Source organism: Saccoglossus kowalevskii, chromosome 1 (genome assembly GCF_978046115.1).
Source record: "Saccoglossus kowalevskii chromosome 1, keSacKowa6.1, whole genome shotgun sequence".
Classification (NCBI taxonomy): Eukaryota; Metazoa; Hemichordata; class Enteropneusta; family Harrimaniidae; genus Saccoglossus; species Saccoglossus kowalevskii.
This window is the reverse complement of record NC_140641.1, coordinates 44,051,943-44,124,031: the sequence shown is the minus strand read 5'-3', so window position 1 is coordinate 44,124,031 and position 72,089 is coordinate 44,051,943. Positions and strand designations below refer to the sequence as shown.

The following is a 72,089-nucleotide window of genomic DNA, read 5'->3' as shown; positions in this document are numbered from 1 at the left end:
GATCCACATTACCCTGGAGAGGGGGAGACATAGTATTTCAATGAACAATTGATTGTTAATTGGATTCGCTTTGACTTTAACTTCCATGCTCATACTAACTGTATACAAATTTTGTAGAATAAGCTGAAAAGTACTAGATTCAGTGTTTTAAAATAAGTGTCAGTTTCTAGGTCGCAAGTCTGCAAAAAACAATATGTCAAGACATATATGTCTTGCCTCATGTGTTTTCAAAGTGCACCACTCTATGAATGTTTTAAGTAATGCGCAAGTTGACTTTCTGTACACAACATACACACTTACAAATGGTGGTGTTACTGCAGAAGAACTGAACATCTGTTTTATGAGACTGGAAGTTAAAATAAAACATTGCGAAGTAAATATGACCAAATAGGGATTGAGTCAAAGAATGAAGTGGAAATAAAATACCCAATCATAGATCACTGAACATAAGTCGTTTAGTGATAACACAATTTCATGAATACAAGTAAATTTGATCAACTGCCAAACATTACTGTGAAGTCTAAATTGTTCATATCACAGCGATAGATATGGTAGCTTTTTGGGATTAGATTTTCTTAACTTTTAGTGAGCATATCGCCATGTATAGGTGTTTATGTGAAATGTCAGTTACTGAAATTTTAGTAAACGTCAATGTTATGAATAGTATACATCGTGGTCACGACTGTCATCAATATCAATATCGATATCACTATGGTATTTATTGTAACATAATACGAAACAGAAGACATCCTAGTATGATACCGATTATGATATATTCCAAATACCAGGCATTCTTTTTATAATTGCTTAAATTAGTATTACCATTGAACCTGTAATGATATACCTTTCGCATGTTGACCAGTATATTCCACTTCAATCCAATAGTTCGACTACGTTTTATTCAGACCTAAATGGCGTAAATGTAAATATTTAATACACTGCTTTGGGTGATGATGATAAGCTTGCCAACGTCAAATGCTTTATGTTCCGTGTGCGTTGCTGTAAAGCCTTACTAAGAATGTCAATGGGGAGAGGGGTGAATGATATACGGGGGATTTTAAACCAATCAGAGTTATCACATTATAGTCATAAAATGAAAGTCAGACGACATACGTGATCCCTATACAAGTTATCCGACACGACAGCAACTCGTAAAACATGATTTCATGGTAAGGTCAGTGTAACAACGAATATTACTTCTACCACACTGTGTCATTTAAACTATTTGCGATTGTTTGTCATTCCTCTGCTCTGTAGTCTGGCCTTTGACGATTATAAACATATTCCTCCGATGCTATATGTTAGATTCACGAAGTATGTCAATAATGATAACGTCAGTTACGAGAGGTGACACACTTGCTTCTTAGTCATCCTCATATTGATGTCTCGGTTAGAAATAAGTTTTCCTAAAATTCAAATGGCAGGCTGAATTACAAAATTCGTGTGAGTATTTGAATTACTCTTAGATAACACATTAACAAATTAATCATATGCTCATTTATCACTAGCAGGCATCTGACTTAATAGACTCGTGTTGCGTGACATTTTACTCAATTCATACGACTTCTATAAACTAAAATAAAATGAGGAGTTAGGAGCTGAACAGCTTGCCGCCGCGGCAACTATCTAGTAATTTTACAGGGAACATAGCAAGGAACAATATCCATCCAGTCCTATTTGCTGTATTAATACTTGTTTCACCATCAATTGTGCAGCCACGCCGGGAAGCTTTTGTTTCAATAATGACTATGCTATCGACGGATTTCATGGTCTCAGTGTGTGATAAGTTCGGTTGTTAACCATTTTTGTTTGGGTATGCCCGGTATCTAAGTGGAAGACCTGCCGTGCCGTGACGTGATACTATGAGATTCAGTGATGTATGAGATCATCGGTTAAAGTCACGCACGCAGTACATATTTATTCTGTCTAACGCAGTATTTACCGTGCCATGTGATATTTTTTGTACCTGACGAGTCATTAAGGTTACTTGCTACATATTTTGGAAGTAAAATATCATATCTATTATTCCGATGTTATTTCTCGTTATCCCGTATATCATGGTAAATCTGAGACACATACCAAGTAATATGATTGCACTGGTCATTGAAACCAGTTTGAACTTTTGACGTCATCAGATGACAAAATGCCATAACATAGCTCTTTTAGTAATAAACTGTAAATGTATTGATGTAATTTTGAAATAACGATGACAGTTTTGTCGTTTAAAATCGTATGTGAAACGGTTTCATAGGATAAATTATACATCAAATTCGTGACCGGAACACGTGAAATTTACTACACTTGTTTAAAAAATCTCATAATATATTCAACTCGTGTTATACCCTCTGTTTATCAAACGCGGCTCTTTGTTCTTAAAATGAACACATCATCCGATATTTGCTGCTACTAAAACTGTAGCCAATAATGTAGCCTTTATCACTACGAGTAGACATTTGAGTAGACTGTACTTTTTTTCAAATGTCGTGTCGCTTTGTACGGCCACGAACTGCCAACATCCGGGGCTTTGTAATGACAACATGTATACTATTTCGTGTTTATTTTCATCCTGGATTTCCCAATCGACTGCACCAAATAATCAAAGTGAGAATACGACAGTAAGTCTGAAAAACAACAGCATAAGTGATTTTATAAATGCCAGAGTGACCTGTCTTTGTAGAGTGGAAATAATATATATATAATATATACTTATTAGAAGAGACCTGCGTATTTACGAAATGAATTAAAATACATCTAAACATGTATTTTTGTGGTTTTTATATAAAATTCCTATAATTTTGTAGTACATTTGCACGCGTAATTTATGTAAATACGGTTTTCAGAAAGAATAATGCACATATATTTGCGAACTTTGGGGAACATTATTATTTCATTCATCAAAACATAATTGGCCTTTCTCTCCTAAATATTAATGACTGTAATTTTAAATATTATTCCCAAGTTATTAATCAGGATTGATTCATTGATAACTATACAAAGGCAAAATCACAAAACCTTGCAGGTAAGAAATTAATAATTTGTAGAATAATTAAAAGAAATAACATTGATTTTTGGAAACACTAAGTATATGATTATTCTAGTCTGTATATTTGCTAGTGGGGACTAACTATTTTCAGCATATTTTTGAATTGAAATACGGTGCAAATAAAATCTATAAAATTAAAAAACTAGCTTCATAGCTGTATATTTCACATCTAACATCATATCACATTGTCATCGTCTATTAGATTTGTAATTACTATGAGTAATTTATAAACTAAATATTTACAAATCCTCCATTTCTCAATTTTGTAATCAATGAGACGTTCTTATAAAGTCTGGTTTACTATTCATCTTGTATGTATTTCATAGATATTTAACAAAACAAATGTAACGAGACATTTGTCGGTTCTTTTGTACGGGCTTGCGGGTGTCTGTGAACGATTACTTTCATAAGAATACAATTTACAGTTTACATTAGCACAGCCCATCTTCCAATGACTAGTCTGAATTGTACGGATCCATTTACGGAACCATCACATAATAAGGGATGTCACATCATTTTCAAGTATTAACTTCGTATGTCCGAACAATTAAACGTGAAATTATTAACAAATTATCCCAATAACCAACACAATAAATGTGGACAGAAACATACTTGTAACCTACACACTGAAGTCTTTATAATAAACCTTTACACTGACACCTCTATACTGAATCATTTATACTGAAACCAATGTAGCCTTTACACTGAATCATCTGTACTGAAACCATTGAAATCTCTTCACTGAATCATATATACTGAAACCACTGGAACATCTTCACTGAATCATCTGTACTGAAACCACTGGAACATCTTCACTGAATCATCTATACTGAAACCACTGGAACATCTTCACTGAATCATCTATACTGAAACCACTGGAACATCTTCACTGAATCATCTATACTGAAACCACTGGAACATCTTCACTGAATCATCTATACTGAAACCACTGGAACATCTTCACTGAATCATCTATACTGAAACCACTGGAACATCTTCACTGAATCATCTATACTGAAACCACTGGAACATCTTCACTGAATCATCTATACTGAAACCACTGGAACATCTTCACTGAATGATCTGTACTGAAACCACTGGAACATCTTCACTGAATCATCTATACTGAAACCACTGGAACATCTTCACTGAATCATCTATACTGAAACCACTGGAACATCTTCACTGAATCATCTATACTGAAACCACTGGAACATCTTCACTGAATCATCTGCACTGAAACCACTGGAACATCTTCATTGAATCATCTGTACTGAAACCACTGGAACATCCTCACTGAATCATCTATACTGAAACCACTGGAACATCTTCACTGAATCATCTATACTGAAACCACTGGAACATCTTCATTGAATCATCTGTACTGAAACCACTGGAACATCTTCACTGAATCATCTATACTGAAACCACTGGAACATCTTCACTGAATCATCTATACTGAAACCACTGGAACATCTTCACTGAATCGTCTATACTGAAACCAATATAGCCTTTACACTGAGTCATCTGTACTGGAACCAATATAGCCTTTACACTGAATCATCTGTACTGAAACCAATATAGCATTTACAATGAATCATCTGTACTGAAACAAATATAACCTTTACACTGGATCATCTGTACTGAAGCCATTGGAACATCTTCACTGAAACGTCTATACTGGAACCAATGGAGCTTCTACACTGATTCATCTATACTGAAACCCACTGGAACATCTTCACTTAATCATCTGTACTGAAACTAATGTAGCCTCTACACTGATTCATCTATACTGAAACCACTGAAATATCTTCACTGAATCATATATACTGGAACCAATGGAGCTTCTACTCTGAATCATCTGTACTGAAACCAATGTAGCCTTTACACTAATTCATCTATACTGAAACCACTGAAATCTCTTCACTGAATCATCTATACTGAAACCACTGTTGCCTCTGCACTGATTTGCCTATACTGAAACTAATGTAGCCTTAACACTAATTCAGCTATACTGAAACCACTGAAACTCCTTCACTGAATAATCTACACTCAAACCAATGGGGTCTCTAATCTGAATCATTTATATTGAAACCACTGAAATCTCTTCACTGAATCATATACTGAATCTACTGTAGCCTCTACACTGATTCGTTTATACTGAAAGCGCCGGAGTGCATACACTGAAATTATTGGAGCGTCTACACTAAATCATCTATACTGTAACTAATGGAGCCAGAAAACTAATATTGATCAGAAATAAACTGTTACATATATTGATCAAATTTATGATATATTTAGTTGACAATACTGTTTTCATAATAACACTTATTCATATATACTACAATATTTTTTATGTTCCCCTATTTATATAATTGATATCACGGCGATTTAGTTATTGGCCACACCTTCTAGTTGATTGGTCGAACAATTGAGATAAATATATAATTATCTCCTGCATACTAAAAGAAATAAAAAGACATTGCTTATGTCATTGGCTGACAGGTAGTACATGGCTACAAAAAGAGTTGTGTGGAGCATTACCAGGTGTGGGTAGTACATGACAACAACAAGACTTATGTGGAACAATACCAAGTGTGGGTAGTACATGACTACAACAAAAGTTGTGTAGAACAATATCAAGTGTGGGTAGTAGTACATGACTACAACAAGAGTTGTGTGGAACAATACCAAGTGTGGGTAGTACATGACTACAACAAGAGTTGTGTGGAACAATACCAAGTGTGGGTAGTACATGACTACAACAAAAGTTGTGTGGAACAATACCAAGTGTGGGTAGTACATGACTACAACAAGAGTTGTGTGGAACAATACCAAGTGTGGGTAGTACATGACTACAACAAAAGTTGTGTGGAACAATACCAAGTGTGGGAAGTACATGACTACAACAAAAGTTGTGTGGAGCATTACCAGGTGTGGGTAGTACATGACAACAACAAGACTTATGTGGAGCATTACCAAGTGTTGGTAGTACATGACTACAACAAGAGTTGTGTGGAGCATTACCAAGTGTGAGTAGTACATGATGACAACAACAAGAGTTATGTGGAGCATTACCAAGTGTGGGTAGTACATGATGACTACAACAAGAGTTGTGTAGAACAATACCAAGTGTGGGTAGTACATGACTACAACAAGAGTTGTGTGGAACAATACCAAGTGTGGGTAGTACATGACTACAACAAAAGTTGTGTGGAACAATACCAAGTGTGGGTAGTACATGACTACAACAAAAGTTGTGTGGAACAATACCAAGTGTGGGTAGTACATGACTACAACAAGAGTTGTGTGGAACAATACCAAGTGTGGGTAGTACATGACTACAACAAGAGTTGTGTGGAACAATACCAAGTGTGGAAAGTACATGACTACAACAAAAGTTGTGTGGAGCATTACCAGGTGTGGGTAGTACATGACAACAACAAGACTTATGTGGAGCATTACCAAGTGTTGGTAGTACATGACTACAACAAGAGTTGTGTGGAGCATTACCAAGTGTGAGTAGTACATGATGACAACAACAAGAGTTATGTGGAGCATTACCAAGTGTGGGTAGTACATGATGACTACAACAAGAGTTGTGTGGAACAATACCAAGTGTGGGTAGTACATGACTACAAAAAGAGTTGTGTGGAGCATTACCAAGTGTGGGTAGTACATGATGACAACAACAAGAGTTATGTGGAGTATTACCAAGTGTTGGCAGTACATGACTACAACAAGAGTTGTGTGGAGCATTACCAAGTGTGAGTAGTACATGATGACAACAACAAGAGTTATGTGGAGCATTACCAAGTGTGGATAGTACTGACTACAACAAGAGTTGTGTGGAGCATTACCAAGTGTGGGTAGTACATGACTACAACAAGAGTTGTGTGGAACAATACCAAGTGTGGGTAGTACATGACTACAACAAAAGTTGTGTGGAACAATACGAAGTGTGGGTAGTACATGACTACAACAAGAGTTGTGTGGAACAATACCAAGTGTGGGTAGTACATGATGACTACAGCAAGAGTTATGTGGAGCATTACAAGTGTGAGTAGTACATGACAACAACAAGAGTTGTGTGGAACAATACCAAGTGTGGGTAGTACACGACTACAACAAGAGTTGTGTGGAACAATACCAAGTGTGGGTAGTACACGACTACAACAAGAGTTGTGTGGAACAATACCAAGTGTGGGTAGTACATGATGACTACAACAAAAGTTGTGTGGAACAATACGAAGTGTGGGTAGTACATGACTACAACAAGAGTTGTGTGGAACAATACCAAGTGTGGGTAGTACATGACTACAATAAGAGTTGTGTGGAACAATACCAAGTGTGGGTAGTACATGACTACAACAAAAGTTGTGTGGAACAATACCAAGTGTGGGTAGTACATGACTACAACAAAAGTTGTGTGGAACAATACCAAGTGTGGGAAGTACATGACTACAACAAAAGTTGTGTGGAACAATACGAAGTGTGGGTAGTACATGACTACAACAAGAGTTGTGTGGAACAATACCAAGTGTGGGTAGTACATGACTACAACAAGAGTTGTGTGGAACAATACCAAGTGTGAGTAGTACATGACTACAATAAGAGTTGTGTGGAACATTACCAAGTGTGGGCAGTACATGATGACTACAACAAGAGTTGTGTGGAGCATTACCAAGTGTGGGTAGTATATGATTGCAATAATTCTATTTTTGGGATGGGAACTTTTGTGGAATAATAATAAAAATAGTAACACTCCAGACAATTCAACGATTATTGTATCTCATTCGATGTGACTACTAGAATTGATGAATTGATACCTTGCATTGATAGCACTTACACATCTAGTCACATCATTGTAGGTAAAACAAATTTCGAAAGCACTTTTTAACTTATGCAATATTCTCATTATATTAAAAGTAAAATCATATATAAAGTATACATTTTTGAGTTATTTTTATTTCATCGTAGCTTATATATCACATTCATATTTGACCCATGAATTGCATAGGCTTACCGTTCCTCTCGACAAACCTGCAACTTTGGTAAGGAAAATAACAAATACAATATACTTTAATGTAAAACGTTCACGTTTATGAAATAAATGTAAAAATCGGTAGATATACTTGCTGTTTTTATTTAGTCACTATATTAAGCAGCGTTTTAAATTTCACTCGCTTTACTTTCTCGAGCCCCCCTTTACGAATGTTTTTTTTTTTTTTTATATCGCTGAGATAAAGGTAAACATAGCAGCATGTGTTTCTTTTCGAATACAATTTGAGTACAATGACAGACATATTTCATGCTGTCATAATTGAATATCATTATACTTGTATCACGTATTTGTTATTGATACAACAATTTGTACTCGGTTACTATCCCTCAACAGTCAATCATAAATTTGAACGGAACTGCATCCATCCTGAAGGTCAAATCAATGTCATTCTTCAAATAATTAACTTGAATACTTGGACTAAGGTTTAATAATTATATTACGTAAATGAAAACATTGACATCACATAACTGTAAAATTAAATGTTTATCTTTTTTAAATATAGCAAACAAAATGAGAGTAGATGCGTGGAAATTATAATATTCAAGTGTAATTGAATATGATTTGTTCATTAGCGTAGATGTTAGCACTTATATACTATCCGAAAACAGCCACATGTATTCTACGTTCTTGAGATATGACAAATATCTTGACGTCTTTCTCTTTTTCTTAATAATTGGATAGATGATGATTTTAACGAATGGAGAGAGGTGGAAGATAGTTCTTCAATATCACAACCTCGTTCTCGAGTTACATTTCCTCGATTAGGTTTGTAAGTAATCAGCAAAAGCGAATTACATCTACCGTAAGGGGGTGATGAGGGTTTAATACCTGAACCAATATGACTAATTTCATTTATCGATCATAAGTTTTCATTCTACCTGGGGCGATCAAAAATAAATATGACAGTAATATTTCGTGAAAATTCACGACTTCTATCTCATTGTTCTCAAATACATAGTATGGTAAAAAATGTAACAACATGTTACCTAGGCTAAACTGATTATTACGGAGTGTTGCCATAGTGATGTGGCACTACCAGAAAGCACAGAGTAACAACGTTACAAAACAAAATGACCAAATTAGTGAGATCTTGCACTTTTGCTAGCAATGCTCATTCTAATTCTACGATTACATCTATAAGTGTTACACACATAACCTATTTATTTACATACATTAACATAAATCTCGATTGAGGTCGTATTGAATTTTAGCAAAAATGACACATCACCATGGGATTCCTGATGTATACACTAGTCACTGATATAATATTACGTCTCATGCTATAATGTGATTGGCAGCATGATCCCAATTCGTATGTATCGGTGACGACGGGCATTCAGGGTACATCGACATTTCACCAAGTCGTATGTCTCGAAGACGACCGATATATACATGTGATACAACGAACACGTGTACTGCTATAAATGCGATACAACGAACACGTGTACTAATATACATGTGATACAACGAACACGTGCACTGCTATGCATGTGATACAACGAACACGTGTACTGCTATGCATGTGATACAACGAACACGTGTACTAATATACATGTGATACAACGAACACGTGCACTGCTATAAATGCGATACAACGAACACGTGTACTAATATACATGTGATACAACGAACACGTGCACTGCTATAAATGCGATACAACGAACACGTGTACTAATATACATGTGATACAACGAACACGTGCACTGCTATAAATGCGATACAACGAACACGTGCACTACTATAAATGCGATACAACGAACACGTGTACTAATATACATGTGATACAACGAACACGTGCACTGCTATAAATGCGATACAACGAACACGTGTACTAATATACATGTGATACAACGAACACGTGCACTGCTATAAATGCGATACAACGAACACGTGCACTACTATAAATGCGATACAACGAACACGTGTACTAATATACAGGTGATACAACGAACACGTGCACTGCTATAAATGCGATACAACGAACACGTGTACTAATATACATGTGATACAACGAACACGTGCACTGCTATAAATGCGATACAACGAACACGTGTACTGTTATAAATGCGATACAACGAACACGTGTACTAATATACATGTGATACAACGAACACGTGTACTGTTATACATGTGATACAACGAATACGTGCACTGCTATAAATGCGATACAACGAACACGTGTACTAATATACATGTGATACAACGAACACGTTTACTGCTACACACGTGCAAGGGTAGCAGTATTGTTGATTACACAATTGTCAGTAATGACTTATTTACCAAATTTAAATTATTTAATGTGCACCAGCTAAATCTGTCATTGTCTGACCACTGTCAGATTTCTTGTCAGTTTGAAACAAATGCAGTATACGATAGAACACTGCAAAAACCTCAGGATAAAAATGATGATGTAACTGCACAAACCAATGTTTCATACATGTGGGATAATGAATCAAGGTATCGTTTCAGTTATGCATTACAGGGCGAAAATATAAACAGGTTAATTAACAATTTCAACAATACAAATTTTTCCAACACCCAGCAGTCAATTAACACTGCAAGCATGTTATTAACTGACATATATCTTGAGGCAGCTGGTAAAAGTTTAAAAAAAAATTACCATAAAAATATAAGAAAAAAGCATAAAAAAAAGAAAAAACCAAAATGGTACAGCAATGATCTTTCAGTTATGAAGAAAGACATTCAAAAGCTGTCCAGTAAATTATGTTTAGACCCATTTAATAAAGAATTAAGATCTCAATGTTACAATCTAAAAAAGAATTACAAACATTCTCTCAAAAGAAAAAAGAGAGAATTCAATAACAGTATTTTAAATAAACTAGATAATTTGAGTAAATCAAACCCAAATGATTATTGGGACCTCATAAAAGAATTAAAATGTGATGAGAATGATACAAAAAATGAAAACATTGAGAGCCAAAAATGGTTTAAACATTTCCAGAATTTAAATTCTCAAACATCACAAAATAATATCAATGTAACCATGGATAATGAAAAAAATCAAGGTAACAGTTTCCATATAGATAGTCTGGATAATCCTATTTCACAGCTTGAAATTCACAATGCAATTAACAAGTTAAAAAATGGCAAAGCCCCGGGTATTGATAAAATTACAAATGAAATGATTAAGGCAGGCAGGAACACACTAATAAAATCATTAGATAAACTTTTTAATTTGATATTAGCTAGTGGCCAATACCCTAACACCTGGGACCTAGGGATCATCACCCCAATTTTCAAAAAAGGCGACTCTACAGACCCTGGTAATTACAGGGGGATAACTCTCCTCAACACTTTAAGCAAATTGTTTACATCCATTCTCAAACAGCGTTTAAGCAACTATCTCTTGGAAAAAAATTTAATAATCAAAGAGCAGATAGGATTCATGCCAAAATTTGGGACCCGCGATCACATTTTTGTGTTAAAACAGTTGCTAACAAAATATACTACCAATGGAAAGTACCTGTTTTCATGCTTTATCGATTTCAAAAAGGCCTTTGACTCCATCTGGCATGTGGGTCTTTTACACAAGCTCAGAAACAATGGAGTCACTGGTAAATTTTATAATATTATTAAAGCAATCTATACAAACTCTACTGGATGTGTGAAGGTTAAAAACGGCTTGACCAATACTTTCCCAATTGAGAAAGGCATCAGACAGGGCGATGGTCTAAGTCCGCTGCTTTTTAATATATACTTAAATGATATTAAAAGTCATATAAATGCATCAAACAATGACCCACCAACTTTATTAAATAACCAACTTCCATGTTTACTTTATGCAGATGACTTGCTTCTCCTTTCAGAAACCAATACAGGACTTCAGAATGCGATTAATTCCCTGCAATTATACTGCCACAAATGGAAGTTGGAGATCAACATTAAAAAATCTAAAACAATCATATTTAACAAAGCAGGTAGACGCCTAGACAAATATAAATTTTTTATAAACCAGGATGTACTAGAAAGAGTGACATCATACACCTACCTTGGCATAAATTTAAATACAACAGGGAAATTAGAAAAAGCCCAGATAGACCTAAAAAACAAAGCTCTTAAGGCCTGCTTCAAAATGAATCAGCTATTATTTTCGGCAACTTGTATACCACTCAGAATTCATTTGAAGATGTTTGACGCAGTAGTTAGACCAATTCTCTTATACTGCACTGAAATATGGTCTAGTGATATTATTGCCCACACAAAACAGCTTTGGAATTTGTCAACACCCATGGAAAAACTCCATACCAAATTCTGCAAGTTTTTATTAAAGGTGAACAGCAGAGCCTCAAACTTGCCATGTTTAATTGAATTAGGGAGGTACCCTCTTACAATACAGGGTACAAAACAATTGTTAAAATATTGGATGAGGGTTCAGGAAATGCCTGAAAATACATTAGTATGTGAAGCATACAAGCTTGGTATTAAGATGCATGATTCTGGTACTAAAAACTGGGTATCTGGTGTGAAAAAGATTTTGGAAAACCTAAATTTAAGTAATATCTGGAAAGATGGGCAAATTAAATACAGCAATGCTACTATTGAAGACATCACAGAAAAACTTAAAATGCAATTCCAGAAAAAAAGTAAAGAATGCATGTTTGATGATGATAAGGGCGTGCATCACAAAAACAAATTGAGAACATACAGAGAAATAAAAACTGATTTTTCTTTTGAGAAATACCTCCAAATAATTAAAAATCCACTATATCGTGCTGCAATGACTAAACTTAGAATAAGTGCCCACCGTTTACAGATTGAATCAGGCAGATACAAAAACATCTTCATCTCTGATAGAATATGCCCTGTCTGTGATCTTGGAGAAATTGAAGATGAGAAACATTTCCTTTTCACGTGCCAGCTATATGATAAAGAAAGAACCAGCCTTTTTACTAAACATAAAATGCATGGAGAGACATTAATAAACATATTAAATAATAAAAACGATCACATAATTAAAGACATTTCAAAACACATTTATACTTGCTTTATGCTTAGGGAGCAAAAAATCAAACAATAACTTCAGTACCAGCTGCCTCAAAAAAAAAAAAAACCACAAAACACAGATTTACATTTATTTACATTATATTACAATTATTCATTTATCTCTTATTGTGAGATGTGTATTTATTTCATTCATTTACTGTATTTTTAGTATTTCCTTTTATTTTCATTTTTTTATTATTACATGTTTTTGACTTTATTGTACTTTTTGTCAAGATCTCAAATGGGATACGATAGCAATAAAGAATTACATGACCTGGGATGGTCACGTGATACAACGAACACGTGTACTGTTATAAATGCGATACAACGAACACGTGTACTAATATACATGTGATACAACGAACACGTGTACTAATATACATGTGATACAACGAACACGTGTACTGTTATACATGTGATACAACGAACACGTGTACTGTTATACATGTGATACAACGAATACGTGCACTGCTATAAATGCGATACAACGAACACGTGTACTAATATACATGCGATACAACGAACACGTGTACTAATATACATGTGATACAACGAACACGTGCACTGCTATGCATGTGATACAACGAACACGTGTACTGCTATGCATGTGATACAACGAACACGTGTACTAATATACATGTGATACAACGAACACGTGCACTGCTATAAATGCGATACAACGAACACGTGTACTAATATACATGTGATACAACGAACACGTGCACTGCTATAAATGCGATACAACGAACACGTGTACTAATATACATGTGATACAACGAACACGTGCACTGCTATAAATGCGATACAACGAACACGTGCACTGCTATAAATGCGATACAACGAACACGTGCACTACTATAAATGCGATACAACGAACACGTGTACTAATATACATGTGATACAACGAACACGTGCACTGCTATAAATGCGATACAACGAACACGTGTACTAATATACATGTGATACAACGAACACGTGCACTGCTATAAATGCGATACAACGAACACGTGCACTACTATAAATGCGATACAACGAACACGTGTACTAATATACAGGTGATACAACGAACACGTGCACTGCTATAAATGCGATACAACGAACACGTGTACTAATATACATGTGATACAACGAACACGTGCACTGCTATAAATGCGATACAACGAACACGTGTACTGTTATAAATGCGATACAACGAACACGTGTACTAATATACATGTGATACAACGAACACGTGTACTGTTATACATGTGATACAACGAATACGTGCACTGCTATAAATGCGATACAACGAACACGTGTACTAATATACATGTGATACAACGAACACGTTTACTGCTACACACGTGATACAACGAACACGTGTACTGTTATAAATGCGATACAACGAACACGTGTACTAATATACATGTGATACAACGAACACGTGTACTAATATACATGTGATACAACGAACACGTGTATTGTTATACATGTGATACAACGAACACGTGTACTGTTATACATGTGATACAACGAATACGTGCACTGCTATAAATGCGATACAACGAACACGTGTACTAATATACATGCGATACAACGAACACGTGTACTAATATACATGTGATACAACGAACACGTGTACTGTTATACATGTGATACAACGAACACGTGTACTAATATACATGTGGTACAACAAACACGTTTACTGCTATACACGTGATACAACGAACACGCACACTGTATGCACGTCATCACAGACGCTCCTCCATCTCCAGATTCAAATTGGTAATTCGAGGCTCTAAAATGTGCTTGTAATTATACAACTTAATCATAAATTGTACCTGTATCACATGATATTTAAAGATTAGAGAAAACGGGCACTCCAGGAATAAGGTGGGTAATTCAGGAATACTGTTGGTAAACTGTCCAGGAATATATGACTGGTCCATGAATTGGCGACGGGTTCAGGTATTCGCAAGTTTAATGGCCTGGCTTGTTTAGAATCTGCATTGAACGTATACTGGTTTTACTGGAATCTGACATCGTATCAAGGTGTTATTTATATTTAATGAAGGTTTACAATGATTCATTGCCGCTGCTGTTGTTAGAAATTTTTCTTTTCTCATGAAAGAGTTAAACTACTATCAGCCCCCATACAACGGGAATGTTAGGCGCACGGAGCCGGTTATGCGTCTAAACACAATCTCTGTATATGGTAAATAGAAGGAGCGTGGTCTAACCGGTGGTCTCCTTATCTATGGTTATTTGGTCAGAGAACAGCTTTTGAGTAAATCAGTGAACAAATTTACTTAGTATACTAAGTATAGTTTTTCTAGCTTGTATGGAAGCATTCAAATTGGAGCGGCTTCTCAGCATTCGAAACGAGCGCTCATAATTTGCGTCAATCTAGTGCACGCATGCGGCGCGTTTGATTATGTAAATACGAATATAATATAACTCACAAAATCTGAAAATGATAGTTTAGTCAAACTATTTCTTAGCTGCGCCTCTCGGACAATACCTTCGCCGTATGCTGCTCTCGGACAAGAAACCTGGTATTTTGTTGATAACCTGATATTATAAGTAATGTAAAATACATAACTTTATTGATTTCGTATCCTTATTGGGATCTTGAAAATAATACAATAAAGAATGTTGTTTAAATAAACAACAGCTAGATAAAAAAAAAGTAACAAACTAAAGTAAACAATTTACCAAATCAATTAATTTGACTAGGAAAGGCTGAGCCATTTCTCATCTAATAGTCACGTTGAGTGGTAAATAATAAATAACAGAAGAATTTATATACGATGGTGTGAATAAGTCTAAAACGCAAAATATTCGCAGTTAATATATCTCGCCAGTTCCTTTCATTCTTACAACATTATGTTCGCGTTGTTTTACGAGTTACTATATATAATTTTTAATTATTTTCATCGCTCTCTGATGTCTCCTATGCAAATGTTGTCATGTTTAATCTGTTAATAGATATACATAATATGTATCAGATGGTCATGACATGTCATTGTTTACAAACAAGCGTCTACCCATGATTCTTTGTGTTTTAGCGTGTGTTGTTGTCGTCGCCTGGGACGTGCGCAGGTGACGACGCTCCCGCTTTAAACATACTAACCTGTACTACTAATCAGCCAATCAGTGATTTGATGGATTCAATTTCCGAACAGTCAACAAGACAAACACTGACTATAATCAACACTAGACCCGTTCATGCTTAAAATCCTCTGTTACAGTTTATATTACTAAAACTATGCAGTTACTAATATATCTCTGTTGTCAGTTGTTAAAGAGTACAATAAACCATCGACGTATTCAGACCAATCGAACATCGAAACATTGTGAGCGACTTGTTGGGGAGCATATACTACAGAACAAACCTCAGTTTACAATCAAACCATTCGCTTGCATTTTCAAACTATTTTATAGTATATAAAACCAGAGAGCATCAGATGCGAGTAGACCTTTAGTTGATTGAATACTCAGCTGGGTCAGCTTTTCCAATATTGCCAGTATAAGGACCTTTTTTTTTCTTTTTCTTCTGCTTGCATTTCTTTATTTGCGGTAGTGTACAAATATTTTCTGTCTGTATTGTCATCTATAGGAAATGTTATCGGAGTATGGGACACACAACTAACATGGTAAGTAGGTAATGTCCGATGTTTTAAGTGAGCAAAGTTATAGCTGTACAGGAAATAAATCTGGCGTGTAACCAATCCTAATGGGAATTATATTACGCTAAATAGATGTTGTGATATGCTCATGATCAGATTGTCGATCAAAAAATCCCACGTGAGATCCGATGACTAGCTGACGTCATTAGAAAACATCAAACAAATAATTACAAAATGTACTAAGAAATTCTCTGTAATTGTTCTGTTATCCAGCAAACCGCAGCAGTTGCATTTGAGCAGGAGACATATGACTCGTTGTGCCAAGTGTTTCTAATAAAATATCCACCTCAATACTGTGCTATACATTTTAGAATTAAATTAAAATATTGTAAATGAACTCCCCGGCTATATTTTGTGAGTTTGTTTCTTTCGGTTCAATATTATGTTTGAAATGTATTAATAAAATTAAGCATATTAATGAATGATTATGTTCAACTATGTCACATTTTCATGTACGTGTGTCTTGGACAAAGACAAGGTGAACTCAATTTGTTCGTGTTCACATCCGGCAGTTTACTTTCCGCTTGGTTTTGTAACACAATCAGGCATTGGAATTGTTAACTCGTAAAAGCATTACAATCGACTTATTTGTTTAGAAGTAATCAGACTACGTTCCCGGCGAACTGCTTCATCGAGTTTTCTCAGTGCTATGGAAACGTAATTCTTGCGCTTCCATTTTATGGTTTCCGTGGCAACGTCGGGAAGCACACATCTGAAGAACGTTGATGGGAATGACATTGGTCGGCGTGTCAGAATAAATACACATTGCCATTGATTATGTGTTAACATAATGTTAACACCGTAAGGCAATTTGTGTGAAAGTCGGCACTACTGACTCAATCAAACGACATTTTAAGAAAATATGTTCTGAGTGAAATGATAATGAAATAGTCTCTTTAGATGTTATCTTGTGGTAAGTGCTCTTCTGTCAATTTCCCGTACTAACAGAAATTTATGGCAAATATTATATCATGTTATGTCATGGAACGTATCGGCTCACGCCCATTATGAGTTGGCGGGTCGTTCATTATTGTTTAAATAACACATTATATTATATTACGTATACTGCATCAATACAACTACGTTATCTCTAGTATTATCCGCTAATAACACATTATATTATATTACGTATACTGCATCAATACAACTACGTTATCTCTAGTATTATCCGCTAATAACACATCATATTATATTACGTATACTGCATCAATACACCCACGTTATCTCTAGTATTATCCGCTAATAACACACTATATTATTGTAATACGTATACTGCAACAATACAACCACATTATCTCTAGTATTATCCGCTAATAACACATTATATTATATTACGTATATTGCATCAATACAACACGTTATCTCTAGTATTATCCGCTAATAACACATTACATTATATTACGTATACTGCATCAATACAACTACGTTATCTCTAGTATTATCCGCTAATAACACATTATATTATATTACGTATACTGCACCAATACAACCACGTTATCTCTAGTATTATCCGCTAATAACACATTATATTATATTACGTATTCTGCATCAATACAACACGTTATCTCTAGTATTATCCGCTAATAACACATTATATTATATTACGTGTACTGCATCAATACAACCACGTTATCTCTAGTATTATCCGCTAATAACACATTATATTATATTACGTATACTGCATCAATACAACCACGTTATCTTTAGTATTATCCGCTAATAACACATTATATTATATTACGTATACTGCATCAATACAACACGTTATCTCTAGTATTATCCGCTAATAACACATTATATTATATTACGTATACTGTATCAATACAATCACGTTATCTGTAGTATTATCCGCTAATAACACATTATATTATATTACGTATACTGCATCAATACAACCATGTTATCTCTAGTATTATCCGCTAATAACACATTATATTATATTACGTATACTGCATCAATACAACCACGTTATCTCTAGTATTATCCGCTAATAACACATTATATTATATTACGTATACTGCATCAATACAACCACGTTATCTCTAGTATTATCCGCTAATAACACATTATATTATATTATGTATACTGCATCAATACAACACGTTATCTCTAGTATTATCCGCTAATAACACATTATATTATATTACGTATACTGCATCAATACAACACGTTATCTCTAGTATTATCCGCTAATAACACATTATATTATATTACGTATACTGCATCAATACAACTACGTTATCTCTAGTATTGGCCGCTAATAACTCATTATATTATATTACGTATTCCGCATCAATATAACCACGTTATCTCTAGTATTGGCCGCTAGTAACACATTATATTATATTACGTATACTGCGCAAATACAACATGTTATCTCTAGTATTAGCTTCCAATAACACATTATAATATATGAAGCTCAACTTGAAAAAAAAAACTCTATGACCGCAACTTTGTTGGACGGATTTAAAAATACTGTGTTATACAAGGACATATTAACTGTAATTTCACCTGGATAACCTGTTAAATCGAGGCATTCTATATTGCATTGGCATATATTGGTAAAAAAACAAAAATGTGGTATTTAAAACATCAATCTGATAACAGCTAATGTGATAGTGATTCAGTCAATATATGTAGGCGCCAACCGAAAGCCCCAGTCCAGGCGTAAGCAATGGTCACGTGGGAGTAGTCTTCACATGTAGCAAATATATTTTATTGCATGTAATATCGGTCAATGATATAGCGACACTAGAGGGTGCACTTCGAGACAAGCTTACTTATAAAATAATGAAAACATGGCAGAGCCTGACTCTATATTTAATTAGTGCATAATGATAGGCTGCATTTACTGTTTGTCATAACGTATGAAAACTATCTTGAGATAGACAAATAATTGATCCATCAAACCATGTACATTGGGAAGTAATATATATACTCGTAAATTCTGGAAGTGAATGTAACAGTAACACGTGTGCTCACAGTTGCAGAGACGGAGACGCGACATTTTTACAATTAAAGTAACTATGCACTATGACTCTGTTTCTGTAATGTCAAGCAATGATGGGTATAGAAGTTTATAAGAGGAGGTATGAAGTGTACCAAAGGCAGAGTGGTATTGGATGTTGACGCAGAGAAGGGTATGGAAAGGCACTAAATGCAGAGAAGGATACGCAAGGGTATCAAATGCAGAAAAGGGTATCAAATGGTATCAAATGTACAGAAAAGGGTATCAAATGGTATCAAATGCAGAAAAGGGTATCAAATGGTATCAAATGCAGAAAAGGGTATCAAATGGTATCAAATGTACAGAAAAGGGTATCAAATGGTATCAAATGTACAGAAAAGGGTATCAAATGGTATCAAATGCAGAAAAGGGTATCAAATGGTATCAAATGCAGAAAAGGGTATCAAATGGTATCAAATGTACAGAAAAGGGTATCAAATGCAGAAAAGGGTATCAAATGGTGTCAAATGTACAGAAAAGTATGGAATGGTAATAATGTACAGAAAAGTATGGAATGGTAATAATGTACAGAAAAGTATGGAATGGTAATAATGTACAGAAAAGTATGGAATGGTAATAATGTACAGAAAAGTATGGAATGGTAATAATGTACAGAAAAGTATGGAATGGTAATAATGTACAGAAAAGTATGGAATGGTAATAATGTACAGAAAAGGGTATCAAATGGTATCAAATGCAGAAAAGGGTATCAAATGGTATCAAATGCAGAAAAGGGTATCAAATGGTATCAAATGTACAGAAAAGGGTATCAAATGCAGAAAAGGGTATCAAATGGTGTCAAATGTACAGAAAAGTATGGAATGGTAATAATGTACAGAAAAGTATGGAATGGTAATAATGTACAGAAAAGTATGGAATGGTAATAATGTACAGAAAAGTATGGAATGGTAATAATGTACAGAAAAGTATGGAATGGTAATAATGTACAGAAAAGTATGGAATGGTAATAATGTACAGAAAAGTATGGAATGGTAATAATGTACAGAAAAGTATGGAATGGTAATAATGTACAGAAAAGTATGGAATGGTAATAATGTACAGAAAAGTATGGAATGGTAATAATGTATAGAAAAGTATGGAATGGTAATAATGTACAGACAAGTATGGAATGGTAATAATGTACAGAAAAGTATGGAATGGTAATAATGTACAGAAAAGTATGGAATGGTAATAATGTACAGAAAAGTATGGAATGGTAATAATGTACAGAAAAGTATGGAATGGTAATAATGTACAGAAAAGTATGGAATGGTAATAATGTACAGAAAAGTATGGAATGGTAATAATGTACAGAAAAGTATGGAATGGTAATAATGTACAGAAAAGTATGGAATGGTAATAATGTACAGAAAAGTATGGAATGGTAATAATGTACAGAAAAGTATGGAATGGTAATAATGTACAGAAAAGTATGGAATGGTAATAATGTACAGAAAAGTATGGAATGGTAATAATGTACAGAAAAGTATGGAATGGTAATAATGTACAGAAAAGTATGGAATGGTAATAATGTACAGAAAAGTATGGAATGGTAATAATGTACAGAAAAGTATGGAATGGTAATAATGTACAGACAAGTATGGAATGGTAATAATGTACAGACAAGTATGGAATGGTAATAATGTACAGACAAGTATGGAATGGTAATAATGTACAGACAAGTATGGAATGGTAATAATGTACAGACAAGTATGGAATGGTAATAATGTACAGAAAAGTATGGAATGGTAATAATGTACAGAAAAGTATGGAATGGTAATAATGTACAGAAAAGTATGGAATGGTAATAATGTACAGAAAAGTATGGAATGGTAATAATGTACAGAAAAGTATGGAATGGTAATAATGTACAGAAAAGTATGGAATGGTAATAATGTACAGAAAAGTATGGAATGGTAATAATGTACAGAAAAGTATGGAATGGTAATAATGTACAGAAAAGTATGGAATGGTAATAATGTACAGAAAAGTATGGAATGGCAATAATGTACAGAAAAGTATGGAATGGTAATAATGTACAGAAAAGTATGGAATGGTAATAATGTACAGAAAAGTATGGAATGGTAATAATGTACAGAAAAGTATGGAATGGTAATAATGTACAGAAAAGTATGGAATGGTAATAATGTACAGAAAAGTATGGAATGGCAATAATGTACAGAAAAGTATGGAATGGTAATAATGTACAGAAAAGTATGGAATGGTAATAATGTACAGAAAAGTATGGAATGGTAATAATGTACAGAAAAGTATGGAATGGTAATAATGTACAGAAAAGTATGGAATGGTAATAATGTCAGAGAAGGACACAAAATAGCATCAAATACAGAATAGGGTATGCAAGAGAATCAGTACTACCCATCTGTAAAAACAGTTTTCGATACATTAACATATAAACACCCAGTCACGTATATACATTCATTATTAAGTATTATTATACATCCACATGCCCCACAAAAAATATGTCAGTCCCGTGAATGGTAACGGCATCAAATGACCGTAAAAACTACGTCAGTTCCGTGAATGGTAATGGTATCGCTCGACCGTAAATGCTACGTCAGTCCCGTGAATGGTAACGGCGTCGAATGGCCGTAAATAATTCGTCAGTCCCGTGAGTGGTAACGGCTTCGAATCACCGTAAATACTACGTCAGTCCCGCAAATGGTATCAGAATCGAATGACGTAAATGCTACGTCAATTTCGTGAATGGTAACGGAGTCGAATGACTGTAAATAATTCGTCAGTCCCGTGAGTGGTAACGGCATCGAATGAACGTAAATACTACGCAAGTCCCTCAAATGGTAACAGAATCGAATGACGTAAATGCTACGTCAGTCCTGTAAATGTAACGGCATCGCTTGACCGTAAATACTACGTCAGTCCCGTAAATGGTAACGACATCGCTCAACCATAAATTGTACGCCAGTCCCGTGAATGGTAATGACATTGAATGACCGTAAATACTATGTCGGTTCCGTGAATGGTAAAGTCATCGAATGACCGTAAAAACTACGTGAGTCCCGTGAATCGTAACGGCATCGAATGACCATAAATACTACGTCTGTCCCGTAAATGGTAACGGCATCGCTTGACCGTAAATACTACGTCAGTCCCGTAAATGGTAACGACATCGCTCGACTGTAAATTGTACGTCAGTCCCGCGAATGGTAACGGCATCTCTTGACCATAAATACTACGTCAGTCCCGTGAATGGTAACGGCATCGAATGACCGTAAAAACTACGTCAGTCCCGTGAATGTTAACGGCATCGAATGACCGTAAAAACTATGTCAGTCCAGTGAATGGTAATGGCATTGAATGACCGTAAAAACTACGTCTCTCCCGTGAATGGTAACGGCATCGAATGACCATAAATACTACGTCAGACCCGTAAATGGTAACGACATCGCTCGACCGTAAATACTACATCAGTCCCACGAATGGTAACGCCATCTCTTGACCGTAAATACTACGTCAGTCCCGTGAATGGTAACGGCTTCGAATGACCGTAAACACTACGTCAGTCCCATGAATGGTAACGGCATTGAATGACCGTAAATACTGCGTTAGTTCCGTGAATGGAACTGGCATCGAATAACCGTAAATACGTCAGTCCCGTGAATGGTAACGGCATCGAATGACCGTAAATACTATGTCAGTCCCGTGAATGGTAACGGCATCGAATGACCGTAAATACTACGTCAGTCCCGTGAGTGGTAACGGCTTCGAATGACCGTAAACACTATGTCAGTCCCGCAAATGGTAACAGAGTCGAATGACGTAAATGCTACGTCAAATCCGTGAATGGTAACACCACCAACTGACGGTAAATACTATGTCTGTCCCTTGAATGGTAACGGCATCGAATGACCGTAAATACTACGTCAGTCCCGCGAGTGGTAACGGCTTCGAATGACCGTAAACACTACGTCAGTCCCGCAACTGGTAACAGATTCGAATGACGTAAATGCTACGTCAAATCCGTGAATGATAACACCACCAACTGACGGTAAACACTACGTCAGTCTGGTGAATGGTAACTGCATCGAATGACCGTAAAACTACGTCAGTCCCGTGAATGGTAACGACATCAAATGACCGTAAAAACTACGTCTCTCCCGTGAATGGTAACGGCATCGAATGACCGTAAATACTACGCCAGTCCCGTAAGTGGTAACGGCATCGCTTGACCGTAAATACTACGTCAGTCTCGTTAATGGTAACAGCATCAAATGACGTAAAAACTACGTCAGTCCCGTGAATGGTAACGGCATCGAATGACCGTAAATACTATGTCAGTCCCGTGAATGGTAACGGCATCGAATGACCGTAAAAACTACGTCAGTCCCGTGAATGGTAACGGCATCGAATGACCGTAAATACTACATTAGTCCCTTGAATGGTAACGGCATCAACTGATCTTAAATACTATGTCAGTCCCGTGAATGGTAACGTCATCAATGGCCGTGGTTGCTGCAATCCAATTATCGGTGACTATGATTGCAGCAATAAAGCTATCAGTGGTCGTAGTTTCTTCAATGCAGCTATCAATGGCCGTCGTTGCTTTAATTCAGGTACTATGGCCATGGTTGCTGTAATCCAGCTATCATTGGCTGCGATTGCTGCAATCCAGCTATCAGTGGCCGTGGTTGCTGTATTTCGGTTATTAGTGGCTGCGATTGCTGCAATTCGGCTATCAGTGGCTGTGGTTGCTGTATTTCAGTTATCAGTGGCTGCGATTGTTGCAATTCAGCTATCAGTGGCCGTGGTTGCTGTATTTCAGTTATTAGTGGCTGCAATTGCTGCAATTCGGCTATCAGTGGCTGTGATTGTTGCAATTCAGCTATCAATAGCTGTGGTTAGTTTAATTCAGCTATCAATGGTTGTGGTTGGTTTAATTAAGCTACCAATGGCTGTGGTTGGTGTAATTCAGTTATCACAGTGGACGTGGTTGCTGTAATTCAGTTATCAGTGGCTGCGATTTCTGCAATTCAACTATCAGTGGCTGTGATTGCTGCAATTCAGCTACCAATGGTTGTGGTTGGTGTAATTCAGTTATCAGAGTGGACGTGGTTGCTGTAATTCAGTTATCAGTGGCTGCGATTGCTGCAATTCAGCTATCAGTAGCCGTGGTTGCTGCAATTCAGCTATCAATGGCTGTGGTTGGTTTCATTCAGCTATCAATTGTTAATTCAGCTACCAATGGCTATGATTGGTTTTATTCTGCTATCAATGGTTGTGGTTGGTTTAATTCAGCTACCAATGGCTGTGGTTGGTATAATTCAGTTATCAGAGTGGACGTGGTTGCTGTAATTCAGTTGAATGGTAACACCAACAAACCGACTGTAAATACTATGCCAGTCTCGTTAATGGTAACTGCATCCAATGACCGTAAATACTACATTAGTCCCTTGAATGGTAACGGCATCAACTGATCTTAAATACTATGTCAGTCCCGTGAATGGTAACGTCATCAATGGCCGTGGTTGCTGCAATCCAATTATCAGTGACTATGATTGCAGCAATAAAGCTATCAGTGGTCGTAGTTTCTTCAATGCAGCTATCAATGGCCGTCGTTGCTTTAATTCAGGTACTATGGCCATGGTTGCTGCAATCCAGCTATCATTGGCTGCGATTGCTGCAATCCAGCTATCAGTGGCCGTGGTTGCTGTATTTCAGTTATTAGTGGCTGCGATTGCTGCAATTCAGTTATCAGTGGCTGTGATTGCTGCAATTCAGCTATCAATGGCTGTGGTTGGTTTCATTCAGCTATCAATGGTTGTGGTTGGTTTAATTCAGCTACAAATGGCTTTGGTTGGTGTAATTCAGTTATCAGTCTGAGAGTGGACGTGGTTGCTGTAATTCAGTTATCAGTGGCGATGGTTTCTGTAATCAAGCTATCAATGGCCGTCGTTGCTGTAATACAGCTACTAGTTGCCTTAGTTGTTGTTACATTGCAGTGGACGAAGTTGCTTTATTGAACTTCATGTGGTACACGCTTTCAACCTGTCTTTCGATGCCGAATAATATTGTAACAAATTCTTTAGAATTAAAATGATTACACTCACTACTAGAACACATATTTAAAACATACAAATTACTATATAAAGCACGAAAAACAAACAGATTACTGTTGAAAAAATAGCAATAATAAGAAAAAATAAGCAATATAAATCAATAAATCATGGAAAAGGATTGAAAAAAAGTATTAAAGCACAGTGCCTCTATCTGTAGAAGACTGATATTAAAGTAATAGCATGAAGTAAACATATGTATCGTGCATAGTAATAGTTCGTATATTACTATAGTATCGTGCATAGTAATAGTTCGTATATTACTATAGTATCGTGCATAGTAATAGTTCGTATATTATTATAGTATCGTGCATAGTAATAGTTCGCATATTACTATAGTATCGTGCATAGTAATAGTTCGTATATTACTATAGTATCGTGCATAGTAATAGTTCGCATATTACTATAGTATCGTGCATAATAATAGTTCGTATATTACTATAGTATTGTGCATAGTAATAATTCGTATATTACTATAGTATCGTGCATAGTAATAGTTCGTATATTACTATAGTATCGTGCATAGTAATAGTTCGTATATTACTATAGTATCGTGCATAGTAATAGTTCGTATATTACTATAGTATTGTGCATAGTAATAATTCGTATATTACTATAGTATCGTGCATAGTAATAGTTCGTATATTACTATAATATCGTGCATAGTAATAGTTCGTATATTACCATAGTATCGTGTATAGTAATAGTTCGTATATTACTATAGTATCGTGCATAGTAATAGTTCGTATATTACTATAGTATTGTGCATAGTAATAGTTCGTATATTACTATAGTATTGTGCATAGTAATAATTCGTATATTACTATAGTATCGTGCATAGTAATAGTTCGTATATTACTATAGTATCGTGCATAGTAATAGTTCGTATATTACTATAGTATTGTGCATAATAATAGTTCGTATATTACTATAGTATTGTGCATAGTAATAGTTCGTATATTACTATAGTATTGTGCATAGTAATAGTTCGTATATTACTATAGTATCGTGCATAGTAATACTGTAAAGGGGGTAATTATTCACTGGGTTTTAATTTAGCTTATTTCGCTGACTGGAAAAATGCGCTAAATTAAAACACAGTGAATATGTAAAATTTAGCATAGAACACATTATCTAAATGATAAAACCGTGAATTTAAAACCCACTGAATATGCCTGAAATGGTAAATCAGTGAAATTTAAACCCAGTGAAAATTAGTCATTTTACAGTAGTTCGTATATTACTATAGTATTGTGCATAGTAATAGTTCGTATATTACTATAGTATCGTGCATAGTAATAGTTCGTATATTACTATAGTATCGTGCATAGTAATAGTTCGTATATTACTATAGTTTACAATACGATCTAGTTCTACGTTTGTCGGCACATATGAAAAAGTCATTTCTGTTCCTCGTTGGTTTTTATCTTGGTAGATTATGCAAGACTTGTGTCAATAAATCAGACACAATAATATGTATAATACTGCTGTGTAATGATATCGGTCATTGTCATGCGCATGCTCAGATATGGTGTTTACATGGTGCAGTATGTGAACAGTAATTGAATACATATGTTGAATAATTAATTGATTCATCGCGAGGAAATTATGAGAACGAGTTTTGCTCAAATCCCTAATATAACAATGTATAATACATCACACACGGTCTATATTGGACTTTGTCTTGTGTGACAGTAACAAAGACTAACAATTGCCTCTAGCTTTCGGTTATATACTTAATTTCTTTTTTCAATCGTTATAAGCTCAAACATTTGTTGTTGTTTTTATAAAAAACAAAGTAAAATGCATTTGTTGATAATCCTGACATAAGAAGGAGGTCATTGTTTATATGAATGTTTCAAAGACAAGGGAAACAAAAGATATGCACAAATTAGGGGTACAGACAATCTGGATTTGTTGTAACATTATCAGAAATATTGGCAAATTTCTATTGAATAAAAAACATGTGATATGGGCCCTTTAACGTCAAAATAAGGGTCTGTTGTGTTTTCACGTGATTAACCGTGGTTTTTTTTAAATGAAAGCTTACTACTTATAGAGACTACTCTGTTGATAATTATCCGAATTGAAGCCATGGCCATACTTGAATAAAACAAATGTATTGGATAAAGTGAAATACCTCACATTGAAAAATTGTGAACAGTGAGTGAAGCAAATAACACCAAGCAGCAAACACAGAAAATATGTCCTGCGGTAATGCAATTAGCGGCTTTCATCGCCTGGCTGCACAAACACGCAAGTAATGCATTGCAACCATCGCCATCCCTCACATATTAAAACGGGTGTGGCATCGTTAAAATGTTATACCACGAAAAGCGGAAATAGCTTTAAAGCTTCCGATCTGTTAATATACCAAAGGATGTGTTCGACCTTATCACGATCACTCAAGCAATGTAGAATTTCCATATACAAAGCAGAAGCAGCAGTCGTACTTGTCATTTAGATAATAAATACAGTAACGATGGCGAAGCCAAAAGAGTAACTTACCTTTGTGATACTTTGGAGCCACATCGTATTAATGTATTACAGCTAATCCAGTCAAGCTGAATATTATTCTATTTATGCTCACATGGCATTAGCGAGAAATGTCAAAAATAATACAGTTAATTAAGATTAAGTTGATATATGACATAAAACCAGAGTCGAGGCCGTCATATCAACAAACACTGATCAGGAAATAGAATATTGTTCAAAAGAAATTCTGGAAAATTCATTACCCCAATTATTCCTTCAACCCAGTCAGTATATATCGTCAAATCACATGATCTACCGACGCGTAGATGAGCTTATAGCTTTATAAATACCATCGATTTGGTAAACACGCAGCACAGAGTTTCGTTTCATACAGCCATGCCATGCACTGACTGCTTATGCCCTGATTTCAACCATATATACAAAATGTGTTCACAAAGTGTCATGAACATGTAGCAGGAAGTTCAATACATGAAGTGTAACATGTTTCTAGTAATCAAGTGTCAAAAAGAATGCAGATAGGTGTAATAAGTTGCATAATTATTGATAGCATTATTTCAGTATATGTCTAAAACGTAATACTCTTGCCTAGAATAACGTTGCAAAATACCGAGGCCATGAAAACTATGTCTCCGCTACATTTTGGGCGGGATTTTAACCTGACTTGTTTGATCTGAGTTGACGTTATGGACACCTACGAAGGTATTTGTTTAATGAGCACATAATTTAGTAGATTACCCGGTGGTTCTTGTAACAGCTGCACGGCAGGTAATCAGGTTATAGTAAAGTGTCTACTACAAGGCAGACATGTATCAACACATATAACGTATGCCTACTCGTATTATGTGTTCAACTGTGTAGATTCCGGCGAATTCGTCAGCAGCAAAATTGAGGAGACTTATTAATATATTTATTTTATATTATTTATATTATTTGGGTCATCTCAAAATACCATCGACTCTTCAACAAATAATGTTGGACCACTTATCGTTACCATAGCAATATAATATGACACATATAATCGGGTCAGATTAAAACTCGGGAATTAATACAAATCGATTTTATGAATGAGGATTATAGTTCTGATATATGCTTCAACAGCTGTGCAATGGATACCATTTTACGGACGAGTTTTCTTTGTTGTCATGTGTGTTGTAAAGAACCACCCGTTCCACTAAAACTTCAGCTTATACCACTTTTTTCATTGTCGATTTTCAAAGATTACTTTCAGCTACACGTGGGAACAGTGCACCATGTCACTGAAAACAGCGCACCATGTCACTGAAAACGGTGCCTCATGTCACTGAAAACGGTGCACCGTGTCACTGAAAGCGGTGCATCATGTCACTGAAAACGATGCATCATGCCTCTAAAAACGGTGCATCATGCATCTGAAAACGGTGCATCATGTCACTGAAAACGGTACATCATGTCACTGAAAACGGTGCCTTATGTCACTGAAAACGGTGCATTATGTCACTGAAAACGGTGCACCGTGTCACTGAAAACGGTGCGTCATTTAACTGAAAGCGGTGCATCATGTCACTGAAAACGGTACACCATATCACTGAAAATGGTACAACAGGTTCCTGAAACCAACATAACTTATCAATATTATGCAAATAATAGTTGACGAATAAGCTTTTAATAACCCGTGATAGCAGTGAAATGAAGAAAAGGATTGTAATGTCAAGAATCATATTTTAAAAAAAATGGGAAGATACAATCTATAAAAACAAAGTTAGGAGTATTAAAATGGTAGATAATTGAGAGTGAATGTTGGGCACATATTATAGAAAAGAAATCACAGTCATAGAAGGTTTATAGAAGAATGACACATGATGAAGGTGATACATAAAACTGGAAAGTTCTCGCTAACGCAGTAACTAAAAGAAAACTAGTTGACACAATTAGGAAAAGATAGTTACAATGTTCAGGTCATGCTTTGCGAAAGGAAGAGTTGGAATAACGTACATTACAGTAACAGTAACTTGCAGACAGGGACTCGCTTATCTAAAGTATCGGTTAATGGATGAATATAAGCGGAACTGAAATAAAAAGAACAACAAAAGACACATAATTACGGATATCCATGTCTGTCACCATTTTCGTATAGCAAGGCCCATAGAGATGCATATCACACCAGATATATAACAACCCATTCAACCTAGTAACTACAAATCCATGATATTTAATTATTTATTTAGACAGTATACATCGTAATGTCGATACATAATATCCACTCAACATAATTGGAACTATTTCGGGATAATTGGATTCGCTTAAAATGTGCTACTGTAATGGTTTGTTTTCACAAAAATATTTTATTTGTTCGTTTTAGATTTTTTTCTGATAATTTCTTGTATTGATATCAGAAATGAGGAAATTAAGAACAATACTATCCTAGCAGTAGCACATTTTAAGCGAATCCAATTATCCCGAAATAGTTCCAATTGTGTTAGTCATACTATCATTACATGTCAAAGGGATCAAATACAAATTCTGAAATGAGGGACAGCACATACAAGTATTGAGAGGAATGTATCAGTTGACCAGCGGCAACCGATACTCTTCACAACAAGAATAATTTGTATGTACAATGAAAATAGGAACAGTACAGTTTTACCGCTCATATGAAAAGATGCCACATTCCCGAATACAAATACCGCGAGTCTGGTAAGTGGGTGCCTTTTTAATCATTACAGAGTGTGCAGCCGAACACGCTAACCGTTACGCCGCATATCAGTTAATGTATTGAAGAAAACTCATTCATGTCGAATATTACACTATATACATGTAAAAGCTACATAACAGTGTATGCCATTACAATCCAACTATATAACATGTGATTTAATTAATACTGAGTCATGGGAAACTGATATTATAGTACAGTCAATTTACCGACGTAAATTAAAGAAATAATGCGGTATACATGATAATTCCATGTTCAGTATTGCTCTAGGCGATTTTGAAACGTTGTACCGTTGCTCCAATCACACATGCAGTTGCTCTGTGTGTATTATTTTCTTGGAACGGTGATTACAATTTTCATAGATTGTAACCCACTAATCTTTAGCCTAGTTAATATATTTAATTCGTGTTTTGTGTTACGTATACGTAGTTTACCGTCGTTAGTTACAAACTTACCACTTTCTTAGTTGAGAAACCGTGGTGTTATAATTATTTTCTGATTGTAAATCTCAATTCTCAGACAGGGTCAATTTTTACACAAAAGCGAAGATCCTTGCGAACTCTGTGCAAATAATAAATGTATTGAAAGCACTTCACTGATGACTTAATGATTTTTGTTGGAAAATGTAATTTTCGTAATTATGAAATAACACAAACATCGACAGAATGCTCATGGGCGCCATTTGATGTGAAACCATCATGGATCAACTACCGCAAACGTTTCAACACAATATTAAACCCACCGTCGTCTTAAATGACAATATAGTGCTTGGCGGAAGCTCCAGGCGAAATAAACTTTATGATAGTCTCCGCGATAAGAAGATACGCTTCTTTGGGTCAACCAAGGTTATTCACACTTCCGCTCATTATTATAAAATAACACATTCAGTGTTATATTACCATGGTAACCAGTCAACATAGAATAATTACTTTTAAATTTCAATACATTACTTATAAATGCTATAGACGCAAGCAAGATAGTAAATAAACCCATTCATCAATATATCCCAAACTGTAACAGATACGGACTCAAAGCTCAACAAAGTAATACATTCATTAAACAATACATAAACCGCATACTGTAACAGGTATGGACTCAATTCATAATCATGTAAATATATTAATTCATCATTATATACCCCATATTATATCAGATATGGACTCAATACGCAACCAAGTAAATATATTAATTCATCATTATATACCCCATATTATATCAGATATGGACTCAATACGCAACCAAGTAAATATATTCATTCATCAATCTATATCTGATATGGTCTCAATACACAACCAAGTAAATATATTCATTCATCATTATATACCCAATATTATATCAGATATGGACTCAATACACAGCCAAGTAAATATATTCATTCATCAATATATACCTCATATTATATCAGATATGGACTCAATACACAACCAAGTAAATATATTCATTCATCATTATATACCCCATATTATATCAGATATGGACTCAATACGCAACTAAGTAAATATATTCATTCATCAATATATATCAGATATGGACTCAATACACAACCAAGTAAATATATTCATTCATCATTATATACCCAATATTATATAAGATATGGACTCAATACATAATCAAGTAAATATATTCACTCGTCAATATATACCCCATATTATATCAGATATGGACTCAATACGCAACCAAGTAAATATATTCATTCATCAATATATACCCCATATTATATCAGATATAGATACAATACACAACCAAGTAAATATATTTATTCATCAATATATACCCCATATTATATCAGATATAGATACAATACACAACCAAGTAAATATATTTATTCATCAATATATACCCCATATTATATCAGATATAGATACAATACACAACCAAGTAAATATATTCATTCATCATTATATACTCCATATTATATCAGATATGGACTCAATACACAACCAAGTAAATATATTCATTCATCATTATATACCCCATATTATATGAGATATGGACTCAATACATAATCAAGTAAATATATTCATTCATCATTATATACCCCATATTATACGAGATATGGACTCAATACGCAACCAAGTAAATATATTCATTCATCATTATATACCCCATATTATATCAGATATGGACTCAATACGCAACCAAGTAAATATATTCATTCATCATTATATACCCCATATTATATCAGATGTGGACTCAATACACAACCAAGTAAATATATTCATTCATCAATATATATAAGATATGGACTCAATACACAACCAAGTAAATATATTTATTCATCATTATATACCCAATATTATATCAGATATGGACTCAATACAAAGCCAAGTAAATATATTCATTCATCAATATATACCCCATATTATATCAGATATGGACTCAATACACAACCAAGTAAATATATTCATTCATCATTATATACCCAATATTATATAAGATATGGACTCAATACACAACCAAGTAAATATATTTATTCATCAATATATACCACATATGATATCAGATATAGCTACAATACACAGCCAAGTAAATATATTCATTCATCAATATATACCCCATATTATATCAGATATAGATACAATACACAACCAAGTAAATATATTTATTCATCAATATATACCCCATATTATATCAGATATAGATACAATACACAACCAAGTAAATATATTTATTCATCAATATATACCTCATATTATATCAGATATAGATACAATACACAACCAAGTAAATATATTCATTCATCAATATATACCCCATATTATATCAGATATAGATACAATACGCAACCAAGTAAATATATTTATTCATCAATATATACCCCATATTATATCAGATATAGATACAATACACAACCAAGTAAATATATTCATTCATCATTATATACTCCATATTATATCAGATATGGACTCAATACACAACCAAGTAAATATATTCATTCATCATTATATACCCCATATTATATGAGATATGGACTCAATACATAATCAAGTAAATATATTCATTCATCATTATATACCCCATATTATACGAGATATGGACTCAATACGCAACCAAGTAAATATATTCATTCATCATTATATACCCCATATTATATCAGATATGGACTCAATACACAACCAAGTAAATATATTCATTCATCATTATATACCCAATATTATACAAGATATGGACTCAATACATAATCAAGTAAATATATTCATTCATCAATATGTACCCCATATTATATCAGATATAGATACAATACACAACCAAGTAAATATATTTATTCATCAATATATACCACATATTATATCAGATATGGACTCAATATGCAACCAAGTAAATATATTCATTCATCATTATATACCCAATATTATATAAGATATGGACTCAATACATAATCAAGTAAATATATTCATTCGTCAATATATACGCCATATTATATCAGATTTGGACTCAATACGCAACCAAGTAAATATATTCATTCATCAATATATACCCCATATTATATCAGATATGGACTCAATACACAACCAAGTAAATATATTTATTCATCATTATATACCCAATATTATATCAGATATGGACTCAATACAAAGCCAAGTAAATATATTCATTCATCAATATATATAAGATATGGACTCAATACACAACCAAGTAAATATATTTATTCATCATTATATACCCAATATTATATCAGATATGGACTCAATACAAAGCCAAGTAAATATATTCATTCATCAATATATACCCCATATTATATCAGATATGGACTCAATACACAACCAAGTAAATATATTCATTCATCATTATATACCCAATATTATATAAGATATGGACTCAATACACAACCAAGTAAATATATTTATTCATCAATATATACCACATATGATATCAGATATAGCTACAATACACAGCCAAGTAAATATATTCATTCATCAATATATACCCCATATTATATCAGATATAGATACAATACACAACCAAGTAAATATATTTATTCATCAATATATACCCCATATTATATCAGATATAGATACAATACACAACCAAGTAAATATATTTATTCATCAATATATACCTCATATTATATCAGATATAGATACAATACACAACCAAGTAAATATATTCATTCATCAATATATACCCCATATTATATCAGATATAGATACAATACGCAACCAAGTAAATATATTTATTCATCAATATATACCCCATATTATATCAGATATAGATACAATACACAACCAAGTAAATATATTCATTCATCATTATATACTCCATATTATATCAGATATGGACTCAATACACAACCAAGTAAATATATTCATTCATCATTATATACCCCATATTATATGAGATATGGACTCAATACATAATCAAGTAAATATATTCATTCATCATTATATACCCCATATTATACGAGATATGGACTCAATACGCAACCAAGTAAATATATTCATTCATCATTATATACCCCATATTATATCAGATATGGACTCAATACGCAACCAAGTAAATATATTCATTCATCATTATATACCCCATATTATATCAGATGTGGACTCAATACACAACCAAGTAAATATATTCATTCATCAATATATATAAGATATGGACTCAATACACAACCAAGTAAATATATTTATTCATCATTATATACCCAATATTATATCAGATATGGACTCAATACAAAGCCAAGTAAATATATTCATTCATCAATATATACCCCATATTATATCAGATATGGACTCAATACACAACCAAGTAAATATATTCATTCATCATTATATACCCAATATTATATAAGATATGGACTCAATACACAACCAAGTAAATATATTTATTCATCTATATATACCACATATGATATCAGATATAGCTACAATACACAGCCAAGTAAATATATTCATTCATCAATATATACCCCATATTATATCAGATATAGATACAATACACAACCAAGTAAATATATTTATTCATCAATATATACCCCATATTATATCAGATATAGATACAATACACAACCAAGTAAATATATTTATTCATCAATATATACCTCATATTATATCAGATATAGATACAATACACAACCAAGTAAATATATTCATTCGTCAATATATACCCCATATTATATCAGATATGGACTCAATACGCAACCAAGTAAATATATCCATTCATCAATATATACCCCATATTATATCAGATATGGACTCAATACACAACCAAGTAAATATATTTATTCATCAATATATACCCCATATTATATCAGATATGGACTCAATACACAACCAAGTAAATATATTCATTCATCATTATATACCCAATATTATACAAGATATGGACTCAATACATAATCAAGTAAATATATTCATTCATCAATATGTACCCCATATTATATCAGATATAGATACAATACACAACCAAGTAAATATATTTATTCATCAATATATACCACATATTATATCAGATATGGACTCAATATGCAACCAAGTAAATATATTCATTCATCATTATATACCCAATATTATATAAGATATGGACTCAATACATAATCAAGTAAATATATTCATTCGTCAATATATACGCCATATTATATCAGATTTGGACTCAATACGCAACCAAGTAAATATATTCATTCATCAATATATACCCCATATTATATCAGATATGGACTCAATACACAACCAAGTAAATATATTCATTTATCATTATATACCCAATATTATACAAGATATGGACTCAATACATAATCAAGTAAATATATTCATTCATCAATATGTACCCCATATTATATCAGATATAGATACAATACACAACCAAGTAAATATATTTATTCATCAATATATACCCCATATTATATCAGATATAGATACAATACACAACTAAGTAAATATATTTATTCATCAATATATACCACATATGATATCAGATATGAACTCAATATGCAACCAAATAAATATATTCATTCATCAATATATACCCCATATTATATCAGATATAGATACAATACACAACCAAGTAAATATATTCATTCATCATTATATACCCCATATTATATCAGATATGGACTCAATATGCAACCAAGTAAATATATTCATTCATCATCATATACCACATATGATATCAGATACGAACTCAATACACAACCAAGTAAATATATTCATTCATCAATATATATCTCATATTATATCAGATATAGATACAATACACAACTAAGTAAATATATTTATTCATCAATATATACCACATATGATATCAGATATGAACTCAATATGCAACCAAATAAATATATTCATTCATCAATATATACCCCATATTATATCAGATATAGATACAATACACAACCAAGTAAATATATTCATTCATCATTATATACCCCATATTATATCAGATATGGACTCAATACACAACCAAGTAAATATATTCATTCATCAATATATATCCCATATTATATCAGATATAGATACAATACACAACTAAGTAAATATATTCATTCATCAATATATACCACATATGTTATCAGATATGAACTCAATACACAACCAAGTAAATATATTCATTCATCATTATATACCCAATATTATATCAGATATGGACTCAATACACAACCAAGTAAATATATTCATTCATCATTATATACCCAATATTATATCAGATATGGACTCAATACACAACCAAGTAAATATATTCATCATTATTATTATTCCACTAGAATATGCAGAGGTGGAGAGTGTCGCATATGGGTTTAGTAGCAGAGTCTGTGTGTGATTGTGTGGATCTTAGCTCAATTATACGCGGTTGCCTTCTGCAGACTGGACCAGCATTGCATTGTGTTCTTCTATCAATGATGAAGAGATGATGGATGTACTTCTCTAGTGATACTCAAAACAGAAAAAAGAAAAACAGAAAGACAAACAGACCTTATGACCTCATGTAAGCAGAAACATTCATTCTGGTTTGTTTTTATTAGGATCAGAATTAAGTGTAAAAGCTTGAATTAAGAAACATGCAAGTCACCTGTGACTTGAAAGCATGCCACCAATAGTAGCAAACAGTCAAGGCTTGTAAAATGAGGCAAATATAGTCAGAAAAGTTGAAATCAACAGCATTGTTTTGGCAACTCTAAAGTCAAGAGGACTAACAATTACTCATAATGAATTTGGTTGAGTTTTGATGACATCTAAGTACAAATCTGAGAAGTCTATCTGAGGTACATGTACCTACATGTATAACATTCAAAGCAATCAGACTTTGTTTTTAACAAGTCAAAAATGTCACTTTTTACCAACAATATTCATCAAAATTAGAGAATTTAAGATATCATCATGAAATGAACAAATCTAAGAGGTCTGTACAAGGTACATATACACCAAGTATCAAAGCAATGCGAATTGTAGTTTTCAAGAAGAAGTCAAAAAGGTAAAAAGTTGACCACTGAGATCAGTGTTTTCTGATGCATGTACAGTGGTTTAATGCTGCCATTGTTCACCAAGACCAGTGTTTTGCATTTCACTTACAGTAACATATTGCTGCCATAGCTCTATAAGACTATGCAGGCTTTTGTATAGCCTGTACAACGGCCTATTTCAACCATGGCTCATTGAGAAGAGTTTGACCTTACAGCGGCCTATGGCAGCCATATTAAAAACCAGTGTTTTGTTTTGCCATGCAGCATTTTATTGTAGCCATGGTAGATGAAAATAACTCAAGAGCACTAAAAGTTTCCATTGGTAAAATTTAATACTTACACTAAAAAATTACAATAACAAAACTGAGAATCACAAAGTTGATGATTACTATGGTGTTTATATGGTATCCTACTACGGGCATACATGCAGGACATAGCTGATATAAAAAATTGACATTTCAGTATAAAACTACACACTGAGGTTTTGTGATCTGCTTTCAATGGTCATTTATAACAGAAATTATTAACTGTATCATCCTCATCATCACTGAAGAATTCTTAGCTAATTTATGCGCAAATATAATTATGCAAATTAGCCATATACGCCATGTGTGGCAATTTGATATTCTTCAAGCATTTTTGAAAAGGTAACTTTAACCCTTTGAGCACCAAAATGTTCCCCGCTTTTATGTATTTTCAATAATTCACTTTGATAATTGCTTGGACATAATTTCCCAAAAGATAAGATTTTGACCAAAGCGTTGGAAAAATGCTGTGAAAGTTTACTTTGGGACTTGAAGGGTTAAAGAAGATATGCCAGCTGTGACAGTTCACTGTTGTAGTAAATGAAAAAAGTTCATCACTGGTTGCATCTGATATGCCATTTCTGGAGGTAGTGATAGGATAGTCCTGAAAAGGCTCTCCGTTAACTCATGTACCCTGTCAAAAGAAACAAACAAATGAGTTTACTGGATTTCATTGTAAATGACATTATATTCCCTATTTATCAGAATCTTCAAAATCACTAACAGCTATTGCCTATGAACTTGAAGATAATAAATTAAATCAAAGAAAGCTTAGAAAGAACTCCCATGTGCTGAGAGTATTGGAGACACATTAAATATAATTTGAAATTACTTAGCTGAAAACTAATTATGTAAATCAGAAAATTAACATGAACAGATTTGATTGTAAAACTAATGAGGTCTGCGCAATGTAACAAAAACTCTATGTACCAAGTTTAATTGAAATGTGATTAGAACTAAAAAATTATGAATTATTATGCTAATTAGGGAAATAATATGAACAGAGTTTTACCCCAAACTAATTAGGTTTGTACATTGTCCTAGAGCATCTTTGTACTAAGTTTCATTAAAATGGAAATTAGTACTTTAGATATCAGTGTGAAAGCTTAAAATTGGTTAATTATGCAAATTAGGTAATTAATATGTACAGATTTTAACCCAAAATTATCCAGGGCTGTCTATTGTCCTACAGCATCCATGTATAAACATTCATTGATATGTGATGATTAGTACCTGAGATATCAGTGTGAAAGTTGGAAATTGGTTAATTATGCAAATTAGGTAATTAATATGCACAAATATTTACCAAAAACTAATTGGGTCTCTGCATAATTCTAGATTCATTGAAATGTGATGATTAGTACTTTAGATATCAGTAGAAAAGCTGAAAATTAATTATGCAAATGAGGTAATTAATATGCACAATTATTTACCCTGAAACTAATCAGGTCTCTGCATAGTCCTAAAGGATCTATGTACCAAGTCTCATTGAAATGCGATGATTAGTACTTGAGATACCCGTGGAAAAGCTGAAAATTAACTAATTATGCAAATTAGGTGATTAATATGCACAAATATTTATCTGAAACAATCAATCTCTGCATAGTCCTTGAGTATGTAAGTACCAAGTTTCATTGAAATGTGATGATTAGTACTTGAGATATCAGTGGAAAAACCGAAAATTGACTAATCATTATGCAAATTAGGTAATTAGTATCCATGGATTATTACCAAAAACTAATCAAAACCTAGCATTTGTTCAGAGCATCTATGTACCAAGTTTCATCAAAATCCAATGAGTGGTTGTTTAGATATCAGTGGAACAGTCATGGAACCACTAAAAAATAGCTAATTATCATGCAAATTAGTTAATTAATATGTACGGATTTTTACCAAAAACTAATCAAATCTGCGCATATGTTCAGAGCATCTATGTACCAAGTTTCATCAAAATCCAATGAGTGGTTCTTTAGATATCAGTGGAACAGTCATAGAGCAGCTAAAAATTAGCTAATTATCATGCAAATTAGGTAATTAACGAGCATAGATTTTTACCAAAAACTAATCAAAACCTAGCATTAGTTCAGAGCATCTATGTACCAAGTTTCATCCAAATCCAATGACTGGTTGTTTAGATATCAGTGGAACAGTCATGGAACCACTAAAAAATAGCTAATTATCATGCAAATTAGGTAATTAATATGCACGGATTTTTACCAAAAACTAATCAAATCAGCGCATATGTTCAGAGCATCTATGTACCAAGTTTCATCAAAATCCAATGAGTGGTTCTTTAGATATCAGTGGAACAGTCATAGAACAGCTAAAATTTAGCTAATTATCATGCAAATTAGGTAATTAACGAGCATGGAATTTTACCAAAACCTAATCAAATCTGCGCATTGGCCCAGAGCATCTATGCACCAAGTTTCATCAAAAACCGATGTATGGTTCTTGAGATAGCAGTGGAACAGTCGGACACACACATACACACACACACACACACACACACACACACACACACACACACACACACACACACACACACACACACACACACATACATACATACACATACAGACACACTAACTGCAAAGACTCCCATTTTGTGCTTCGCACATGGGAGTCAAAAAATCTGATTAACAAAGGTGAAAATTTACCATTTTAATTGTGAAGCCATAATTACAATGTACCTTATACCAATCAATATAAGAGTATTGATTGGAATTCTTGTGCATGGTTTGACTTTGACCCCAAATACCTTAAAATAGCTGCATCACTGGTAAAGTGTCCCAAACACCAGACCCACTAGAATATCAGTTCAAATTTTGCAGTGATGTGGTAGACTTGATTCCCTTCTCCCTGCACCATCAGTTGGCTTAGTGCTGGGGATCTAGGCCCCTTGCTAGTTTGTAATGTATGCTCCTACTTTTGAATGGTACAGTGTTATGCAAACTTTAAGACACCATTGGTTTGACATGCATTGATGCTAAACACTTCATAAAAAATGTGGCCATATTTTGAGGCCTTGGCTTATTTCTGGAAATAGGGACCAATTTATGGGCTATCACACTTGTTGATTCTACATGCATGCATGTACACATTGGCTGGTTGGTATACCCAAAAAATAGCTCTGGACTTCTAAATGCGATCTATAGGGATTTTGGTCATCAAATTCGTTATATACAAATACATGTAGGCTAGGTGAACAATTTGAACTGATAGTGACTTCCTGATGAAGAGAGTGCTTTGATTTACCTTCTTATATCAATGATGAAGTTATTTATGAATTGAGGGGCAAGGCCAAGCCATGCTCAAGACATTCAAAATATTGGTGTGGAGTAAGCATGGCTTATTAACAGGTAAAATAGATACTTTTTAAACTGTGTACTTTGAGGGCAGTATATACTTGTAATATAGTAAAACATGTATGGAAGTATGCACACTGAAATTAAGAACAGTGACACATAACAGATGTGATATTTTGTACTCTGAGGGCAGTATATACTTGTAATAAGATCTGGTCTAGTGAACAACAATGCAGACCAGGGTCTAGTGAGCAGCAACACAGACCGGGTCTAGTGAACAGCAATGTAGACCTGGTCTAGTGAACAGCAATGCAGACCTGGTCTAGTGAACATCAAGGTAGACCTGGTCTAGTGAACATCAATGCAGACCTGGTCTAGTGAGCAGCAATGCAGACCTGGTCTAGTGAACACTGATGCAGACCTGGTCTAGTGAACATCAATGTAGACCTGGTCTAGTGAACATCGATGTAGACCTGGTCTAGTGAACATCAATGCAGACCTGGTCTAGTGAGCAGCAATGCAGACCTGGTCTAGTGAACACTGATGCAGACCTGGTCTAGTGAACATCAATGTAGACCTGGTCTAGTGAACATCGATGTAGACCTGGTCTAGTGAACATCGATGCAGACCTGGTCTATTGGACAGCAATGCAGACCTGGTCTAGTGAGCAGCAATGTAGACCTGGTCTAGTGAACAGCAATGTAGACCTGGTCTAGTGTACAGTAATGCAGACCTGGTCTAGTGAGCAGCAATGCAGACCTGGTCTAGTGAACACTGATGCAGACCTGGTCTAGTGAACATCAATGTAGACCTGGTCTAGTGAACATCGATGTAGACCTGGTCTAGTGAACATCGATGCAGACCTGGTCTATTGGACAGCAATGCAGACCTGGTCTAGTGAGCAGCAATGTGGACCTGGTCTAGTGAACAGCAATGTAGACCTGGTCTAGTGTACAGTAATGCAGACCTGGTCTAGTGAACATCAATGTAGACCTGGTCTAGTGAACATCGATGCAGACCTGGTCTAGTGTACAGTAATGCAGACCTGGTCTAGTGAACATCGATGCAGATCTGGTCTAGTGAACATTGATGCAGACCTGGTCTAGTGTACAGTAATACAGACCTGGTCTAGTGAACATTGATGCAGACCTGGTCTAGTGAACACTGATGCAGACCTGGTCTAGTGAAAATCGATGCAGACCTGGTCTAGTGAACATCGATGCAGACCTGGTCTAGTGAACATCGATGCAGACCTGGTCTAGTGAACATCGATGCAGACCTGGTCTCGTGTACAGTAATGCAGACCTGGTCTAGTGAACATTGATGCAGACCTGGTCTAGTGAACATCGATGCAGACCTGGTCAAAAGCAGTGCAAACCTGGTTGCAATATACTAGACTTAATGTACAATGCATAGTACTACACATACCACTGTTTTTGTTCATCTGGAAGAACAGGTGGATCTTCTGGGTTCTTTTTATCTAAGCCAGCTTTAACTTTCTTGAAACTTGTTTCTATATTAGTTTTGAAATCTATTAAGACTTTCTGATTTCCCATCTGATTCAAGGATTGCTGAAATAAATTAAATGAAAATATAGCTAGCAAGCATAACGTCAATCACACAGTGCTGTTCCTTGATCTAGGATACAGTGAGGTCCCCGCGTGATGGATACAGTGAGGTTCCCGCGTGATGGATACAGTGAGGTCCCCGCGTGATGGATACAGTGAGGTCCCTGTGTGATGGATACAGTGAGGTCCCTGTGTCATGGATACAGTGAGGTCCCTGCGTCATGGATACAGTGAGGTCCCCGTGTCATGGATACAGTGAGGTCCCTGTGTGATGGATACAGTGAGGTCCCTGTGTGATGGATACAGTGAGGTCCCTTTGTCACGGATACAGTGAGGTCCCTGTGTCATGGATACAGTGAGGTTCCCATGTCATGGATACAGTGAGGTCCCTTTGTCACAGATACAGTGAGGTCCCCGTGTCATGGATACAGTGAGGTCCCCGTGTCATGGATACAGTGAGGTCCATGTGTGATGGATACAGTGAGGTCCCCGTGTCATGGATACAGTGAGGTCCCCGTGTCATAGATACACTGAGGTCCCTATCTGGGTCATGGGCACAGTGAAGTCCTTGTGTCATGGATACAGTGAGGTCCCCGTGTCATGGATACAGTGAGGTACCCGTGTCATGGATACAGTGAGGTCACTGTGTCATGGATACAGTGAGGTCACTGTGTCATGAATACAGTGAGGTCACTGTGTCATGGATACTGTGAGGTCCCTGTGTCATGGATTTAGTGAGGTCACTGTGTCGTGGATACAGTGAGGTCCCTGTGTCGTGGATACAGTGAGGTCACTGTGTCATGGATACAGTGAGGTCACTGTGTCATGGATACAGTGAGGTCACTGTGTCATGGATACAGTGAGGTCACTGTGTCATGGATACAGTGAGGTCACTGTGTCATGGATACAGTGAGGTCCCTGTGTTGAGGATACAGTGAGGTCCCCGGGGTCATGGATACAGTGAGGTCCCCGGGGTCATGGATACAGTGAGGTCCCTCTGTCATGGATACAATGAGGTCCCTGTGTGATGGATACAGTGAGGTCCCCGTGTCATGGATACAGTGAGGTCCCCGTGTCATGGATACAGTGAGGTCCATGTGTGATGGATACAGTGAGGTCCATGTGTGATGGATACAGTGAGGTCCCTGTGTGATGGATACAGTGAGGTCCCTGTGTGATGGATACAGTGAAGTCCCTGTGTCATGGATACAGTGAGGTCCCCGTGTCATGAATACAGTGAGGTCCCTGTGTGATGGATACAGAGAGGTCCCTGTGTGATGGATACAGTGAGGTCCCTTTGTCACGGATACAGTGAGATCCCCGTGTCATGGATACAGTGAGGTCCCCGTGTCATGGATACAGTGAGGTCCCCGAGTCATGGATACAGTGAGGTCCCCGTGTCATGGATACAGTGAGGTTCCTGTGTGATGGATACAGTGAGGTCCCTGTGTGATGGATACAGTGAGGTCCCTTTGTCACGGATCCAGTGAGGTCCCTGTGTCATGGATACAGTGAGGTCCCTGCGTCATGGATACAGTGAGGTCCCCGTGTCATGGATACAGTGAGGTCCCCGTGTCATGGATACAGTGAGGTCCCCGTGTCATGGATACAGTGAGGTCCCCGTGTCATGGATACAGTGAGGTCCATGTGTGATGGATACAGTGAGGTCCCTGTGTCATGGATACAGTGAGGTCCCCGTGTCATGGATACAGTGAGGTCCCTGTGTGATGGATACAGTGAGGTCCATGTGTCATGAATACAGTGAGGTCCCCGTGTCATAGATACACTGAGGTCCCTATCTGGGTCATGGGCACAGTGAAGTCATTGTGTCATGGATACAGTGAGGTCCCTGTGTCATGGATACAGTGAGGTCCCTGTGTCATGGATACAGTGAGGTCCCCGTGTCATGGATACAATGACGTCCCTGTGTCATGGATACAGCGAAGTCCCAGCGTCATGGATACAGTGAGGTCACTGTGTCATGGATACAGTGAGATCACTGTGTCATGAATACAGTGAGGTCACTGTGTCATGGATACACTGAGGTCCCTATCTGGGTCATGGGCACAGTGAAGTCCTTGTGTCATGGGCACAGTGAAGTCCTTGTGTCATGGATACAGTGAGGTCCCTGTGTCATGGATACAGTGAGGTCCCTGTGTCATGGATACAGTGAGGTCCCCGTGTCATGGATACAATGACGTCCCTGTGTCATGGATACAGTGAGGTCCCTGTGTCATGGATACAGCGAAGCCCCAGCGTCATGGATACACTGAGGTCACTGTGTCACGGATACAGTGAGGTAACTGTGTCATGGATACAGTGAGGTCACTCTGTCATGGATACAGTGAGGTCACTGTGTCATGGATACAGTGAGGTCACTGTGTCATGGATACAGTGAGGTCCCTGTGTTGAGGATACAGTGAGGTCCCCGGGGTCATGGATACAGTGAGGTCCCTGTGTCATGGATACAATGAGGTCCCTGTGTGATGGATACAGTGAGGTCCCCGTGTCATGGATACAGTGAGGTCCATGTGTGATGGATACAGTGAAGTCCCTGTGTGATGGATACAGTGAAGACCCCGTGTCATGGATACAGTGAGGTCCCTGTGTGATGGATACAGGGAGGTCCCTGTGTGATGGATACAGTGAGGTCCCTGTGTCATGGATACAGTGAGGTCCCCGTGTCATGAATACAGTGAGGTCCCTGTGTGATGGATACAGTGAGGTCCCTGTGTGATGGATACAGTGAGGTCCCTGTGTGATGGATACAGTGAGGTCCCTTTGTCACGGATACAGTGAGGTCCTCGTGTCATGGATACAGTGAGGTCCTCGTGTCATGGATACAGCGAGGTCCCTGTGTGATGGATACAGTGAGGTCCCTGTGTCACGGATCCAGTGAGGTCCCCGTGTCACGGATACAGTGAGGTCACTGTGTCATGGATACAGTGAGGTACCCGTGTCATGGATACAGTGAGGTACCCGTGTCATGGATACAGTGAGGTCACTGTGTCATGAATACAGTGAGGTCACTGTGTTATGGATACTGTGAGGTCCCTGTATCATGGATTCAGTGAGGTCACTGTGTCATGGATACAGTGAGGTCCCTGTGTCGTGGATACAGTGAGGTCCCTGTGTCATGGATACAGTGAGGTCCCTGTGTCATGGATACAGTGAGGTCCCTGTGTCATGGATACAGTGAGGTCCCTGTGTCATGGATACAGTGAGGTCCCTGTGTCATGGATACAGTGAGGTCCCTGCGTCATGGATACAGTGAGGTCCCCGTGTCATGGATACAGTGTGGTCCCCATGTCATGGATACAGTGAGATCCCTGTGTGATGGATACAGTAAGGTCCCTGTGTGATGGATACAGTGAGGTTCCTGTGTCATGGATACAGTGAGGTCCCTGTGTGATGGATACAGTGAGGTCCCTGTGTGATGGATACAGTGAGGTCCCTGTGTGATGGATACAGTGAGGTCCCAGTGTCACGGATACAGTGAGGTCCCCGTGTCATGGATACAGTGAGGTCCCCGTGTCATGGATACAGTGAGGTCCCCGTGTCATGGATACAGTGAGGTCCCCGTGTCATGGATACAGTGAGGTCCCCGAGTCATGGATACAGTGAGGTCCCCGTGTCATGGATACAGTGAGGTCCCTGTGTCATGGATACAGTGAGATCCCTTTGTCACGGATACAGTGAGGTCCCTTTGTCACGGATCCAGTGAGGTCCCTTTGTCACGGATCCAGTGAGGTCCCCGTGTCATGGATACAGTGAGGTACCCGTGTCATGGATACAGTGAGGTACCCGTGTCATGGATACAGTGAGGTCACTGTGTCATGGATACAGTGAGGTCACTGTGTCATGAATACAGTGAGGTCACTGTGTCATGGATACTGTGAGGTCCCTGTATCATGGATTCAGTGAGGTCACTGTGTCATGGATACAGTGAGGTCCCTGTGTCATGGATACAGTGAGGTCCCTGTGTCATGGATACAGTGAGGTCTCTGTGTCATGGATACAGTGAGGTCCCTGCGTCATGGATACAGTGAGGTCACTGTGTCATGGATACAGTGAGGTCACTGTGTCATGGATACAGTGAGGTCACTGTGTCATGGATACAGTGAGGTCCCCGTGTCATGGATACAGTGAGGTCCCCGTGTCATGAATACAGTGAGGTCTCTGTGTCATGGATACAGTGAGGTCACTGTGTCATGGATACAGTGAGGTCACTGTGTCATGGATACAGTGAGGTCCCTGTGTCATGGATACAGTGAGGTCCCCGTGTCATAGATACAGTGAGGTCCCTGTGTCATGAATACAGTGAGGTCCCTGTGTCATGGATACAGTGAGGTCTCTGTGTCATGGATACAGTGAGGTCCCTGCGTCATGGATACAGTGGGGTCACTGTGTCATGGATACAGTGAGGTCACTGTGTCATGGATACAGTGAGGTCCCCGTGTCATGGATACAGTGAGGTCCCCGTGTCATGAATACAGTGAGGTCTCTGTGTCATGGATACAGTGAGGTCACTGTGTCATGGATACAGTGAGGTCACTGTGTCATGGATACAGTGAGGTCCCTGTGTCATGGATACAGTGAGGTCCCCGTGTCATAGATACAGTGAGGTCCCTGTGTCATGAATACAGTGAGGTCCCTGTGTCATGGATACAGTGAGGTCTCTGTGTCATGGATACAGTGAGGTCCCTGCGTCATGGATACAGTGGGGTCACTGTGTCATGGATACAGTGAGGTCACTGTGTCATGGATACAGTGAGGTCACTGTGTCATGGATACAATGAGGTCCCCGTGTCATGGATACAGTGAGGTCCCCGTGTCATGGATACAGTGAGGTCCCCGTGTCATGGATACAGTGAGGTCTCTGTGTCATGGATACAGTGAGGTCTCTGTGTCATGGATACAGTGAGGTCACTGTGTCATGGATACAGTGAGGTCACTGTGTCATGGATACAGTGAGGTCCCTGTATCATGGATACAGTGAGGTCCCCGTGTCATAGATACAGTGAGGTCCCTGTGTCATAGATACAGTGAGGTCCCCGTGTCATGGATACAGTGAGGTCCCCGTGTCATGGATACAGTGAGTTCCCTGTGTCATGGATACATTGAGGTCCCTGTGTCATGGATACAGTGAGGTCCCCGTGTCATGGATACAGTGAGGTCCCCGTGTCATGGATACAGTGAGGTCCCCGTGTCATGGATACAGTGAGGTCCCCGTGTCATGGATACAGTGAGTTCCCTGTGTCATGGATACATTGAGGTCCCTGTGTCATGGATACAGTGAGGTCCCCGTGTCATGGATACAGTGAGGTCCCCGTGTCATGGATACAGTGAGGTCCCCGTGTCATGGATACAGTGAGGTCCCCGTGTCATGGATACAGTGAGGTCCCTGTGTCTTGGATACAGTAAGGTCCCTGTGTCATGGATACAGTGAGGTCCCCGTGTCATGGATACAGTGAGGTCCCCGTGTCATGGATACAGTGAGGTCCCCGTGTCATGGATACAGTGAGGTCCCTGTGTCATGGATACAGTGAGGTCCCCGTGTCATGGATACAGTGAGGTCCCCGTGTCATGGATACAGTGAGGTCCCCGTGTCATGGATACAGTGAGGTCCCCGTGTCATGGATACAGTGAGGTCCCCGTGTCTTGGATACAGTGAGGTCCCCGTGTCATGGATACAGTGAGGTCCCTGTGTCATGGATACAGTGAGGTCCCTGTGTCATGGATACAGTGAGGTCCCTGTGTCATGGATACAGTGAGGTTTCTGGGTCATGCTTTACAGTAAGGTCCCTGGGTCTTGAATAAAAGTCTAAAATAGGCTAATATAAGAGGCTTTGAAAGGTATTGCTTTGAATCATTCCCTCTGACTGCCTTGTAGCAAATGACAATACTCACATAAAGTAAAGCTATCTGGTGCGCAATGTATTTATGATTATGTAAATTATACACATCTGTATTGAGTAGATTGCATAGTGCTACGGACTGATTCAAAGTAGCAACATGATTGAAATAGTCTGGAAAAAAACAAAAATACTATATTTAAAATTTACAAGAAATCAAATTAACTAGTGAACAACAGTTTATATAGTGTAATCTACAACCATGGATATGATATACAATGACTATAGACACTGTACGCTACCATTGACGGTAGATATAGAAACATCTATTACAGTACATGTAGTAATCTACATCCATAGATACCGTGACCTACAACCAGACACTGTAACTTTCAACCAGACAATGTAACTTACAACCAGACACTGTAACTTACAACCAGACAATGTATCCTACAACCAGACAATGTATCCTACAACTAGACATGGTAACTTACAATCAGACACTGTAACCTACAAACCACAGTAACCTACCAAGGACAGTAACCTACAACAAGGTACAGTAACCTACAACCAGACAATGTAACCTACAACCAGAAAATGTAACCTAAAACCAGACACAGTAATCTAAATGTACAACCAGACACTGTAGCCTACAACCAGACACTGTAATCTACAACCAGACAATGTATCCTAAAACCAGAAAATGTAACCTCAAACCAGACACAGTAACCTAAAATCAGACACTGTAACCTACAACCAGACAATGTAGCCTACAACCAGACAATGTAGCCTAAAACCAGAAACTGTAATCTACAACCAGGTACAGAAACCTACAACAAGGCAGCGTAATCGCAGACCAGGCACAGTAACCTACAACCAGAAACTGTAACCTACACCCAGATACTGTAACCTACAAAGCACAGTAACCTACAACCAGGCACAGTAACCTACAATCAGAAACTGTAATTTACAACCAGAAACTGTAATCTACAACCAGATACTGTAACCTACCAAGCACAGTAATCCACCAAGCTCAGTAACCTACAACAAGGTACAGTAACCTACAACCAGAAACTGTAATCTACAACCAGAAACTGTAACCTACCAAGCACAGTAACCTACAACAAGGTACAGTAACCGACAACCAGAAACATTAACCTACAACCAGAAACTGTAATCTACAACCAGAAACTGTAACCTACCAAGCACAGTAACCTACAACCAGAAACTGTAACCTACAACCAGAAACATTAACCTACAACCAGAAACTGTAACCTACAACCAGACACTGTAACCTACAACCAGGTCCAGTAACTTACAACCAGGTACTGTAATCTACAAGTAATATGTTTAAAACAATAAAGCCCATATTCACATACCATCCATTGGTGTCTTTTGCTGTGACTGGAAGATAAAGTTGTGAGGACTCATCACATATGATGTAACTCTTGGGAATAGCACACACAAAGCAGTTTCTTCTAAAAAATCCTAAGATTTATAAAAGTAAAAATACATGTAAATTAATTTTAGTTGTAAGACAAGAAGTGAATAAATAAAGTTCAATCTAAACAACAACAAATTGTGTCATGGCATGAGTTCCTGATGTTCAATAGTAAACTTCACTGAAATGAAGCAGCCATTTTGAACCAGAATTTAAAACAAAAACATACAAGTGTAACACAATGTACAATGTAGTTGTAAAGTTTGATTGCAATCAGTCAAGGCATGTCAAACACATGGTTTTAAAACAGCATTTGTTAAATACAAAATTTCTGTTCTTCAGCTATTTTAAATCCGATATGAAAAATGACTACGGTCCCATTATATTCCATGTAAGTACCAAATTTAAATGATAATTGTCTGTATGACCATGGAAGGTACTAACGGAAGGAGCCACGACGTCTATCAAGTAGCCACTTAAGCCTCTTAATTGGCTTATTTCCTTTTGTTTCAACCCAAATTAATCATGATAAGGACATTGTCTACCTCATCTTTGATGTCGTTGATCGTTTGCGATTGTTTACACAAGTAACGAGTTAGCGGAGTATGATACAACCCCGCCATTTTTTTAATGTGACTATGAAATACATGCGCATTTTGAAACTACGGTCATCACACATGCGCACTGGGTTTGTTTAGGTGTGAAAGGTAAAAATACGTATTTCACAACCGGAAATTCAACAGATGAACGTTTGACTTCACAAATTTCACATGTTTTAATTATTAGCAACTGTAACTAGAACAGGATTTTGAGTGCCTACAACAATTCCTAAGGACTCCTAAAAATATTATCACAGAGAAAGTGTCTAAGCATGCTCTTTTTTTGATACTATCTTTTCTGTTGGTGTTCGCCGATGTCTGGTGGTCAAAAATTTTGACAGTTTCGGGTGCCAAACCCATGCACTGAATAATGCAATCGTCACAAGCAATCATGATTAAGTCTCATTACCATTACAAAAACAAAATTCACGATATTTCATCAGTTCTTCTTCAATCAATGTTATATCTGACTGACAATTTTCCATTAAAGTTCGCCAAGATCTCCGGAAACAACAGCATTCAAACTAGACACCATTTTCAATATTGTACATGCTAGGTTTGACTATCGCTTCCGAACATGCTCCGAATATTACCGAATGCTCGAGATTAGCATAACCCATTGTAGAAGGTGCTAAAAGCTAACAAGAACAATGTTTGTAAACAAACACTGACAAACGATCACAGAGCTGGGTTTGGGAGATTGACAACTCTTACCTGCAATGACAGAGCTGGGTTTGGGAGATTGACAACTCTTACCTGCAATGACAGAGCTGGGTTTGATAGATTGACAACTCTTACCTGCAACGACAGAGCTGGGTTTGAGAGATTGACAACTCTTACCTGCAATGACGGTGCTGGGTTTGGTAGATTGACAACTCTCACCTGCAATGACGGTGCTGGGTTTGGTAGATTGACAACTCCTACCTGCAATGACAGAGCTGGGTTTGGTAGATTGACAACTCTTACCTGCAATGCCATAGCTGGGTTTGGTAGATTGACATCTCTTACCTGCAATGACAGAGCTGGGTTTGATAAATTGACAACTCTTACCTGCAATGACAGAGCTGGGTTTGGTAGATTGACAACTCTTACCTGCAATGACAGAACTGGGTTTGGTACATTGACAACTCTTACCTGCAATGACAGAGCTGGGTTTGGTACATTGACAACTCATACCTGCAATGACAGAGCTGGGTTTGATAGATTGACAACTCTTACCTGCAATGACAGAGCTGGGTTTGATAAATTGACAACTCTTACCTGCAATGACAGAGCTGGGTTTGGTAGATTGACAACTCTTACCTGCAATGACAGAGCTGGGTTTGGTAGATTGACAACTCTTACCTGCAATGATGGTGCTGGGTTTGGTAGATTTTGAACACATTCCATCATTTTATTCATGATAACCATTGCTGTGACAAATAAAACATAGTATAACTTTACATATTGTTTCAATAAATAGTCCTTATTATTAAATATCAGACTGTTGGCTAATGAACATCGAAAAAACTATTACACTAACCTTGGGCATCAAAGGTATTACTGTACTTTCTTTTCCTTCTAACACTTTCACTTGCTTTACTTGACTATTAAAAACAAGTGTATTTTGTATTGTAAGTATTTTATTGCAGTAATTACAAAAAGCAACATATACATCAGATTATCAGACAAATTTCCCAGCACACTCAAACACAGCATAACGTAAAACTAACCAGAAAGAAAACATAATTATTAAACTATTTACCTCTTGAAGTTCTTTTTGACACAATGGTTCAAGACGAGTACAAAGCACCATAACATCAATAGCTACACGAGATTTTGTTACTGCACCTTCCCATAATGGATCATGTAATCTAACATCAACTACAAAAACAAACATAATACTCAATTTTAATCCATGTACAACAATAGTCAATGTAATCAAGCCATTAGTGTCAGCCTTACCACTTTATAGTGTTTAGTAAAGACAATAGTCAATGTAATCAAGGCAGTAGTATCAGCATTACCACTTTATAGTGTTTAGTGCAGACAATAGTCAAAGTAATCAAGCCAGTAGTGTCAGCCTTACCACTTTATAGTGTTTAGTAAAGACAATAGTCAATGTAATCAAGCCAGTAGTGTCAGCCTTACCACTTTATAGTGTTTAGTAAAGACAATAGTCAATGTAATCAAGCCAGTAGTATCAGCCTTACCACTTTATAGTGTTTAGTGAAGACAATAGTCAATGTAATCAAGCCAGTAGTATCAACCTGACCACTTTATAGTGTTTATTGAAGACAATAGTCAATGTAATCAAGCCAGTAGTATCAGCCTTACCACTTTATAGTGTTTAGTAAAGACAATAGTCAATGTAATCAAGCCAGTAGTATCAGCCTTACCACTTTATAGTGTTTAGTAAAGACAATAGTCAATGTAATCAAGCCAGTAGTACCAGCCTTACCACTTTATAGTGTTTAGTAAAGACAATAGTCAATGCAATCAAGCCAGTAGTGTCAGCCTTACCACTTTATAGTGTTTAGTAAAGACAATAGTCAATGTAATCAAGCCAGTAGTATCAGCCTTACCACTTTATAGTGTTTATTGAAGACAATAGTCAATGTAATCAAGCCAGTAGTATCAGCCTTACCACTTTATAGTGTTTAGTGAAGACAATAATCAATGTAATCAAGCCAGTAGTATCAGCCTTACCACTTTATAGTGTTTAGTAAAGACAATAGTCAATGTAATCAAGCCAGTAGTACCAGCCTTACCACTTTATAGTGTTTAGTAAAGACAATAGTCAATGCAATCAAGCCAGTAGTGTCAGCCTTACCACTTTATAGTGTTTAGTAAAGACAATAGTCAATGTAATCAAGCCAGTAGTATCAGCCTTACCACTTTATAGTGTTTATTGAAGACAATAGTCAATGTAATCAAGCCAGTAGTATCAGCCTTACCACTTTATAGTGTTTAGTGAAGACAATAGTCAATGTAATCAAGCCAGTAGTATCAGCCTTACCACTTTATAGTGTTTAGTGAAGACAATAATCAATGTAATCAAGCCAGTAGTATCAGCCTTACCACTTTATAGTGTTTAGTGAAGACAATAGTCAATGTAATAAAGCCAGTAGTACCAGCCTTACCACTTTATAGTGTAATGTATACTTTTCTCAAAATGTGAATTTTAAATGTGGTTGGAGACATGTCCAAGATATAGATGAAGGCAAAACAGATTGCCGTACATACAGAGATCAATCCATAAGCTCCTGTTTTGAATGGGAACTACCCAGTAATGAGATTAATTTACCAATATTTGAAACCATCTGAATTCCAGTTCAAATCTAAATTAGTAAAATTAGTAAAAAAATGTGTTGTTCAGTTGACTGTTGTATGCCAGTTGACAGGTGTAATGTTCATATCATTTGTAAGCCAGCTATTAAACTGTTGGTTTTACCAATCAAGCAATCACAGCACAGTAAGTAGAAAACAGTACTGAGTTACGAGTTCAATGTCATACATCCAATGAAATGCTTCAATTTCCATAAGGCCCTGACCATGGTCACAGACAAAAGTCACATTCATGAATTTATATAATTAAATTTGTAAACGACTCCAAGAAATACTCTGTCTACAGTAATTTATAACAATAATTTTGGTGTAAATTGACACCATACCACTAGAGATCCGAAATGTTGTACTCAAACAAGGCCCAGGATGACTACAGTCAGCGCCCTGCTGTATAATCAACGGCGTTGTCAGAAGCACCGTCCCTTCTGTTGAGGGACGGTGTCAGAAGCAAGTCAATTACATTCAGTCATCGGCTGCGAGGCACAAACACTGCCATGGCAAAATTTAATTCAATATTCCAACCTGACAAATAATAAATTAGTATTACATGTAATGTAAAAAGCAGCTAGGAGATAGATAGCCCTGCGTACAGTGCTGTGTGTACGGGGACGCGTTCGGTTGATAGATGTCCCCACCACAGCCCTGCGTACCTCCATAGACAAAGTCCGGGACTTTGAAAAATATAATTTTTTTAATGAAATAACATGCCCAGGTACCAAAAATGATGATCGATCACCAGATATATCCAGAACTCCCAGTTCGGAGTCCAATTGTGGATGAAATCGGCTACTTTGATCTAAAAACAAACACATTCTCTTGCGTGAATGAAATTAAAAATGGCGGCACTTGGTGGATAATTTCTCCGGTACCCACGCGTTTACATTTTGTCCGTCTTTACTAGTCGCTTTTTAAAGACATTTCAGTTTCAGATAATTTTGTTAATGGTTGTTACGGATAACTATCGTCATTTCAACCGCTTTTGGTTGGGAAACTACTTATTTTTTAACTTGCGCACCAATTACGGTGCGCTCCCAGACTTTGTCTATGGAGGTACGCAGGGCTGTGGTGGGGACATCTATCAACTGAACGCGTCCCCGTACACACAGCACTGTACGCAGGGCTAGGAGATAGAGCCCAAATAATGTGCAGATGATCGAGATTGCTCAATATTGCATACGGGTGAAGCATTTGTTTTATCTAAATGAAATGCACACTTATATCATAATTTCGCAGTCAACGTTTTTTTCAAATGTGTTTTTAATTTTTTAAAAGGACATCCATAACTCACCTTTGAATGCAGGGTCGTAGTTTAAAGGAACGACTCTTGGCGAACTTGACAACATGACAGCCATTTTGCTGATTTGCCACGGCGCCTCGACACAGTGGATGATTTTACTTTGTTTATAAAAATGCAAACACTGAGGGCGCACATTTTAAATGACACACAAGTACGATCGTTCAGTTCGATCACAAGTACTATCACAGTTCCTCTATCACTGGTCTCGAAACGGCCGCTGTCCTATTGTCCTATTGCGCGTAGCGGTTAAATAAACCATTGACACCTATACGTAATCCGCAGTTGACGCAACTTGTTATCTCTGAAAGAACGACGAAGCAAGCAAGTTGACAAGCCCCAATGGATACATGTGTGTGTTAACTGAAAGGAGAAAATTATGTTTATATTTTCATTTCACACTTAAAAAACATTTGTAATGTGAAGACAGAAATACTAAACAAGGTCAGTTACAAATATGTCAAGCATATTACGTTTATAACTGCATGAAAAGTAAAGAAACATAAAGCAAAGATATTAGAAAAAAAATTTGAAACTACAAATGCAAATACTGAAATTTATCTAACAACTGATAACAATGTTACTGGCTTAGTTTATGAGGTGCTGCTGTCTTAAAAATTAAAACAGTTTTTTTTTCAAATATTGTGCTAAAGGAAAATGACATTTTCTCATCACTTACCGTAGTAATGATATTTATTTTCATTACTAAGTTTGTCAAAATTTTGTATACATTTATTATCTAAAATGGAAAGTTTTAACCTTATTTCATTGTAACGAGTACAATTTAATACAATAGACCCCTTTCATAAGTTGAGCACCCTCAAACACTTCCTGTTTCAGAACTGAAAGAGAGGCCAGTTAGTATAGAAACCCCACTGTCTTCATAGACATGTAAAGTACTAGTAAAACAACACACACAGATAAAGCTACTTAATGGATCTGGCAGTTTTATACTACCAAGTACAAATTGATTTTATCAGTTTCAATTTATGTTGCAGATATGTTCACATGTACTAGGTGAATCAGAATCATGTTTTTAATTATTAAATAAGTGTATTTGAGAATACCAGAATGGGAAAGTTAAAAGATCTTAGAGTATATATATCCCTCTTAGTTTACATTACATTCATGCTACACAGTTACACACCAGAAATAGTTATGATGTTGCCCATTGTCCCCTACTTTATTTTTTCAGAAACAAAAGACGGCTTCAAAATCCATTTAACTGTATTCATGAATATTTTAAATAAAAACTTAAATCAAAATAAATTTGATTGTATGTCTATGGTCTAATTTATTTCAGAGCACCTCTACCACAAGTTCAAGTTAAATCAGATCAAAGAAAGTTTAGAAAGAACTCCTGTGTGCTGAGAGTATTGGAAACACATTCAAATTAAGAAGACTTTCAAACAAGAAGCTTGGCAACTAATATTTGTCTGCTATTTAAGATGTGTATTATGAAAACAATATGATCCATTTTATTGAAATTTATAACAGAAAATCAATTTTCGGTCTAATTTATTACTGAGCACATCTACCACAAGTTCAATTTAAATCTGATTTTTTGAGATATCAGAATTTGGCTAATAATAATTAGATAATCAATATGCATGTTTTTCATTATTTAAATAATCATGAAAAATACTAGCTAATGTATTTCTCAATTACATTGTAATACTATATGTAATGTATTAGTCTCAAAGTCATAAAATATCATACCCGGTAACATGAATTGTATAAAAGTTCCAAAATACTAGTATAATAGTTCAGTAATATACCAGTATAAATAACTTAAAATACTAGATAGATTAGAATCAAAGAAAGCATAGAAAGAACTCCTGTGTGCTGAAGGTATTGGAAGCATAAAGTACAAATATAGACTGACAATGCTCCAAACCAAACACACGCCTGACGGACTCGCTTGGAACAATGTAGTTTTTCACTTCTGGCCAACGATTTTTGCCGGTACCAATCAAATTGCAGGAATTTCAGCTAGTGACAGCCATCAAAGAGTAACAATCATTTGAGGCAAAGTTTATTTGTTTGTTGAAATAATGTATGACAAGTTGCTGGCAAATTTCCACCCAATGTGTATCATCTTGTTGAAAACAGTCTGTGATTGTTTGTTGACAATGCAAACACAGCTTTTCTATCGTCAATATCGTTTGTGTTACACACCACACCCACAGGAATGTAGTTTCCATCATCAATATTGTTTATATCAAACAAACCATATCTATAGTACTTTGCTTTGAATCATACATGCCCTCAAATTATGCAAAGTCACATATAACATTGATTAACATGCTAATTCCTTTTCAATCAGGTTTTCAAAAATAAAACTTTATTTATTTAAATCACTATTTATACACAAACTGATATTTAGTACATAAGTTGTATTACTCATCAATGCATACTTTTGTCAATATTATGCCCGGGGCCAGGTTAACAAATCTGCTTATTATGTGAACACAAACAACCCGTGTAGGATATTGAAATGAAGATACATAATGATTTAATTGTACAGTTTGTCAAGTGCAACTGGAGTTCTACAATGTTATACCTTGGCAGACACCACAAAACCATATGAAAGAGAAAACTTTCTTATTATTACTATTATACATGTAAAGTTGTAATTGCATATTTCATGTGGAAAACATTTATGATTTAACACAATAGTTAACCTGTTTAAATTAATACCTTTTAATATGTTATAACAGAAATGTGTGATGAAATAAAAATATAATATATGTAATATATAAGGCTATGTAGGTTTGTTTTGAATGACAGCATCTTGGTGGAAACGAGCATATAATGTTGCTCTCATATGGCCAGTCAATAGTTGTAAACTGTCTATCAGATCTGTAATGTCTGAATCTTGGCTATCTTGCTCAGGAGGTATAATAACACAAAATGGTGCTAAATTTAGCAACAAAATATGCATGCAATCAAATACACTTAGTAATAAATGTGTTTTTGCAATTTAAACTACATATACAGATATACAAAACTTTATTTACTAAAAATGATTCACTATTGGAATAGCAATTTAGAAGACACAGTCATGAAATAAAAAAAAATGCCAGAGCAAATAACACTGGATACACGGCAGCTATGGTAAATACTATGTTAAGTAAACATGTACTCTACATGCTTGACTCAAACAGATATGGTATTGCAATGGACTAAAACACTTATAGCTTATATACCCCATTGACACAAATATGCAAATGAAAGCTGTAGAGCAAGTTTGAAGGCTGAATATATCAGAAGATGCTGTGGTCACAAGCTACATGTATATCCAAATAGAACATTGAGCAATTTAAAACATCTATCAGACACAGAAATGCTCCAAATTATAGTCATTTGTTTTTGGCGAAAATCCAAGATGGTGGAAAACCATGTGACTGATCAAAGTTTATTTATTTATTTTTTGTAATGAGCTATGGTCATATATGCTACATGGCAAAAATTCCAGTTGATCAGGTAAAGCACTTCAGAAAAACGAGCTGCCAAACAAATAGGCTGCTACACAAACAGGCTGCTAGAGAAACTGGTTATAGAAAAACTGGCTGCTAGAGAAACTGGTACTAGACAAACTGGTGCTAGAGAAATTTAACTGGTACTAGACAAACTGGTGATATATACCCCTGGCTTCCAAACAAACTGGTGATATACAAACTGGCCACCAAACAAACTAGTGATATACAAACTGGCTGCCAAACAAACATGCTGCTAGAGAAACTGGTGATAGACAAACTGGCTGCTAGACAAATTGGCTGTCCAACAAAATGGCTGTGCAACAAACTGGCTGCCAAACAAACTGGTACTAAACATAGTGGTGTATAACACAGCATTGTCATCTCAGCATGTCCAAGAAATAATTTACGACATTTAATTACTGCCAACTTTGACTGAAATAGACATGACCAAAAAACTTGTTTGTTTGTTTTTCTAATAGAGTAAATGAAATCGACAGACAACAGGTGATTATTTGAGGAATGTAAATAAAGACTTTTATAAATTCTATTTTTAGTTGAGTCTTATTTTAGCAAATCCCATTTGTTGATAATGATCTCTTTCATAAAGGACACCAACATGATTTTCATCTATATCTGCCAGACATGAGTATTCGCTGATATCAGAGTATATATGTATATCACCATTCCAATGTTTACCATAATCCATACTGTATTTCACTGTCATATTTAAACGCCCTGCAGATGAGTTTGGATTCGAGAAGAACATAATGTTTTTGTGCAACAGAAGGCTACCCTCACATCCAGGATCAACCAGGTTGGGATCAACAGTGACATTAGTCAGTGGAAATGTTTCGCCGCCATCAAAGCTTTTAGCAATGATACGACAATTACAATGATAACCATGAGTGTTACGAATATTCACAAAAATACTTCCATCTGGTAATTCAACAAGCTGAAAACAAATAAACAAATATAATTATAAGATCCATGACATTTTTGTTTTGTATTTAGCAACTTATGAAACTATATAAAATTTTAATAATATTTAACATTAGTATTATTGAATCGTGGAAGTTATATAGCGAACATCAGCGCCACTACGTACCGTTAAGATAAAGGTATATAAAGTGTGAGGGCGCACTACTTTTCATCTCCTCATGAAAACATATATTTTGAATTATTTTGTAATAGCCTGGTTCTTCAGATACACTCCCAATTATCAATTCACAGTGAATTTACAGCTAGTTCCTCTGAAACACTCCCTATTTCAGTTCAATTACCTGTGGTTCTCCAGCAAGGAAGTCACCATTTTTTTTCCCCATACCGTACGGCATTCCATAGAGAGTGGCACCAACTGTCCAAGTTATACCGTGATCTGGAAACAAAATATAAACAAATGAAAATACTGTAATTAGTTTCATGGAAGTCAAAAAAGTAGTACCATGGTATGTTCTCTATATTCAATGAACATGAACAGAATTATCATGATTATAATTCCAGTAATATATGCTCTGTGAAATAAATTATTAAAAGACACTTCACAATAGGCGTCTTTCATATTTGGGAAAATATTTGTTTACAAGTTGATGGATGTTTTAAACTCCAGGCTTTGCAACTCCCATCAAATCAGACATAGTGGCGCAACATTTGCAAAATTTAGGTCTGTTTTTAACAAATCCAAAATTACTCTCACAATTCTGTTTGATGTACTATGTTTGCAGTTGTACCATGTACTATGTTTGCAGATGTACCATGTACCATTTTTGCAGATGTACCATGAACTATGTTTGCAGATGTACCATGTACCATGTTTGCAAATGTACCATGAACTATGTTTGCAGATGTACCATGTACTATGTTTGTATATGTACCATGTACTATGTTTGTAGATGTACCATGTACTATGTTTGTAGATGTACCATGTACCATGTTTGTAGATGTACCATGAACTATGTTTGCAGATGTACCATGTACTATGTTTGTATATGTACCATGTACTATGTTTGCAGATGTACCATGAACTATGCTTGCAGATGTACCATGTACTGTTTGTATATGTACCGTGTACTATGTTTGCAGATGTACCATGTACCATGTTTGCAGATGCACCATGTACTGTTTGTAGATGTACCATGTACCATGTTTGCAGATGTACCATGAACTATGTTTGCAGATGTGCCATGTACTATGTTTGCAGATGTACCATGTACTATGTTTGCAAATGTACCATGTACCATGTTTGCAGATGTACCATGTACCATGTTTGCAAATGTACCATGTACCATGTTTGCAGATGTACCATGAACTATGTTTGCAGATGTACCATGTACTATGTTTGTATATGTACCATGTACTATGTTTGCAGATGTACCATGAACTATGTTTGCAGATGTACCATGTACTATGTTTGCAGATGTACCATGTACTATGTTTGTAGATGTACCATGTACTATGTTTGTAGATGTACCATGTACTATGTTTGTAGATGTACCATGTACCATGTTTGCAGATGTACCATGTACTATGTTTGCAGATGTACCATGTACCATGTTTGCAAATGTACCATGAACTTTGTTTGCATTTGAAGTTTTGATAATTTTATTGAGTGTACTGTAATTTTAGTGCACTCGCAACAATACCCAATACCCATAGTAATAAAACTTAATATAAAACCTACAATTTAGAAAGCATTATTTTTGCTGGTCATAACGACTATATTTCCTGTCCCTGTAACTTCATTTGGGAAGACCTACTTTCCCAAATTAACTTTCCATCACAAATTATTAAAAATACAGATGCAGACTACTGACATGAGCTAATTAAGCAATGTTGCACAATATATTCACACTGCTTTCAATAAGCAAAACATGTAAACTCATCTTCTTTTATTTTCCATTTCATATTTATATACTTGTTTTTTTTCATAAAATGTTATTGCTACATACTGATAGAAACTTGTATTTCTAAAGATACAATAAACTATATTATTAATTATGTTGATTTCATATACCTCTAGGAACTACCTATGAGTCTCTTATCGACTGTGTCCCAGCCCATTTACTTAATTGTCGTTGTCTGACTGGAACATACACAATTCAACTAAGATTAAGCCGGAAATTTTAAATGTTCACAAACCAAAGCTATCTGTTGTCCACCACAATCAACCACATCAATCTGATTTCACTCACAGATATTAAGAACCAGCTTCACATTATATTTATAGGATTGAGTGTATAGAAAAAATGTAATGTCATTATTATTTTTTGGAGACACTCACCGTCACTATATAGACAGTACATGGACTGTGTCTTGAAATTATCGCGGTCAACAGTATGTCCGCAAGAAATGAGACGACCAACATGTGGCTTGTACTGTTTTTGTATTCCGTAACCAGGACCGAAACAGTAGGGCCAGTCTTTAAAATATGGATTCTTCACTGATAAGTCTTCTGGATCGCTCCAAGTATAACCCCAATCGTGACTTCTCATAATGTAATTCATCGGTTTATGATCAGAACACAAGTTATGAACACAGAAACAAAAAGTCATGATGGTCACATTTATGGTACGATCTACAACAACCATCCCGATATTCAGACCATTCTTGGCTTTAAAATCATCAACAATGAAGACAGTGGGTTTCCAGGTCATTCCGTGGTCTAGTGATCGTCTCAGAGTGATAACTTTAGCACCGGTATCAGAAGAACTAAATTTGCGAGCGCCACATAACGCCAGAAGCCCTCCCTGGGTGTTGATCAAAATGGGAGTCCTATAAGCGGATATTTCACCCAGACCAGTCTCCCACAAAATCTGTTCGTTCACAACAATAGGAGAGATAGCATGACTATAGTATGTCAACAAAACCAAATATGTGCAAATCCAGACAAATTGAAACATATTGGTGGTTTTCATATGAACTGCAACTAACTCGCACTCCACTGAGGGCAACAAGCCTAACAAATCAGGTGACAACTAGTCACGTGTGTTTTCGAGTACCTTTAAGTTATGGTATTTTTTTCAATTCGGTCCTAGTTGAATCCTTAAGTTAGTTAACATTTATCACCTCTCTCGCTGTGGGTCAGATCTGTGCCAACAATTCAATTTTATCGTTTTGTATAATTCATATTATTATACGCTTATACTAAATCACACTGAAAATATAGCACAACAATACATTAATTAATTATCACCTTTTCTTTTCTTTTGTAGGCTTTCTGTAAGTAATTTAATAACCCGAGTAGACATTGTTTGTCAGTTGTGTTTAAAATGTGTATAAATTTATCTTTGTTGTTGTAATTTTTGAAACTTGGATTGCAGAATAGACTATATAATTCTAGTCTATTTTCTGTATAGAGATCACACTCAGTGATGAAATGGATTTCATCCTCAATCATGTTACATTTGTCACATTTCCTGTCCTGAATTTTTGTTTTTGGTTTTGTGTGTCTACCCACTTTTATGTACAGTTGGTGGCAGCTAATTCTAAATTTGCTCATTGTTTGAACCGCTTGCCTATCAGTTAACTGTTGTAAATAATATTCCTGTTTAATGTCTTTTTTGAATAAACTGTTAGTCTTCAGTTTAGATTCTGTTCTTTGCATGCCTATGTTCCATTTGTTAATGCAGTACTTTGCTGCCATTTTGTTGAAGTTTTGTTTTGTAATATCCATATGGATTTGATGTTCATTCACTATTTTGTTGAGTCTTGTTAGTCAGTAATCATTTTCTTTGTTTGTTTCCATTTTCTTCATAGCATTGAAAGCTATGTTGTCTTTCGTCAATGTAATTAAATGTTTGTACATAGTTATTGCTTTATAGTATAGTAAGTGTAACAATGGTAATCTACCAGTATCCATTCATACTGCAATGTTGCTTGATCTGTTATTCACATTTAGAATGTGCCTACAGAATCTGAGGTGGACTTTTTCAGTTTCTGTCTTGTCCCAGTTTGTGTTCGTACATACTCCCCATATTTCTCCCCATATGTAAATATTGGTATTTGTGTAGTCTCAAACAATTTTGTTTTAATAGTAATATTGTTTCTATTGTATTATAGATAGGTGCTTGTGCCTTTTCTGCTCTCCTTGCTTTTTTGCTAGTGTTGACATTGTTTGTTGTTTTCTCAATTATAGTATAGTATAGTATAGTATATTCTATTTGACACTAAATAATATATTTTGTTACATTATCTGTGGTCAAAAGACATTAAATATAATAAAACACAAGTACACACACGAGACAAAGAAAATACATAAATAACTAAAGTCTAAGTAAAATTACTTATAGTAAAATAGTATGCGGTCAATAAATTTGCTAGCACTATTGGCAATGAACCCATCTCTCGAACTTAACATTTTTGTAAACATTTGTTGTTTTGATAGTTTAAGGATACTTTCATTATAAATGCTAACTACATTCAGAAATTCAGTACGAGCATTTGTTATTCCAGTATGGTTACAGTCTAACAGTGCATGGATTTCATTGCCAATAGCCCCATTGTTACAAAGTTGGCACTTTCTTTCCTCTGGAGGTATCCCTTGATATCTAAGTTTTTCAATTGGTAGGGTATGTGCAGATATCCTAAATTTGGTGAAGCTGGTTCTATGTTGTGCATTTTTTATCATCTGATTCAAATATGGTTCAAATTTATATGTAGGTTTGAACTGAGTGTATGTAAGTAAGTAAGTAAGTAATTCTTTATTGCTATCGTATCCCATTTGAGATCTTGACAAAAAGTACAATAAAGTCAAAAACATGTAATAATAAAAAATGAAAATAAAAGGAAATACTAAAAATACAGTAAATGAATGAAATAAATACACATCTCACAATAAGAGATAAATGAATAATTGTAATATAATGTAAATAAATGTAAATCTGTGTTTTGTGGGGTTTTTTTTTTTTTTTGAGGCAGCTGGTACTGAAGTTATTGTTTGATTTTTTGCTCCCTAAGCATAAAGCAAGTATAAATGTGTTTTGAAATGTCTTTAATTATGTGATCGTTTTTATTATTTAATATGTTTATTAATGTCTCTCCATGCATTTTATGTTTAGTAAAAAGGCTGGTTCTTTCTTTATCATATAGCTGGCACGTGAAAAGGAAATGTTTCTCATCTTCAATTTCTCCAAGATCACAGACAGGGCATATTCTATCAGAGATGGAGATGTTTTTGTATCTGCCTGATTCAATCTGTAAACGGTGGGCACTTATTCTAAGTTTAGTCATTGCAGCACGATATAGTGGATTTTTAATTATTTGGAGGTATTTCTCAAAAGAAAAATCAGTTTTTATTTCTCTGTATGTTCTCAATTTGTTTTTGTGATGCACGCCCTTATCATCATCAAACATGCATTCTTTACTTTTTTTCTGGAATTGCATTTTAAGTTTTTCTGTGATGTCTTCAATAGTAGCATTGCTGTATTTAATTTGCCCATCTTTCCAGATATTACTTAAATTTAGGTTTTCCAAAATCTTTTTCACACCAGATACCCAGTTTTTAGTACCAGAATCATGCATCTTAATACCAAGCTTGTATGCTTCACATACTAATGTATTTTCAGGCATTTCCTGAACCCTCATCCAATATTTTAACAATTGTTTTGTACCCTGTATTGTAAGAGGGTACCTCCCTAATTCAATTAAACATGGCAAGTTTGAGGCTCTGCTGTTCACCTTTAATAAAAACTTGCAGAATTTGGTATGGAGTTTTTCCATGGGTGTTGACAAATTCCAAAGCTGTTTTGTGTGGGCAATAATATCACTAGACCATATTTCAGTGCAGTATAAGAGAATTGGTCTAACTACTGCGTCAAACATCTTCAAATGAATTCTGAGTGGTATACAAGTTGCCGAAAATAATAGCTGATTCATTTTGAAGCAGGCCTTAAGAGCTTTGTTTTTTAGGTCTATCTGGGCTTTTTCTAATTTCCCTGTTGTATTTAAATTTATGCCAAGGTAGGTGTATGATGTCACTCTTTCTAGTACATCCTGGTTTATAAAAAATTTATATTTGTCTAGGCGTCTACCTGCTTTGTTAAATATGATTGTTTTAGATTTTTTAATGTTGATCTCCAACTTCCATTTGTGGCAGTATAATTGCAGGGAATTAATCGCATTCTGAAGTCCTGTATTGGTTTCTGAAAGGAGAAGCAAGTCATCTGCATAAAGTAAACATGGAAGTTGGTTATTTAATAAAGTTGGTGGGTCATTGTTTGATGCATTTATATGACTTTTAATATCATTTAAGTATATATTAAAAAGCAGCGGACTTAGACCATCGCCCTGTCTGATGCCTTTCTCAATTGGGAAAGTATTGGTCAAGCCGTTTTTAACCTTCACACATCCAGTAGAGTTTGTATAGATTGCTTTAATAATATTATAAAATTTACCAGTGACTCCATTGTTTCTGAGCTTGTGTAAAAGACCCACATGCCAGATGGAGTCAAAGGCCTTTTTGAAATCGATAAAGCATGAAAACAGGTACTTTCCATTGGTAGTATATTTTGTTAGCAACTGTTTTAACACAAAAATGTGATTGCGGGTCCCAAATTTTGGCATGAATCCTATCTGCTCTTTGATTATTAAATTTTTTTCCAAGAGATAGTTGCTTAAACGCTGTTTGAGAATGGATGTAAACAATTTGCTTAAAGTGTTGAGGAGAGTTATCCCCTGTAATTACCAGGGTCTGTAGAGTCGCCTTTTTTGAAAATTGGGGTGATGATCCCTAGGTCCCAGGTGTTAGGGTATTGGCCACTAGCTAATATCAAATTAAAAAGTTTATCTAATGATTTTATTAGTGTGTTCCTGCCTGCCTTAATCATTTCATTTGTAATTTTATCAATACCCGGGGCTTTGCCATTTTTTAACTTGTTAATTGCATTGTGAATTTCAAGCTGTGAAATAGGATTATCCAGAATATCTATATGGAAACTGTTACCTTGATTTTTTTCATTATCCATGGTTACATTGATATTATTTTGTGATGTTTGAGAATTTAAATTCTGGAAATGTTTAAACCATTTTTGGCTCTCAATGTTTTCATTTTTTGTATCATTCTCATCACATTTTAATTCTTTTATGAGGTCCCAATAATCATTTGGGTTTGATTTACTCAAATTATCTAGTTTATTTAAAATACTGTTATTGAATTCTCTCTTTTTTCTTTTGAGAGAATGTTTGTAATTCTTTTTTAGATTGTAACATTGAGATCTTAATTCTTTATTAAATGGGTCTAAACATAATTTACTGGACAGCTTTTGAATGTCTTTTTTCATAACGGAAAGATCATTGCTGTACCATTTTGGTTTTTTTCTTTTTTTTATGCTTTTTTCTTATATTTTTATGGTAATTTTTTTTTAAACTTTTACCAGCTGCCTCAAGATATATGTCAGTTAATAACATGCTTGCAGTGTTAATTGACTGCTGGGTGTTGGAAAAATTTGTATTGTTGAAATTGTTAATTAACCTGTTTATATTTTCGCCCTGTAATGCACAACTGAAACGATACCTTGATTCATTATCCCACATGTATGAAACATTGGTTTGTGCAGTTACATCATCATTTTTATCCTGAGGTTTTTGCAGTGTTCTATCGTATACTGCATTTGTTTCAAACTGACAAGAAATCTGACAGTGGTCAGACAATGACAGATTTAGCTGGTGCACATTAAATAATTTAAATTTGGTAAATAAGTCATTACTGACAATTGTGTAATCAACAATACTGCTACCCTTGCGTTGATGACAGGTAAATTTACCTGTGGTGTCCCCCATACATCTACCATTCAAAATTGTCAAATCAGAGGCTATACAAAGATCCAACAGTAAATCTCCAAAGTTGTTTTTCACTGTTAGATCTTGGGAAGCTCTCCTAAGAAATTCGTAATTTATTGTTTTGGGTTGTTTGGACTGTTGGTAGCCAAACTTTTTCAACATAGATTTCTTTTAATTTTGACTTAAGCAGAGTATTGTCATCAGCATAACTAGTTTTAGTTATCTCCTGTAATTTATTTACAAATGTTGCCCATGTATTACCTTTGATTTTGGTTTCTGAGATGTAAGCACAATGTACTAAGTGACTGCAATTGCTGGTGTTGTTTTCAATTCTTTTCTTGTATTTAAATAATTGTGCACATATTTCAGTAATAACAGGATAACTTCCAAGTTCAGCTCTAGAAGCAATATTACTTGAACGCCTGTGCACTCCTAATACACTCTTACAGAACTTAACGTGAAGTTGCTCAAATTGTGATCTGTCATTAAAGAGATTATTAACAAATCTTTTTGTATCAATTTGATCATCCTGTTTAGATTTGTAAATCTTGAAGGTAAAAGCCCCCAAATTTCTGAGCCATACATTAAGATCGGTAAGACTGTACTTTTAAAAAGCTGTAAAGCATTACTAATAATTATATCATTTCCATACCTTATATTTAGCTTCTCTGTATTGTAACCATTTCTATTAAATATAATTGATTTTGTTTTCTTTGTAGTCCCCATGTGTTTGCATACCTATGTAGACAATTCATAGAATTTTGCAGTCCATCTTTACTTTGTGATATAAGGATGATATCATCTGCATATAAGAGACATGGAATTGGTGTGTTATGTAATTGTGGTGGGAGATAGTTTTCTTTATTCAACTCGTTACATGTAATTAGGTCATTAATGTAGATATTAAAGTGTGTAGGACTCAGTGGACAGCCTTGTTTTACACCGTTTTCCAGCTTGAATGTCGGGGTTATTTTATCTTCAAGTTTGACTGTACATTTCTTGTTCAGATACATATGTTTTATGACATTGTAGACATTGCCATTGATATTGTTGGTTTGTATTTTATACAGTAGACCAGTGTTCCACACAGTATCGAAGCATTTCCTGAGGTCAATAAAACTGCAGTAAAGTTTCCTTTTCTGTGCTTGATATTTTTTTATTATCGTGTGCAGGGTTAATATGTGGTCAGTTGTACGATGTTTTTTTCTGAAACCACCTTGGTTTGGGTGAATGATGTTGTTCTCATCTAGAAACTGGATTTAGTCTATTATTAATTAAATAGTTTTCCAATGCTGCTACATAGTGATATTCCCCTATAGTTATTGGTGTCATGTTTATCTTCTTGTTTATGCATATTATGTACATTATTTTTTTGCTAACAAGATGCTCAAATTTCTAAACATAGTGTATTTTTTGAAGCAGCTGGTTTATGCATTTCACTTTAATTGAATTTTCTTGTATAATAAAACAGTTATAGATGTGTTTCACCACATTATTTATAATGTTTTCATTATTATTATTTAAAATATTAATTAATAACTGTTCATTGTTTTTGTTGTCATGAATAATGTTGTATTTTTTGAACAAACTTTCTCTTTTTTAGCGTATAATTGACATGAAAGCAAAAAGTGTTGCTCATTTTTAATTTCTTTAAAGGGCGGTAAGGCCCACAATCCAATGCGCTCCTGAGGTTTGACCTGGGTGCGTCTTGCAATAATCATGCACCGCTGGTGACTCCTTCAATACCTTCCTATTACTGAAAAAAATACCTAATCAAAGCTTGGTAGCATCTCTGTTTGTACTCATTGATCAGCAACAGTCGCCATCTTTGTTTGACCCATATATCTCGCACATGCGTGGTGCGACAGCTACCGCTCTTTAATTTCACAAACTGAACATTTTCTATCATGGATTGGTACATTATTGTACCTTCCCATTTCAATTTTTGACTCCCGTGTGCGAAGCACAAAAGGGAGTCTTTGCAGTTACCCTGTCTGTATGTATGTATGTATGTATGTATGTCACTTTTTTTGTTCCACCGTTATCTCAAGAACCACTAATCAAATTTTGGTAAAACTTGGTACATAGATGCTCTGGGATAATGCGCAGAGTTGATTAGGTTTTGGTAAAAATCTATGAATATTAATTAACTAATTTGCATGATAATTAGCTGATTTTTAGCTGTTCCAAGACTGTTCCACTGATATCTGAACAACCACTCATTGGATTTTGATGAAATTTGGCACATGGATGCTCTGAACTAATGCGCAGATTTGATTAGTTTTGGGTAAAAATCTGTTAATATTATTAATTACCTAATTTACATAATGCTTAATCAATTTTCGGCTTTCCACTGATATCTCAAGTACTAATCATAACATTTCAATAAAACTTGGTACATAGGTGTCATATGACACTGCACATACATGATAGTTTTTAGGGTAATATCAGTACATATTAATTACCTAATTTGCATAATTAATTAATTTTCAGCTTTTGATATTTCAAGTAGTAATGATCACGTTTCAATGAAACTTAGTACATGGTTACTTGAGAACTGTGCAGAGACCTAATTAGTTTTTGGGTAAACATTTGTGCATATTAATCACCTTATTAGCATAATTAATTAATTTTCAGCTTTTCACCTGATATCTCAAGTACTAATCATCACATTTCAATGAGACTTGCGACATAGATATTCTAGGACTACGCAGAGACCTGATTAATTTTGTGATAAATAAATGTGCCTATTAATTACCTAATTTGCATAATTAGTTAATTTTTTGCTGTTCTATGATGTCTAAAAACCACTCATTGGATTTCAATGAAACTTTTAAAGAGTACCCATCACATTTCAATGAACCTAAGACTGTGCACCATATTAGTTTTTGGTAAATATTTATGCTTCTTAATCACCTAATTAACATAATTAATTAATACTGATATCTCGAGTATTGATCATCACATTTGAATAAAACTTGGTACATAAATGCTCTAGGACAATAAACAGTCTGATTAATTTTGGGTTAAAATCTGTTCATATTAATTCTCTAATTAGCATAATAATTAATATTTTGTTGGTTCTAATCACATTTCAATGAAACTTGGTACATTGTGCAGGGGTTATTAGTTTTACACTTAAATCTGTTCATATTAGTTACCTTATTTGCATAATTAGTTTTCAGCTATTCCATCAATATCTCAAGTATAAGTAATTTTGAATTAATTTTTAATCTGTCTCCAAAACTCTCAGCACACGGGAGTTCTTTCTAAGCTTTCTTTGATTAAGTGATTGGCACTTATCCTCAGTTTGGTCATTGCAGAGCGATATAGCATATTTTTATTATTTGCAAGTATTTTTCTACTGAAAATTCTGTTTTTAATTTTCTGTACGTTCTCAGTTTATTTTTATGGTTTGTACCTTTGTCGTCGTCGTGCATAAATTCCACACATCCTTTCCGACATTGTATTTCAAGTTTTTCACACATATCTTTTATTAAGACTTCACTGTGTTTTAGCTCATTGTTTTTCTAGATATTAAGTTTGAATTCATCTAGTATTTGCATCACGCTAGATTATATGCTTTGCTCATCTGTGTATTTTCTTGCATTCCTTATCCTCATTTTCCAATATTTTATCATTTGCCTAGTGCTTTTTTTATGACAAGGGGATATTTCCCTA

The 72,089-nt window shown here is 35.6% G+C and overlaps 2 protein-coding genes and 1 long non-coding RNA gene across 4 annotated transcripts; 1 reads left to right on the top strand and 2 right to left on the bottom strand.

Moving 5' to 3' along the window:
* The first annotated feature begins 16,721 nt into the window (after positions 1-16,721).
* LOC146750917 (uncharacterized) lies at positions 16,722-37,939 on the top strand. The gene is made up of 2 exons (XR_014928839.1): positions 16,722-16,747; positions 37,762-37,939. It is a non-coding gene; the product is annotated as an uncharacterized LOC146750917 (long non-coding RNA).
* An 831-nt stretch (positions 37,940-38,770) lies between these two features.
* On the bottom strand, positions 38,771-56,248 carry LOC102805477 (uncharacterized). 2 transcript variants are annotated; one of them, XM_085496446.1, is made up of 8 exons: positions 56,149-56,248; positions 53,278-53,396; positions 53,056-53,119; positions 52,878-52,970; positions 50,873-50,981; positions 49,549-49,667; positions 43,499-43,641; positions 38,771-39,396 (listed from the first exon to the last, which is right to left on the bottom strand). In XM_085496446.1, the coding sequence occupies exons 2-8, from the start codon at positions 53,331-53,333 to the stop codon at positions 39,288-39,290; spliced, it is 693 nt and encodes a 230-aa protein (XP_085352572.1). In that variant the 5' UTR covers positions 53,334-53,396; positions 56,149-56,248; the 3' UTR covers positions 38,771-39,287. The 2 variants fall into 2 exon arrangements, with proteins under 2 accessions (XP_085352572.1, XP_085352571.1); XM_085496445.1 differs by having other exon boundaries at positions 52,878-52,945; positions 56,149-56,242.
* Positions 56,249-58,469: 2,221 nt separating this feature from the next.
* LOC102805350 (sialidase-1) lies at positions 58,470-63,588 on the bottom strand. Its single transcript, XM_006819443.3, has 3 exons — positions 62,914-63,588; positions 60,917-61,011; positions 58,470-60,588 (listed from the first exon to the last, which is right to left on the bottom strand). Exons 1-3 carry the CDS (start codon positions 63,545-63,547, stop codon positions 60,187-60,189), a joined length of 1,131 nt encoding a protein of 376 aa, XP_006819506.3. The 5' UTR covers positions 63,548-63,588; the 3' UTR covers positions 58,470-60,186.
* Between the last annotated feature and the right edge of the window lie 8,501 nt (positions 63,589-72,089).

Coding starts and splice junctions, on each gene's coding strand:
- LOC102805477 (XM_085496445.1), bottom strand. CDS start 56,212: ATGGCTGTCATGTTGTCAAGTTCGCCAAGAGTCGTTCCTTTAAACTAC. Junction 53,397..56,148: donor CTACGACCCTGCATTCAAAG/GTGAGTTATGGA, acceptor TTGTTTTTGTAG/TTGATGTTAGATTACATGAT. Junction 52,946..53,055: donor TAATACCTTTGATGCCCAAG/GTTAGTGTAATA, acceptor TATTTGTCACAG/CAATGGTTATCATGAATAAA.
- LOC102805350 (XM_006819443.3), bottom strand. CDS start 63,547: ATGAAAACCACCAATATGTTTCAATTTGTCTGGATTTGCACATATTTG. Junction 61,012..62,913: donor GTACTGTCTATATAGTGACG/GTGAGTGTCTCC, acceptor TTTTGTTTCCAG/ATCACGGTATAACTTGGACA. Junction 60,589..60,916: donor TCCTTGCTGGAGAACCACAG/GTAATTGAACTG, acceptor ATTTGTTTTCAG/CTTGTTGAATTACCAGATGG.